Source organism: Salarias fasciatus, chromosome 15, assembly GCF_902148845.1.
Source record: "Salarias fasciatus chromosome 15, fSalaFa1.1, whole genome shotgun sequence".
In the NCBI taxonomy this organism is placed as follows: Eukaryota; Metazoa; Chordata; class Actinopteri; order Blenniiformes; family Blenniidae; genus Salarias; species Salarias fasciatus.
Genome location: NC_043759.1, coordinates 699,338 through 771,426, shown reverse-complemented (window position 1 = coordinate 771,426; position 72,089 = coordinate 699,338). Strand labels below are relative to the sequence as shown.

Below are 72,089 nucleotides of genomic sequence, written 5' to 3'. Positions count from 1 at the left end.
CTGAGCAGAAAGGCCGATCCACGCTGCGCTTTGCTCTCTTCAACACAAGGTCTCTCTCAAAGAAGACCTACATCCTAAAGGACTTCTTCAAGAGCCACAGGTTGGATTTCCTTTTGTTGACTGAAACCTGGATAAAACATGATGATAACAGTCTTTTTACGGAGCTCCTCCCACCTTGCTGCTCTTTTTTATGCACCCCGCGGGCGTCTACTGGAGGGGGCGTGGCCACGGTTTGTAGGGATAACTATGCATGCAAGTATTTACATGCATATAATTATTCCTCATTTGAAGTGCAGTTGTTTATATTGGACCTTGTTTCTCCAATCTTTTGTGCTGTTGTATATCGACCTCCGAAATACAACAGGGTTTTTATCCAGGAATTCTCTGAATTTTTAGCAGAAGTTGCACCCAAATATGAATATATCCTGATTTGTGGAGATTTTAACATACACGTCTGTTGCCCATTCAATCAGCAGGTAGATGATTTCAAAAGCCTGCTATCATCTTTTGATCTAACTCAGTCTGTGAATGGGCCCACACACAAGGGTGGGCACATGTTGGATTTGATAATTTCCCATGATTTGCCTGTGTCTATAGTGGAAATATCAGACACGCCCATCTCTGATCATTCGATTGTCATCTTTGATGTTCTCACCCCTCCACCTGTCTGTAAGGCTCCTGTCCCCGCCTCTTCCCATCGGATAATCACCTCTTCAACGGCAGGGGAATTTGCTGCTGCTTTCATAGACATGGAGCTTCCTGTTTCTGATAATATTAATCCAGATAGCCTGTTGTCTTCTTTCTACTCCACTTGCACCAGCATCTTGGATTTAATAGCTCCCTTCAAGTGTCGGTCCTCCAGACCAAGAGCTGACCCTTGGTTGAATGACTCTACACGTGCCCTGAGACAGCGCTGCCGCCAGGCCGAACGACGATGGAAAAAGGACAAACTACACGTATCACTGGAGATGCTGAGGGATAGTCTCACCCAGTACCAGAGGGCAGTGAAGGAGGCAAAGTCCCAATTCCTGTCTAATATTATTTCTGCAAGTGCTCACTGTCCTGGAGTGTTGTTCAGTACCATCAGCTCTGTGGTGAGCCCTCATATATCATCTTTAAGAGATCCCACTGTTTCTACCTGCGAGGACTTTCTGCACTTCTTCATGGACAAAGTGAAGTCTGTGAGAGCCCTGTGCAGCAGTGGCAACTGTCCAGACCAGTCTGATTTGACGAGCTCATACCCAGCAGTGTTCAATCAGTTTGAGCCTGCCTCACTTCTGTCCCTCACAGACATTGTAAACGGTATGAGGACGACCAGCTGCTCTTTAGACATCTTTCCAACCAAACTGCTGAAGGAGGTTTTTAACATTGTGGGGCCCTCCCTCTTTATCTTAATCAATACTTCTCTCAACTCTGGATGTGTCCCTGATGCTTTTAAGCACACTGTTGTCAGACCTCTGCTAAAAAAGCCTCAGCTTGATTCTAGAATCTTATCTAACTTTAGACCAGTATCTAATCTGTCTTTTATTTCAAAGGTTCTTGAGAAAGTTGTTTTTACACAGCTCCATGTGTTCCTAGATCATAACTCTATTCTCGAGAAATTTCAGTCTGGTTTTAAATAATAATATTTTTTATTAATTTTTTTCAAACATATAAATAAACAAACAACACAAACACTGAGCAGGGAAGATACACATAAGCCATCCTTAGAAGAGATAAAGGAAGAGAAAAAAAAAAAAAAAAGAAGATATATATATAATTATGTATAGGGCAGAGACTAAACAATATGGGCATCATTTAACATTCAACAAGCCCCTCTCTTAAGCAAATGTTCCTGAGCCTTTTAAGACAGTTTCTTTTACATTTCCAGGCAAGTAATCAATAAAGGGCTGCCACACGTCAGTAAACAAATCATATTTTCCAGCCAGTCTAGCACCTATTCTTTCCATTGGCATAATTTTAAAGATTTCATTATACCAATCTGTGACAGTTGGAGGTTTATCCATAATCCACTTTTTCAGAATACACTTCCTGGCCAAAGCAAGTAATTTTTTAAATAATTTAGGATGTGGATACAATTTTTTAGTGGGCAGTCCTAATAGAAACTGGCCTGGATCTAGACAAAGTCTACATCTCAGAATTGCACTCATTTCCTGAGATAAGCACACCCAAAATTTGAATATTCTAGGACATAACCAAAAGCAATGCAAATATGTAGCCGGTGACTGCTTACATTTCAAACATGAAGATGATCTAGCGGGATCTATTTTATTTAAAATATAGGGTGTTCTATGCTGTCGGTGAAAAATCTTGAATTGCATTTCTCTTAAGTTATTACTTATAAACACAGTATGAATATCACGAATAGATTTAAGCCAGTCATTTTCATTGTAGGAGACGCCAAGATCTTCCTCCCATTTTCTGAATATACCATCAACACTGTCCTTTGTATATTTTTGTAGAACACCATAACAATGTGAAATAAACCCCTTTGACAATTTGAAGGTAGTCATAAAACTCTCAATAGGGTTAAGCAAAGGCCAATTTACAGTCTGAATTCTTACATGAGAACAAATAAAATGGCGAACTTGTAGATAGGCAAAAAACGCATTGTTAGGGAGGCCATAGGCTTCCTTCAGCTGAGTAAAAGACATCAGAGTCCCCTCTTTACTAAAAATGTCTTTAACGGTACGTACCCCCAATTCATACCAGTCCCGGAAGACTGCACTCTTAACACCAGGAGAAAACTGTCGATTATTAGCCAATGGTGATAAGAATGAAAAAGAACCTTTCTGCCCAAAGTGCATAGCCATATCCCTCCAGCTCTTCATTAAATTGTAAACTATGGGATTACGGCGTAGGTCAGGTGCAATCTTTGGGGCTGTAACCTCACCTAAAAGATTATAAGGGGTGCATGACCATGATTCTGAGGGGTCATCTTCGCCATTTAAATAGGACTGAATCCATTCCCGAATAATTCGTCCATGACAGGCCCAATTATACATCCTAATGTCAGGAAAAGTCAAACCTCCTCTTTCCTTTGGCAATTTTAGTAGAGCCCTCTTCAATCTTGGTGTTTTACCTTTCCAAATGAAAGTAGAAAAAACCTTTTCAATTTCTGAAACTCTTTTCTTTGATAAGTATATCGGTAGCATTTGTAAGGGAAATAAAATTCTAGGGAAAACATTCATTTTTAACAAATTAATTCGGCCAATCCACGATATTGGTAAGTCTGTCCATCTAATAAGATCATTCTGAATTTTCTTGAAAACATCCTGAAAATTAGATTTCAAAATTGTGTCAATACATGAAGAAATACTTATTCCCAGATAGGAGAATCCCGAAATGGACCAGGAAAATGGAAAGTCAATTAAAGATGGAGGGTCCTTTCCATAACCAAGTGGGAGCGCAACTGACTTACTGAAATTGATTTTATAACCACTAAATATCGAGAAGTTTTTAATTGTTGTCATCAATTTAGGTATCGATACCTCAGGGTCAGAGACAAATAACAGAATGTCATCCGCATAAAGTGCGATCTTAAAAGTTTTATTATTCATTTTGAGTCCTTTAATACTATTGTGAGATCTGATAGCCTCAGCCAAGGGTTCTACTGCTAAGGCGAAAATTAAAGGTGAGATAGGGTCGCCCTGTCGGGTTGACCTGCCCAGAGAGAACTCAGAGGATTTAGCACCATTGACCAGTACACTGGCTTTTGGAGAATGGTATAATAATTTCACTAGCTCTACAAAATTTGTTCCCAGCCCAAATTTTGAAGAGTTAGGAACAAGTAAGGCCATTCGACACGATCGAAGGCCTTCTCAGCGTCAAGAGAGATTATTATACCTTTAAGATCGTTACATTTTGTATGCTGAATAAGATTTAGCAAAGTCCTCATATTTGTACATGGTGTGGTTTTAGGTCAAGACACAGCACAGAGTCTGCCCTGTTGAAGGTTCACAACGATATCGCCCTCGCTGTTGACGCTAAATGTCCTGTTGTTCTGGTACTACTAGATCTAACAGCAGCATTTGACACTATTGACCACAGTATTCTTTTGTCGCGCCTAGAGATGGTCGGCATTCGTGGTACTGTGTTGAAATGGTTTAAATCCTACTTATCAAACAGAAGTTTCTCTGTTAGGATCGGCAGTTTGTCCTCTTCTGTTGCCCCGTTAACATGTGGAGTGCCTCAGGGCTCTATTTTGGGTCCTATTTTGTTCTCTGTTTACATGCTGCCTTTGGGATCAATAATTGCCCATCAAAAAAATGATCATTTCACTATTATGCAGGTGACCTGCAAATCTATTTGCCTGTGTCATCACATACGAGTGATGCTGTCAAACAAGTAATGGGCTGCATATCTGACATTAAACAGTGGTTATGTCAGAATTTCCTTCATCTTAATGAAGCAAAAACAGACTGCATCTTATCTGGCGACTCCTTGCCTGGAGACTTTGGTGTGATGTCTGATCATTTTAAACCTACTGTAAGAAATCTTGGTGTTCTTCTTGACAGTGATTTTAGATTTGACAAACAGATTGACAGTGTGGTCCGAGCGAGTTTTTATCAGTTGCGCCTCCTAGCCAAGGTGAAGCCATCACTGACCTGGGCCTTTTTAAATCCAGGCTTAAAACTCATCTATTCAGGCTGGCATTTAACTCTCAGTAGCACAGTGGCACCTTGGTTTAATTGTATTTTATCTGTTTTTATTTTCATAGCTCCTTTTAATTGATCATGGACAAAATTTCAATTTGTTCCATCCGTTTTGTTGTAGTTGTTATGATTGTATTGCTTTTATCTCACTGTAAAGCACTTTGGTCACTTTTTGTGTGTAAAGGGCTATACAAATAAAATTTGATTTGATTTGATTTGATCTGTTTTTTTCAGCATTAGACTTCACTGCGTTGCAGCAGCAGCACTGATGGACTTGATGCATCTGTTTTCAACTGTGGGCTGATTTCCTGTCAGACCTGCCAACCCGCTGTGTTTGCATTTCCGCACCAGAGCAGAACTGCAAAACCACTTCCTGTTCCACTGGTGGAGAGAAGCCGCTCCTTCAATTTACAGCTTTCTTCTCTCTTTCATCGCGACTCTGACATGAAGCCGCCGTTCTGACTGCAGAGGTCAGAGTAAAACCTGGTCTGGGTCTGGGACCTCTGCTCCAGCTGACTGGTCCAGAGGACAAACAGTGAGTTTTCATGGCCTCTCTGTCTCCCTGTGTCTCGAGCTTCAGCTGCTTCTAGAGTCATTCTGAGCTGGAAACTGAACGATGGACTGATTTCATGCTTCATGCTTCACGTCTGCTGTGAATTGCTCTGCTTGGTTTTATTTCTGTGTTTTCTCGCTGAGAACTGAGACTCGCGTTGAAAGTAAAAGTAAGAAGCTGATCTGAAGGCTTCAGTTCTTTCTCTCTCTCTCTCCTCAGAATGATTTCAGTCTCTGGTTTGTTCTTTCACCTCCTCACCTCCTCAGAGCCTGAAACAGAGACCAGTCACTTTCTGATCCTCATCACTGACCGTTTAGAGTCAGGGACCAAACTTCTGTGACCTCACCCACAGCGGGGGGCGGGGCCACAGACATCATGACATCATGATGCAGCTGGAGGTCATGTGCCCGCTGGCAGCCATCTTGGCACGGTGAAGCTTGGTTCCGCAGCACAGTGAGGAATGAAATGTCTCATTAGAAATGTGATCATAAATCCATCCGTTTTCAGCTTCTATTGCAGTTTATTATAAACATCACACACACACACACACACACACACACACACACACACACACACACAGAATGAAATAAACTCATGAACTGTTCAGGCTGATTGAGATTTTTATTGAGAGAACTGATTAAAGGATTATATTGTACTTCATTGTTATTGATATTATGATTGCATCATCATTATTATATTGCATTGCTATATCTATTATTATCACAATTATAATTATTATTATATTTAAATTTATAATCACTATTATGATTGTTATTGCTATTATCTTTTAATCATCACAGTATTGCTGGGTCCATATTAATTTTTATATTTTATTTTGATTTATGATAACATGATAAATACCATAAACAGTAAAGCCTCAGATGCAACATATGTCCCATTAAAACCACCTGCATGTCTACAAACTACTGTAAACTACTGGAACTATAAAATACTGGTTTATTGATGACGGCGTCCAGCATCAGAGTCTGTCGTCAGATCCAGTCTGATCTTCCTCCGATCTCCTTCCAGCATCTTCCTCTGGTCAGGTTGAGCCTCCACTGAAGTCAGCCTCCTCTGGGGAAAATAACAGCTTCATTTTTTTCCAATTTCAACCCAACAACAAAAAAAAAAAAACCTGAAACAGAGTAAATAAAATATATTAAAGTTCAAAATGTATCAGAATGAATAATGTGATGATTTCATGTCGGCTTTTAGACTGATCGTTTTCATGGTCTGTTAGAAGACATGATCAGCAGAACTAAGTAATTTGTGTATTTAATATATTTCAGCCCAAAGAGGGTCTCAAGCTAGTTCTTTCTCCAGTAAGAAGCTGTAAGCAGCTTCTTACCTCCGTAGATGCACATGCACTGCTGCGGCTCCAGTCCACCGTGCCAAGATGGCGGCGCTTTAGGCCCGCCTCTCCACCTTCAACATGGCGTCTACTTCCAGGACGTCTGTGTCTCTGGGCCACAGCCATGAAGTCTGCAGGGGAACCACATGTTGTCACCAGGAACGTGATCAGAAACCAGCTGAGACTCCTGGAGGACAGACAGACAGAAACAGGACAGCAGCAGCTCAGGAGCTGTTCAGGCTGGTTGAGGTTGTTGTTGATGGATTGCTGTTAGGACTGTATTTCTGATTCAGGGATCAATGTGTGATTTTAATCATCGTTATATCGATGCGGTCGTATCTTTTATCACAGCCTTCATCATTAATACTGATTTTATGGTTCTAACTTATCTACATACCTTCAAACTCTGACACTGGGGTTTTTTGATTGTGTGACTGATCGGTCAGTGCAGGTCGTGTCCTGGCCGTGGAGTCCAGACTCGGTATTGATCAGGTTTTGGTGATCAGGTCTGGCTCGGGGAGCCTGCTATGTTCTCCTGGGTCTGGTCATGTCCCTCTGCCTGAGTGGGGCAGTCGACTCTGGACTCTGGGCTCTGCCCCCCTGGTGTCCGGTGCCCGGTGGGGTCGGTTCCTGCTGGTCTTGGCTCCCTGGGGCCCCGTGGCTGCCGGGATTCCTCTGCCCCCTTCTGGACCGGTGTGTGGAGTCTTCCTTGGGGGTCTGGACTCTGGGACGGCCTCCAGCTGGCTGGACCCTGTGGGCCTCTCTGTCCTGCCTCAGGTCTTGTCAGAGGTCAGAGGTCAGAGGTCATGATCAGTCCCCTTGCTGTCTTGTGGGCTGCTAGACTAATGACTCTCTGGATCAGGTCTCTCCTGATGTCCTGCTTTGTAATTTGACACCTGGATCCTCAGCTTCACCACCATCTGTGTTCTCTAACTACAGCAGGATGTTCTGTTCTCTCTGCTCAGGTTCTGGAGTGAAGGATGTGGAACCTTTGCTCTCTTCCTTCTCTACTCTCTTTGTTTGATTGATTCCTTTATTCCCCGAAGCTGCTCTTGAAGAGTCAAGGCCGGTCCTGCTTCACATGTCTGCGTGGGTGCGCGTTGCGCGTTGGTCCACGTGACGTAAAAATCGTCATGAATTCCTGTCTGCTAGGATCTGTGCGGACCGATCCGCGGACGTCCGCGCAGCAGCCAGATTTTAAGACCGCGTTGCGCGCAGGTCGCGGCGGTGTACGCCTGCGCCAGAGCGTCACAGCAAACAAAACATGACGGTAAAAGTGAAAGTAGACGGAGCTCCAGCCTGATGGCTCCACTTAAAGACACCGAAAGAGTAAAAAACTCGTGGAAAGAGAGAGCAGACTCTGTCTGGAGGGAGGAGGAGGTTCGCAGACAGAAGTGAAAGTAACTAATCGCTCCGGCGCCACCCTGCGATTCAGAAACAGAAAAAAAAGGCTAAATAAACTTTAATACTTAGTGATAATGTACTGACAGTGTATGTGCTTAATTTTCTCTAAATAATCTGTAATAAAGGAGCAGATAAACAGTCTGTAGTGCCGGAAAAGCTTCTGGAGGCTGCGTGGATCACCGCGCCTGCATGAGACGCGCACAGCTGAGCTCAAAATGTAGCATGGGAGAAAGCGCGTCCGCATCGGTGGTGCGCGGACCTTCCAAGGCGGACATGGAAACGCGTACATGTGAAGCATGGACCAGCCTTCAGTCTGGAAGCTTCCAGCAGCCAGAGCCTCCGTTCTGCTGCCCCCTGCTGGACAGAACATGTTGGAAAAGGAGAGAGAGAAAAAAAGACATGTGGAATAATGATCCATTACATTCTGGACAGAACTGAGGACGTCCTGATGCCACTTTTATGCTGACCCAGAACGAGTTCTGATATTTGAGAGCTTGCCGATACCGAGTACCGATAGGAGTAATCAATAACCCCATAACAACGAATGGAATTTTTTCCAGCATGTTCCCTGAACAGACATGACCCCACTGCCACAGATCTGACTGAACATCTCAGCTTCAGCCTGGGCGATCTACAGCTGGACTGCTGATATCAAACCAATAAAACATTTTCACAACACAGCATCACCACTGAAATCAGGCCCTGGTGTTCTGTTGAAGAGAAAAACCACAACCACTGAAATACCAGCTGATACTGCCAGCCAGGATCCTCACCAAACCCCTCATGCAAGAAGAAGAACCGAGATAAAAGCCAACAGGAACTTCAGCCGCTGGAACTAAATGCTCTTTAACACTGATCAGGAGTGACAGCCTATTGATCACATTGACACATGCTTGATGACCTCTGACCTTCACCTGTCAGCTGCTCTGACTTCAGACTGGGCTCCACCTCTGAAGCTCCGCCCTGCTGATACCTCCACCTTCAACAGGAAACAGAAATAGATTTTAATGTTGATTCTGCAGCGTTTACAAGTGATGTTCATGGAAGAAACAATAGATTACTCCTCAACCAAACACACACACACACACACACACACACACATGCACACACACAGGAGCATGTTTTATCAATCTGTGGAACAGAAAACAGACAAACAGCAGGTGGAAGGATTTTCCTCTGGAACACTGGAGCAGCAGAATTTAGTCTTTATGATCACTAGAGCTGCTGCACTTACTGGATTTGAACTGAAGATTCATCATTGATTATAATTTTGGTGTGTGTGTGTGTGTGTGTGTGTGTGTGTGTGTGTGTGTGTGTGTGTGTGTGTGTGTGTGTCTCTCTCAGGGACTGAGGATGTCTGGTGTGGATGAAGAGGAGGACAGATCAAGTGTGGACAGGTCAGAGCCGTCAGCTGTCCTCCTCAGTGTCTCTCAGTGTGTCTTCCTGCCACACAGGAAATGGACTCTTCTGATGTTGCTGTCGTGTGTGTGTGTGTGTGTGTGTGTGTGTGTGTGTGTGTGTGTGTGTGTGTGTGTGTGTGTGTGTGTGTGTGTGTGTCAGCAGTTGATGCTAATAGAATCCCAGTTGGTGTAGAGCTGAGCTTTAGGCCACGCCCCCTGTGTGTGAGGCCTCAGGTGTGTGTGTGTGTGTCCCTGCCTGAAGGCAGCAGGTGGAGACAGCAGGTGGCTGGTTCTGCTGGTTCTGCTGGTTCTGCTGGTTCTGCTGGTTCTGCTGGTTCTGCTGGTTCAGGGAGGTGGAGGCTCTCAGCTCAGAGGGCTGTGAGGGAGTTTTGTGTTCCTGCTGCTGGAGAAACTAAAGCTGCTTCCTGACGAGGGAGAGGAGCCGCTGAGCTTCACTCTCTGCTGTCTGCAGCTTTCCTGCTGCTTGAGGGCAAATAGGTGAAAAACCTTAAAACACAAAAATATAGTGTTCAGGAAAAAGTAAATCAAGAAGCAATAATCAATATAATCCAAAAGTAGTTTTAAAACTTTTTGAAAATGAGGATGAAACACCAGAAGATGGCGATATTCTAATGAACTGTTCAATCAGGATTTTACTTTGACAGACTTGATCAGCTTTTAGTCAAAGTGAACTCACAAAACTCAGAAACTACTTTCAGCTTTAAACTTTCCTGAAATGCTCCACATTCTGATCTGTCCATGTCCCACACTGTAAAGCCTGCAGGACGTCTCTTCACAGAACCAGTCCTCAGTTCACAATGACTTCAAAATAAAAGAAGGAAGAAGACTCATTAGAGTGGAGTCCAGGCAGAATCTTCCAGAGCAAGCGGCCCTTTTCAGGTGGGGGAGCCGCAGCTTGAGCCTCACAGTGAGGAGAACTTGACAGTCAGTGATATAAAGTTAGACGTATTAAAATCTCCTCTAAAACCCCAGCAGCTGATATTTCTGGTGGTCCCTGTGTGGAAGTGCTCTGATATGATTGGTGGTTTGTCTTGAACTCGGAGCTGCAGGTGTCACCAGGTAAAGTGTCCTGCAGGGCTGCAGGGACAGTGTTGAAGGTTCCTCCCAGAACCACAGCCTGCTGCATGGGGGGAGGGTTATCCTGAGGAGACCACGGCCTCCATTATGAGTTGGAGACTCTCTCATTTTATTATCCTGCTGCAGCCCAGTGGGAAATATTAATACCTAAATATGTAAATAAACAGGTTAAAACAGATTAAAACAGTGATTTGAAGATGTATTTTCAGTTTCTTACAATGTGTTTGAATGGTTAAAATGTTTCAATGTGTTTCATTGACTGTGTTAAAGGAATGTTGTTTCTGAGTGGTTTTCCTGCAGAGGTGTGTGAGGTGTGTGTGCAGCTCCAGCTGCCTGGTGTGTGTGAAAGGGGAGAGACACAGAGGACAGAGGAGGACAGAGCAGGGTGGAGACGGTTGTCCCAGCAGTCTGAAGCAGTGGACAGGAAGCAGTGATGGACCTGGTGTCTGCAGACTGTGGGACAGACAGTGGGGACGCAGACACAGTTTCTGGACTCTGACAAAGAACGGAGACATTTAAATTCTACACTCTAATTGTTGCTGACTGAGTGTAAAGGCTGAAACCATGATGTGAAGGAGACGGTTTTCTGTTCTGTTCATTTATTTTATTTTCATTCAAGCAGGAAATTCATTGTTCACTTGAGTCCAGCTTCTGTCTTTGTGTTTCGCAGTGCTGCTCAGTGTGTTTCCTACATCAGAGATCTTTAAATATAGACCCTGTTTTTGTGATATATGGTGATACCTATAGTAAAAAAGGTATTAGTCAAAATCCCTTTTATGTGAGGACAAGCTCTGAGGACGCTGTAAATAAATTTAAAACTGACCTTCTGGAATACAACTGCAATTGTGTGTTTATGGAGGGCAATGTGGACAAAGCCTATCAGTTTTTTTCTAGAAAGGTTTTGCTCACTATATGACAGACATTGTCCATTGCAACTGGTCTACGAAAGGAAAAAAGTCTCCAAATGTCCGTGGTTAACTAAAGGCTTGGTGAATGCATGTAAAAAGAAAAATTATTTGTACAAAAAAAATTTAAAACTACAAACAAAAGAAGCTGAAAAGTGCTACAAACTGTACAAGAACAAACTAACAAACATTATGAGAATAAAAAAGAAACAATACTACTCAGATAAATTGCATGAAAATAAAAACAGTATGAAAGGGATTTGGGGCGTTCTAAACGGGTTACTGAAAGCTGATCAAAGAAGAAAATCATATCCAGAATGCTTTGTTATTAATAATGAAGAAAATTATAACATGCAAGTTATTGTCAATAATTTCAATGTTTTTTTTGTGAATATTGGACCAGAATTGGCAGAAAAAATACCAAAACCTAGTAATGCACAAGAAGAGTCACTTACAGACAGGAATTCTAAGACGATGTTTCTGTCGAGTGTGGATGAGTTGGAGATTCTTAATATTGTTAATAAATGTAAAAATAACTCCTCTATTGATTGTCACGGTATCGATATGATCATAGTAAAAAAAGTAATCACCTCTATTGTAAAACCCTTAACTTATATATGAAACCTGTCGCTTCAGACTGGAAAGCTCCCAAGTGAAATGAAAATTGCCAAAGTAATTCCTTTATATAAAGATGGATCAAAAAACATTTTCACAAACTATCGACCTGTCTCTCTTCTCCTCAATTCTCAAAAATTCTAGAGAAAATCGTCAGTAAAAGGTTGGATCATTTTATAGATACATGTGGAATATTGAAAGACAGTCAATATGGCTTCAGGGAAAAGAGATCTACTACAATGGCAATTTTGGAAGCTGTGGGAAGAAATAACAACAAATCTTGATAAGAAGAAATTAGCAATTGGTATTTTTATTGATTTAAAGAAGGCTTTTGATACAATCAATCATTCAATTTTACTTACAAAACTGGAAAAATATGGTATAAGAGGAATGGCGTGGGACTGGATGCAGAGCTACTTAACTGAAAGACAACAGTTTGTCAAAATGGGGGGATGGGAGTCAGAATATCGAGGTATAGTCTGTGGTGTTCCTCAAGGATCTATATTGGGTCCTAAATTATTCAATCTCTATATAAATGATTTATTTAATGTGTCGACAGTGTTAAGAATGATACTATTTGCTGATGATACAAATATCTTTTATGCAAATGATAAATACAATGATCTTGTTAATATAGCAAATCAGGAATTGGCCACAATCAAGTCATGGATGGATATTAATAAGCTTTCGATTAACCTAAATAAAACTAAAGTAATGATGTTTGGCAATTTTAGCTGTCGAGAGTGTTCAATCAAGATAAACGGTATTGAATTAGAAATGGTGTCGGAAAACAAATTCTTGGGGATAATTATTGATGACAAACTGAACTGGAAACCGCATATTAGGCATATTCAAACTGAAATCGCCAAAAATATTGCAGTGATAAATCAAACCAAGTATGTGCTGGATAACAAAGCTCTTCGTCTGTTGTACTGTTGTTTGGTCATGTCATACCTGACATACAAATAGACAGCAATATGTTCAAATGGGTGAATATAAGTCATCGTTAAAGTGTATCTCCTGCGGTGTCCCCCAGGGGTCAGTATTAGGACCATTGTTATTTTTGCTGTACATAAATGATCTGTGCAATGTCTCAGGGAAAGCTAAGTTAGTGCTTTTTGCTGATGACACTACCATCCTCTTTAAAGCTCGGGTTGGCGATCTGAATGAGATACATTTTTTTAAATACTGGTTAAAATGATCTTTATGACCCAATGGGAAGCCATTCATGGCGTGTTTTTAAAGTAGAGCGGAAAATATCCGCTATCTACAGCAGGAGTAAAACGGGACAAACCGCAACCAATCGTCTTGACGGGACACCTTTTTTTAAACCAATCAAATCCCTTCGCCGTTCGACCTGCCCCCTGCGCGTACATGTACCCGTGCACTGACCCTGATTCAGTGCACGTAGAAGGACGGAGCGTCGTTGCAGAACAGTGGAGAAGAATGTTTGGGGCTTCACTCACTGTTCATGCGCCATACCTTGGCGTTGTGCAAATAAAGAAAAACGAAGAAACGAAGCGCTGAGGACAGGTTACGCCAGGAACGCACTGGACGCGGAAGTGCCACGCGCACCGCACGCGCCACGAACGTCTCCGCGTCTCCGCTCCCAACGGGAGCTCCTCCAATGGGGTGGGAGCTGGGCGGAGCTAGCTAGGCGGAGCCTTGGGGAGATGCTACATGCTAACGCTAGTTTTCCAAGATCGCCACCCTAGCTTTAAGGGTAAAGACCTCTCACAGATACTGCTTGAGGCCACTTTTGAAGTAGATAAAATGAAAAATTGGTTTAATGAAAATAAACTCTCACTTAACCTTAACAAAACAAAAATGACGATATTTTCTAATACAAAGGTCAATGTTGATGTGATAATGAAAATAAATGATGTACCTATAGAAATGGTTAATACGCATACCTTTTTAGGTGTTGTGCTTGACCATAAGCTGTCGTGGAAATCCCACATCGCTCACATTAATTCCAAGATTGCAAAGTGTATTTCCATCTTGGGCAGATCTAGGTATTTTCTGGATTACAAATCACGTTACACCATCTACTGCGCTCTGGTACTGCCGTATATTACCTACTGCCTTGAAGTCTGGGGAAATACATACAGAACAAATCTGCACTCTCTCACTATGCAACAGAAAAGAGCAATGCGTATTGTCCATAATGTCGGTTACAGAGATAGTACAAACTCGCTGTTCCTGGAATCAAGAGCCCTGAAACTCAATGACCTGATTAAACTAAAATCTCTTTTAATAATGTTCAAAACGAGACACGGTATGTTACCTAACAAAATCCAACTAATGTTTAGTCATAAAGATACTGCGTACAATCTCAGAGGTAAAACTAATTTCCAAAAGCACTGTTCTCGAACTAAAATGAAACAAATGTTCATTACAAGAAGTGGGGTTGATCTGTGGAACAATCTAGAAATTGAACTTAAAAACTGTACCTCTCTTCAACAATTCAAACGGCAGTATAAGAAGATCAAACTGAATCAATATGCACTAAGTGGGACGTAAGCTATATGTTTCTGTATGCGTGCGCGTGTATGGGTGCATGTGTGTATGTATGTATGTATGTGTTTGCACATGTGTATATATGTATGTATGTATATGTATATATGTATGTATGTGTGCATGTATATGTGTATATATATGTTTATGAGTACTAATACTCACAAGGTATCTTCTGAACGTAACTGGATGCAAGTAGCAGCTCCAGGGCGTTTATAAGCTTTGTGCTTCAGCCTGCTCCTTTTGAGCAAATGTGATGTATCTATAACTAATGTCCTTTTGAAATTTGCTGTAAATTGCTCAAACGAATAAAGAAAGAAAGAAATACGGGATTGAAATCTGGGGTAACAATTACAAAACTTCCTTACATTTTTTGTTTAAGCTCCAAAAGCGAAAAGTTAGAGTAATCAACAAGGCTGGATATTACGAACACACGAATAACTTATTTTTGCAATCAAATCTATTAAAACTTTCTGATTTAGTTGATTTGTATTCAGTACAACTATTATACAAAGCGAGTCGATCATTGTTACCAGCTAAATTACAAAAACTATTTACATTAAGGGAAACAGCGTATAATCTGCGAGGACATCTCGAATGTAAAGTTCCGTTGGTGTATTCAGCTAGAAAATGTATGTGTGTGTCGGTGAAAGGGGTCCGGCTCTGGAATGGGTTGGAGAAAGATTATAAGCAATGCCCTACTCTGTACAGTTTTAAAAAAAAGTATAAAGTAAGAATATTACTGCAATATAGTGTTGAGGAGGGGCTTTAAATGTTGTTTAGTTATATATTAACAGATCTGGTTGTTGCCAATTGTCACTCTTGTCATTGTTAATCTACTTATTAACGGCTTTGTGTTGCACTGGATGCAAGGGACCAGCTGGGTGGGGGCCTGGTGACTGGGGGCGAGTACCTCTCTCAGCAGACCGCTCACCCAGGCTTTTTAATTCACTGCACTAAATAAAGGGAAGCACCTAAATTACTCACTCATGTATACTTAAATTATTTAGATAAATAAATACATGCTGGTTAGGGCAGCCAGGCTGAGGTTTGCTGAGTGGGGGGAGCACCTCACGCAACTGGCCTCCTGTTACCTGACCTTTAATGCACCGCATCAAGACAGGAATACACCTATAATATCTAACAACAGTCAAGTAAGAGAAACAAACATACTGTAATTATCATGCATGAGACTAATTAATTATATTGTAATGAGGTTAGTGAAGCGGCTGGATCACCGGGGGCTGAACTGCATGACGGAGGGACTGCTGCCCTGCAGGGTGGAGCGGCATCGCTGATCATCTGCTTGTAACACAATTCAGAAACTGGACAAATCCTTATGATGGGCTGTTCTGTGTGTGTGATGTGTGATCAAATGTTTAGTGTGTGACGTTATGACCAAAAGATAGACCACAGACAGGTGTGTGTCTGTCTGTGGAATGTGACCATTCGAAGCTCACGTGTTAAAGGAAAAGGAAGAAATAAAAAAAAGAGAGAGACTCTGGACCTTGTTTGTTTTTGTTTTTGTTTTTTTCTGTTTTTGTTTTTCATGTATGATTGCACTTTATAAAGCACCCCACACTGTATAGAGGGAAAAGGAGGATGAAGGTATGTATATTGCACTGATACTGTTTGATGCTTTCAACTCTGGACTTCCTTGTTATTTTTTTTATTTTTTATTTTTTTTTTCTCTCAAACACAGACTGCAGTGGGAGGTGCTGGGGGCACCGGTTGGTTGTATGGGGGGTAGGCATAAATAAGCTTTAGCTTCAGCCTACTCCTTTTTTTGAGCCAACATGTATTTTTTTGTTGTAAATCTTGAAAGTGACCGATGTAAACTGCTCAAAAAATGAAATAAATTAAACTAAACTAAAACCCAGAACTGAGAGAATGTTCAGTAAATCTGAGTGACCTTAGTAACTTTAAAGGACTCGGGGCTTTTTCTGCATGGTAGACGGGTTATCTTAGCCAAACTAAGAACCTGAACACACATGGACAACAAGAAAGCAATATCAGTAGAGTTGACTCTGCATCTGAATTCTACGGAGGCCCTGAGGGGACGTCGAGGTAAAAAAAAAAAAAACTGCAGAAGAAAAAATAAATACTATTGTGAGATCTGGCAGAGCTCCAGGTGAACTGCTGGTCCGTTTGCCTGTTATGAGAACATCCACGTGTTTTAGAGCTTTTTTCATTCAACCTAATTGGAGACTGAGATTCAAACCACAGCGGATGATGGAGGGGCGGCTGAGGAGGAGGATCTGGAGACGTTTCTGCGGTCCAGAGACGTCCCTCAGGAGGACATACTGCTCATGAAAGGCAGAACATTCAGGAGGAACTCGTTGGCAAAGCCCAGTTAAAGTGCCTTTAATTCTCTGCTAATGTCTTAAAAGTCTAAACAAGAACTAAAAATAGTTCGTTCCAACACAGTTTTATTGAATTCAGTGGAACTGAGCTTCGACTTCAGCAGTTGAGACTCAGGTCTAAGCTGTTAGATCTCTGACAGAGTTTTATCTCTGGCTGCAGCATCAGCAACACCACAGTGCAGCTGAATCTGCTCCTTTATGAATGATGAACCAAACAGCAGCCGGCTCTTCACAACCACTGAGTTTTCACCTTCAACCTCCAGAGAAGGATGAAGGCTCCAGCTGCAGCTCAGAAAGCGTCTTGATACGAGCTGCTGAGAGGCTCCGTCTTTGTTCTGGGGCTGATCTGGAGGCTCTGTCTGATGTCCAGCTGATAAATGAGTTGTTAAAGAAGAAAGAGCAACTAAAATGGGAAAACAAGAAATAAAAACACTGTAAAACAAAAAAAAAAAAAATCTAATTAGTTTAAAACAATCATAAAACAACCAGAATTTAAAAACAAACTAGTTTGAAAATTGAAAAAAAAAAACAAAAACCTTTGTAGCTCAGACATGAGCTAAAAAGGTTTTAACAGGTAAAATATTGAAAATCTCTCTAAACTGCTGAAAAAGGATGAAACCATTAACATCAGGTTGAAAAGCAGTTGGCAGTGAAATGTTTCCCGTCCTGAATTCTGACTGAAACGTGACGAAAGCAGCATCAGCTTCAGGTTCTGTGTGTGAATCATGACCAGACATGAAACCTGATCAGCTGCGTTTTAAAGCTTCAACATGTTTTGTGGCTAAAAGTCAGTTTGATTTGGTGGAAAGTCAGAAAAAAGTCTCTTGGTGGTCCTGAAGGTTCCAGACCTCTGTCTCAGGATCAGGGGGTTGGGGGGCCGTGGGGGCCTCAGTCCTCGCCCCCCATGCAGCAGGCTGTGGTTCTGGGAGGAACCTTCAACACTGTCCCTGCAGCCCTGCAGGACACTTTACCTGGTGACACCTGCAGCTCCGCCTCCTCCCCTCTGACTCACTCAGAGGAGGAAACATGATGGAGGGCAGCGGCCTCCTCACTCCTCAGCTGCTGTTGTTTAGCAGGAAGAGGAGGAGCCAGAAACATTTCAGTGGAGGAGCAGGAAGAAACCTGTCCTTCTCTGGAGGCTCTGAAGTCCCTCTGGGCTCCAGAGCCGCAGGTTGAACACCGCTGTGATCAGAGAAAACCTCTGACACCAAATAAATGTTCAGACTTGATGTTAAAACTCCAGCTTGACTTTCTGGCTGAGACTCAGGTCCTGAAACAGGCTGTAAACAGACTCTGTCAGTGATTGGCTGCTCTGGGTGAGTCAGAGCAGAGACGAGGACTTTGTCCTCATCAGAGGTGAGAGACGGACTGAGAGGGACACCGAGCAGCTTCTCCTGTCCTCCAGCTTCCTCACATGGAGAAGAGTGTGAAGAAGAAGTGGAGAGAGTTGAGGCGAGAATCTGTCAGCTCTCTAGAAGCTTCCACAGCGGAGCAGAGACTTCTTCACTTCTCTTCTTCTCTTTCATTCACTCCATCACAAACCTGACAGCTGTTGTCTCCTCCTCCACCTGCTGGACAAACATTTAACATCAGGTAAATAGTGGCCTCTTCACTTTCTGCTGTGGCTGCAAAAAACAAACAAAAAAAAAAAAAAATTAAGAATGGATACTTTAGTTTCTGCAGGGGGCGGGGCTTCAGCCCTCCTACACCCTGATTGGCTCATGCTGGCGTCAGTCTTCAGCTCACAGTGTGATCAGGTGACCCTCCTCTCTGTGCTGAGACCTTTGAACACACACCTGGTGTAGAAATGACTGGATGGTGACTTCCTGCTGGAATCAGGAGCTGGAGGCTTGAGGACGTTCAGAGTTTGTGTTGGAGGGAAGTTTGACATCAGAACCAGAATTCACTGATTGTCTCTGTGGACAAAGCTCCATGGACTCTGAGACAGAAGCAGCTCTTGGAAACAGAGCAACATAAAAACTAGAGGAAACAGTGAAGACATGAAGATTCAGAGATTGTACGAGGGCCAGTGGAGAATTGGGAGAAAGGGTTCGGTTTATTTACAAGGTCAATATAGAAACAACATGAAAAATGCAAAAAATGTTGCCTTTAATGATTATATAATGTTGCACTTGGGTTGTTGAACTTTGTGTTTTGGCAGAGTTGCTACAAAGTGAGGAGTGAGGATGGTCAGCTGTTTGGTTTGGTTTGGTCCGCAGCATTCAGGGCAGCAACAGCTCCAGAGTGAAAACTGTTTCTAGTCTGTTTTTTCTCCTTTAAGGCCCTGAAAGACCTCCCTGAGGGTCAGAGGTCAAACAGCTGGTTCCCGGGTTGTGAGGAGTCCCTGACGATGCTGCAGGTTCTGGATTCTTCTTCTGAGAGTCCTCAGGAAGTGAAGTCTCTGCTGGGCCTTCTTCAGGATCAGGGTGGAGCTGGCAGTCCAGGTCAGGTCTTTACTGATGGAGGAGACCAGGAAGCTGAAGTCTGGCTCCACCTCCACCCTGTCTCCATTCATTGTTCTGAGCTGGAGGTCCGGTCTGCTCCTCCTGAAGGCGAGGATCAGTTCCTTCAGCTTGGAGACGTTCAGGATGAGGCTGTTGATGGAGCACCAGACCGACAGTCGCTCCTCCTCCACCCTAGAAGCAGAGGTGTGATGGAGCTGCTTGGGTGGGGGGGGTGCAGTCGTGGGTGTAGAGGAGGGGGCTCAGCACACAGTCCTGTGGACAACCAGTGGTCCTCCATGCTGAGGACAGCTGGGGTCCTACTCTCACCCTCTGGGAGTGGCCGGTTCAAAACCCTGAATCCAATTCCAGATGTGAGAGAGACCAGGTCCCTCTGATCCATTTCCAGATGTGAAAGAGACCAGGTCCCTCTGATCCAGTTCCAGATGTGAAAGAGACCAGGTCCCTCTGATCCAGTTCCAGATGTGAGAGAGACCAGGTCCCTCTGATCCAGTTCCAGATGTGAGAGAGACCAGGTCCCTCTGATGCTCAGTCCTCTCACAGTGATGGAGGACGGTAGGATGTGTTTCAAAGAGTTAGGACTCTTTCTTTAGGGGACAGAAATCAGGTCTCCTTCACCAACATTCAAAGGTAGTTTGAAGATCAGACAGGTCATAGGTCAAAATGGTCATATTTAACTGTGTGTGCATGCATGTGTGTGTAGGTGTGTGTTCTGCCATGGATCAGTGTGAGGACAGAGAGGAGGGAGTCCGTCCCTCTGAAAGGACTCTGTGTGGAGAACATGAGAACCAGACCACAGCTCAGAGGTGAGACTGTGTGTGTGTGTGTGTGTGTGTGTGTGTGTGTGTGTGTGTGTGTGTGTGTGTGTGTGTGTGTGTGTGTGTGTGTGTCAGGAAGTTGAACCCAGCTGTGTTTCCCTGAAGAGTGACTTTTCAAAGGACTTACCGATAGTCTGAAGAACACAGTGAGTTTTATCCGGTTTCCGTCCCCGCCACAGCACTATTAAAGATCACAGATAGCCTTCTCACAGCAGCTGACCCCGGTTTGATCTCCATCCTCATCCTTCTCCATCTCAGTGTGGCCTTTGACGTCGTTTCTCAGCCCATCTTGCTCAATAGACTCTCCTCCATTGGCATCACACACACCCCCCTCCACTGGTTTCACTCCTCCCTCACTGGCCGCACTCAGTTCATCCAGCTCAAGTCTTTCACCTCTCAGCCCTCCCCTCTCACTTCTGGTGTGCCCCAGGGCTCCGTCCTGGGGCCCCTCCTCTTCATCATATACCTCCTTCCCCTCTGCAGTATTTTTCGTAAACATGGTATTAACTTTCACTGCTACGCGGACGACACCCAGCTCTCTCTCTCTCCAGTAAAGCAAACTCCACTCTCCCACCCTTCTTCCATCACCCTCTGCATCTCTGAAATCAAATCCTAGTTCACCTCAAATTTTCTGAAATTGAACAGTGATAAAACAGAACTTCTACTTGTTGGCACCAACTCCTCACTGTCCAAATCTAACAGGTTTTCCCTCACCATCGACAGCTCCTTGGTGTCCCCCTCCCCTCAGGTTAAGAGTCTGGGTGTCGTCCTCGACAGCACACTTTCTTTTCACTCCCACATCAATAACATCACTCGGTCTTCATACTTCCACCTACGTAACATAAACCGCCTCCATCCCTCTCTCACCCCTCACACTGGTCCACAGCCTCGTCACCTCCCGCCTCGACTACTGCAACTCACTCCTCTTTGGTGTCCCCCACAAATCCCTCCATCAGCTCCAACTGGTCCAAAACTCAGCAGCTCGCATTGTCACCAAAACCCCTTCCTTCACCACATCACCCCCGTCCTCCAGGAGCTCCACTGGCTCCCTGCTAAATTCCGGATCATTTTCAAAATACTTCTGTTTGCTTTTAAAGCCATCCACAATATTGCCCCCCCACCCCCCATCTGTCTGATGTCCTTCTCGTTGCCACTCCCTCACGCTCCCTCAGGTCTTCCTCCTCTCTCCACCTCTCTGTGGCCCGCCTCAGCACCATGTGGAGCAGAGCTTTCAGCCGCTCTGCTCCCCGACTCTGGAACTCTCTCCCATCAGACATCCGCAACTCTGACTCTCTTCCTCAATTCAAATCCAAACTCAAAACCCACCTGTTTCAATCTGCTTATCACCCGTGATCTCTCTTTTTGCTGTGCTACGCTGTCTTTTTCAGTTCAGTTCAGTTCAGAAAACTTTATTGATCCCATAGGGCAGTTCATCTGCAGCACATCTCAAGCAGTTTCACACATATATACAGCATGAGACAGTCCAGTTCAGCTACAAGTGGAACTCAGGTTGAACAATAATAAAACAAGCAATACAATAAACAATTTAAGAAAGGAGTTTGAAAAACGATTAGTCTTCTGAGCTGGAGCATAATACCGGCGTCCAGAAGGCATCAAGATAAACTCTGGAGTCAGAGGATGAAGAGGCTGAGCCAAGATACTCTGCTTTACTCAGCAGCTGCTGCTCCCACAGAAAACGCAAGTCCCTCAGTTTAACACCTGTGATTTTAGAGCAGGTCTTGACAATGTTCTGCAGTTTGTTTTTGTCCCTCACAGACAAGGATTGAAACCAACAGATAAAAGAAAATGTGAGTAAACTCTCAATAAACGAGCAGTAAAAATAATTTAAAAGAGTTTTGTTCACATTAAAAGAGTTCAACCTTCTCAACAAGTCGGTACGCTGCTGCCCACGTCTGACAATGTGCTCAGTGTTCATGTCAAATCTTAACTTGTCATCCATCACCGTGCCCAGATATTCATAACTATTGACAATGACCACGTTTTCTCCATGGATGACACTGACACTGTGGGAGGAAGTTCATCTAAAATCAATGACCATGTCCTTAGTTTTTAAAACATTTAAATCAAGGTAATTTTCCTCGCACCGCTTAACAAAATGGCCTGAAGCAGGACCATGATTTCCCTCCTGTCGTGACAGTAGAGAAACCAGAACTGTGTCACCTGAAAATTTCATCTCATCTTGTTTTATTTATTTGTAATGTGATTTTAATCTTGTGCAAAGTGTCCTTGAGTGTTGTGAAAGGCACTATGAAATAAAATGTTTTATTATTATTATTATTATTTCCTGTTGTCTTCTGCATTTCATGTCTTCAGTCAGAAAATGATTCAGTCTTCATGTCACTGAAGCTAAAATCCTGCTGAAGTTTCTAACTGTTCAACCAGGACCGGCGATTAGGCTGGGCATCCGGGGCACTTGCCCAGGGCGCCGGGCCATAGGGGGCGCCTGACGCCGTGAGGGGCGCCGGCCAGGGTGCGACGTTGTGACGACCCGTTTGAGCAGCGCACTGCTTACCCCCCCCCCCCACCCCCTGCCATCCCCCCCCCCCCCCCCCACACACACACACTCGCGGTGGGACCCTCGTGTCGCCTTGCCCGGGGCGTCTGAGAAGCCGGTGCCGGCCCTGTGTTCCATAGTTCTCAGTCAGAGAATCATCAGAGTCTGAAACTCTCAGTTCTTCCTTCTCCTCCAGTCTTCCTCCATCTCTCCACTCAGTCTGTTCCTGATGTTTGTTTTCAGCTCTGACTCTGAGTTTCCGTCCAGCTGTGAGTCCCTGAAGAGTGACTGGTCTATGAAGGAACCCCTTCACTTTAAATCAGGACCAGGACCTGCTGATGAGGGGTGAGGATCAGTGTTGGTGTCAGGATTCATCCTCAGAGCAGCAGCTTGAACAAGGTCAACATGTTTCTGCAGCGTCAGCCAGCAGAGCTCCCAGGTTCTCCGTGGAGGCTCCGCCCCTCAGCATCCAGCACATCTGGACTCCATCTTTATGGTGAGAACCAGTCTCCATTCAACACTTTACTGTCTCATCAGGGAGACAGGAGACGTTGTTGTGACTTCCAGCTGAAACATGAAGCAGACTCTCAGCTTCTTAAGCCCCGGTCACACCGCCCGAACTTTGCTGGAGCGTCCCTGGAGCGGTGAAAAAAATCCATCACCGCTTGTAACCGTTCCACCACCGTTCACCACCGTTTAACAGAAGCTGGCCTCCGTTCAAGCAACGCCGTAAACGCTCGGAGGCCACCGCTGATGTTACACCCCCTCCAATGGCTGCAACGATCAGCCAGACCATCATACATTTTTTTTGTGTTTTTGCGCAGGAGCACAGCAGCAGGTTGTTTTTCTGTAATCTAATGTATTAGAAATTAACATAAATAAACAAAATATTAAGTCAAGAGGATCAGCAAACCTTTTAATGCCTCATGTCTGCTTTATTAATGCCTCAGATCAGGTTTTAAAATTTATTTGACTTTTTACAGCGCATTTGCGCATCGTCACCTCTCACACTCCGCACACTTGTTTCCTTGATAAACACGCACACACACACCAACACACACAAAACAGTTGTGTTATTAACCGTCAATAATAATCAAGAACATATTAAAATTAGTAAAAAAAGTCTCCCCGGCTGCGCCCCAGGACGGACACCCCCCACACGGTCCGTCCTCACCCTGTTCATTCGATTCTGGGACTGCAGGCTCCACAGGACAAAGGGATTTATTAGGGACCGAGCCCGGAGGGCATGGTGGCCGCAGGCCACCATGCCCGGAGGGCAAGGTCTCTATTGTTCTTCGTTCGTTTGTCGTTCTCCTCCTCCTCCTCGTTCTCTATTATTATACTAACGCCCAAATAAACGCGAATTTGACCCCCTAAACATGCACAAAAACTCACCAAATTTGGCACGCAAATCATGACCGGCGAAAAATTTTATAAAATGGAAAAATTGGCCCCATCTGCTCTCTAGCGCCACCTAGATCCCAAAAAACGTCTAAAACAGTCGCTACGGCCCGCAGGAATGTCGGAGAGAGATCAAACCAACACTCACGCGTTCGTCTCATCGAGATCTACATTTCACGCGCTGACACCCCTGACTTAAATCCAACAGGAAGTCCGCTTTTTCCCTTTCAAAGTAAAATTTTGATCAAAATCACTCCTCACGAAAAAATTATCTCCTCCGAGACCGTTTGTCGCACACACATAAGAGTCACACGACGTGAAAGAGGACAAATTTCTCTACAAAAGTTGTGAACAACTTTGTCAAAAGTCTAACGGTGTGGATTTTATTAGCGTACAAAGTTGGAAGTCTGAAATCCTGCCTTGCTCCGGCCCTCATCCGTTATAATGGGGAAAAAAGGAAAAAAGTCGCCTTTTTTCAGCACCTCGAACAAGTGGCGACTGCGGCTAAACCGTGACTCCTATCAACAAACCGAGCACACGGAAAGTTGCAGCAGGTTCTCCCGAACAAGATGATGTAACATAAGTGGGGAAAATATCATGTTATATGTATCTTTTCACAGGTAAGAAAAGGTGTGCGCTCAGCATTTTTTTTGCTCTCAGTTATAATGGAGCCGGATGGGGAAAAATCTCGTGCTTCTCACAAACTGAGGCCTCTGGGGTCCAAACTAAACGTCTGACTTCTCTGAAAGCCTCACCAACTGAAAGCCAACAAATTTTCCTATCAAACGTGATATTTTTTGTTCAGTTTTGCCAAACAGCAAAGGAACAAGGACCAGTTGTTTCCCCAAAAAAACACTTTTATTTTCTCCTCTCTCCACTCTAACTGAAATGACCATATATGGGCATGCATTGCAGTTACACAGCTGACAGCAGCTGTCAATCAAACTCTGCCACTGATTGCCTTCATTCAGTGACTGTCAAAAGCAGATGGCAAAAGCTAACTACTCCTTGTTAGTGGATGGGACATGCTAACTACTCCATGTTAGTGGATGGGAGATGCTAACTACTCCATGTTAGTGGATGGGAGATGCTAACAGCTCCATGTTAGTGGATGGGAGATGCTAACTACTCCATGTTAGTGGATGGGAGATGCTAACAACTCCATGTAAGTGGATGGGACATGCTAACTACTCAATGTTAGTGGATGAGAGATGCTAACTACTCAATGTTAGTGGATGGGAGATCCTAACTACTCCATGGTAGTGGATGAGAGATGCTTACAGCTACATGTTAGTGGATAGGAGATGCTAACTACTCCATGTTAGTGGATGGGAGATGCTAACTACTCCATGTTAGTGGATGGGAGATGTTAACTATTCCATGTTAGTAGATGTGAGACGCTAACTACTCCATGTTAGTGGATGGGAGATGCTAACTACTCCATGTTAGTGGATGGGAGATGCTAACTACTCCATGTTAATGGATGGGGGATGCTAACTACTCCATGTTAGTGGATGGGGGATGCTAACTACTCCATGTTAGTGGATGGGGGATGCTAACTACTCCATGTTAGTGGATGGGAGATGCTAACTACTCCATGTAAGTGGATGGGAGATGCTAACTACTCCATGTTAGTGGATGCAAGATGCTAACTACTCCATGTTAATTGATGGGAGATGCTAACAGCTTGATGTTAGTGGATGGGAGATGCAAACAACTCCATGTTAGTGGATGGGAGATGCTAACTACTCAATGTTAGTGGATGGGAGATGCTAACTACTCCATGTTAGCGGATGGAAGATGCTAACAACTCAATGTTAGTGGATGGGAGATGCTAACAGCTCCGTGTTAGTGGGTGGTAGATGCTAACAGCTACATGTTAGTGGATGGGACATGCTAACTACTCCATGTTAGTGGATGGGAGATGCTAACACCTACATGTTAGTGGATGGGAGATGCTCACTACTCCATGTTAGTGGATGGAAGATGCTAACTACTCCATGTTAGTGGAAGACAGATGCTAAGAGCTACATGTTAGTGGATGGGAGACGCTAACAACTCCATGTTAATGGATGGCAGACTCTAACTACTCAATGTTAGTGGATGGGAGATGCTAACTACTCCATGTTAGTGGTTGACAGATGCCAACAACTCCCATGTCAGTGGGTGGACGTCTCAGTCGTGGGCGGGTAAGGAGGCTCGGTCCCGACCAATGCCGCTTGCGGCTTTAATTCAGAAAATATGTTCGTTCTCAAATTAATTTGTGGAAACGAAAAACACTTGGTTTGCTGTACTTTGATGGAGGATATAATATTTTACCTGAATCTGGAGATTCCTCTGGACAGGAGGACACTCCTGTCGGTCCTGCCCGTGGACTGGCTTCGGTTCTACTGCTGGGATCCGTGCTTCTTGTGCTGGACCGTCCAACGGACTGTCCTCAACATTGTCCTCGGCTTTACTTCTTATTGTCTCATGCTAGCTGTTGCCAAAGCTGTCCGTCCCTGGGAGAGGGATCCCTCCATACTGTGGTTCTCCCCAAGATTTCTTCTTCTCCCACTGGGTTTCTGGAGTTTGTTCTTGCCGGATGTGAGGGTCGAAGGCGGTGGTTGCTTCGTTCTGTCTCGTTACTGTAAATATTGACATATTACCATTATGCTTATTCACTGTTTTACTTTTACCGACCAATGTAACATCTTGAAGCCCTCTGAGGCAGCTGTTGTTGTGATACTGGGCTATACAAAAATAAATTGATTGATTGATTGATTGATCTGTAACTGGCACATCTGGAGACGCTGCAGTGCTCCAACTACCGTGTTCACTGTTGTGTAGAGATTTGTTACATTATTTTTTTTTTTCACACCATTTTATGTTATTATTATCTAGTTGTGAACTGACAGCAGCCTACAGTAATTCTCTATACCTGGAGGTGACGCGTGAGCGCTTCATGCGCCACTGCAGGTTCTGCTGGACAGTCCGACACGTCTCCGCCATCCGACTCCCCCTCACTGACCTCCTGTATCATTGCTGAAGCTTCTGTTATGCCTCTTTTTTTATTGTCTTTTTTTTTGGGGGGTGGGGGGGGGGGGATTTGGTTGATATTTTTGGCCGATTGTCTGCTGTCAGAGCTCGCTCCCTGTTCAGATGCGGCACATGAACCACAACAAATCAATCGCAGAAAAAAAGCAACGCGAAGTGCGTCTTCTTTATTTTTTATGTGTGTCATTGTTAGGACCTTATTTGCTTCAGAAACCTTATTTGCTTCAGAAAAACATACAAGACACATATTTAGGAAAAGTCAAAGAATTGGAGGACAGGGGAATTATTTTAACAGATTTATTTGAATTATAAAAACCCAAACAGTCTGTCAGAACGCCTTGGCTGTTCTGGTGTTAACAACTGTGAAAAAAATACTGTTATATATATATTACTTCAACCTTTTTCATTTATTATTCCATTCCACTATTCCACCAACCCTGTGTCCGCTCGTAGAACGCTTCCCACCGCTCCACCGACGTTTGTGCAACGTTTAATCGCCGCCCGGGCAGCGCAGCCAAGCAGCGGTGGTCCAGCGCCCTAGATTGCGTTGGCCTGGCGGACCCGAGCGTCCACGAACTTGCGTCTAGCGGTGCCAAACTTGGACTGGGCGTTGGTGGAGCGGGGGTGAACGTTGCCGGGGCGGAAAATTTAACGCTTCTCACCGCTCGGAATATTTTGTGCAGCTCAAAACTTTCGGAGCGGTGGGAGGGCCCCTCCGCTAACACCAGCGGTGGCCGAGCGTTTACGGCGTAGCTTTAACGGAGGCCAACTTCTGTTAAACGGTGGTGAACGGTGGTGAACAGTGGTGAACGGTTACGAGCGGTGATGGATTTTTTTCACCGCTCCAGGGACGCTCCAGCAAAGTTCGGGCGGTGTGACCGGGCCCTTAGATCCATTCAGGTCCAGAGTGAAACAGTCCAGCCTTCCTCCAGCTTCCAGCCTTCACTGATGCTGAAGCTGGTTCTGCTGGAGATCCACATGAAGTCTGACTCTGCTTCACATGTTGTCATCCTGGATTTACCTCACATCTCCAGGTGTTTCTCTGTTCCAGCTGCTGGAGGACAACATGGTGGCTTTCATGAAGGAGGAGCTGAAGAAGATAAAGAAGCTCCTGAGTCCAGATTACCCAGCATGCTCGGAGAGTGAGAGAGAGGATGAGGAGGAAGAGCAGAGGAGCAGCAGAGAGTCATTAGTGAGGATGACTCTGGACTTCCTGAGGAGGATGAAGCAGGAGGAGCTGGCTGAGCGTCTGAGGAGCAGTAAGAAGATTTGATCTCATTTCACAGGATGGAGATGAAACAGAGAAATGTTTTCAGGTAGAAGAGAGACTGGAGAGCAGAGAGCAGGACAGAGTCTGAACCAGAGGTCAGAGGTCGTTTCCAGGTCAGAGACAGAAACTTAAACAGACAGAAGCAGCTAGAAAGTCCAAAACCAGAGATGGAAACCGGTGGGAGTCAGAACACAGAGAGAAATCCACACTGAGAACTGAGGAGCTCCACTGAAAGCAGCTGATACCAACCAGAACAGAGAGACCAGGAACCAGGAAGGGAGCAGCTCCCACAAGTCCACATTCCCAAACATCAAACATAGAGACAACAATGGTCTCATGTCCCCTCCTTAACTCTGCTGTTCATATCATGCGAACATGTCCATCAGATCAGAGGCTGTTTGGTCTCTACTGAAGATCTGGATGATCTGATGGAGGAGAAACATCAACAACACACTTTCATCTTCACTTTCAGTGTCTAATACACTCAACCCTTTTATTTATTTTATTTCCAGGAACTTCTGCTCTAATCTCTCAAAAGAAGCTGAAATGTGGCCTGAAGAAGAGGGTCCAGTGTGTGTTTGAAGGAGTCTCTAAAGCAGGAGAGTCCCCCCTCCTGAACCAGATCTACACAGAGCTCCACATCACAGAGGGAGGGGCTGCAGAGGTCAACCAGGAACATGAGGTCAGACAGATTGAAGCAGCTTCCAGGACAGCAGACAGAGCAGAGACAAGCATCAGACCAGGAGACATCTTTAAAGCCTCACCTGGAAGATCTCAACCAATCAGAGCAGTGCTGACAAAGGGAGTGGCTGGCATTGGGAAAACAGTCCTGACTCAGAAGTTCACTCTGGACTGGGCTGAAGACAAAGACAACCAGGACATCCACTTCACATTTCCATTCTCCTTCAGAGAGCTGAATGTGCTGAAGGAGAAGAAGTTCAGCTTGCTGGGACTTGTTCATCACTTCTTCACTGAAACCAAAGAAGCAGGACTTTGCAGCTTTGAAGACTTCCAGGTGGTCTTCATCTTGGACGGTCTGGATGAGTGTCGACTCCCTCTGGACTTCCAGCACACTGAGTTCCTGACTGAAGTTACAGAGTGCAGCTCAGTGGATGTTCTGCTGACAAGCCTCATCAGGGGGAAACTGCTTCCCTCTGCTCGCCTCTGGATCACCACACGACCTGCAGCAGCCAATCAGATCCCTGCTGACTGTGTGGACAGGGTGACAGAGGTCCGAGGGTTCACCGACCCCCAGAAGGAGGAGTACTTCAGGAGGAGGTTCAGAAAGGAGGAGCAGGCCAGCAGGATCATCTCCCACATCCAGACCTCCAGGAGCCTCTACATCATGTGCCACATCCCGGTCTTCTGCTGGATCACTGCTACAGTTCTGGAGAAGGTGTTGAAGAGCAGAGAGGGAGGAGAGCTGCCCAAGACCCTGACCCAGATGTACATCCACCACCTGGTGGTCCAGGCCAAACTCAAGAAGGTCAAGTATGATGGAGGAGCTGCCACAGATCCACCCTGGAGTCCAGAGAGCAGGGAGATGATGGCGTCTCTGGGAAAACTGGCTTTTGAGGAGCTGCAGAAAGGAAACCTGATCTTCTATGAACCCGACCTGACAGAGTGTGGCATCGATCTCACAGCAGCCTCACAGTACTCAGGAATGTTGACCCAGATCTTTATAGAGGAGAGCGGCCTGTACCAGGACAAGGTGTTCTGCTTCATCCATCTGAGCCTTCAGGAGTTTCTGGCTGCTCTTCATGTCCATCAGACCTTCATCACATCTGGAATCAACCTGCTGGAAGAACAACAGCAAATCTTCTGTTGGTCAAAAGGGTTGAAGAAGAAAGCTAATCTCCACCATCTCCATCAGAGAGCAGTGGACGAGGCCTTGAAGAGTCCAAATGGACACCTGGACTTGTTCCTCCGCTTCCTCCTGGGTCTTTCACTGCCAACCAATCAGAGTCTCCTTCAAGGTCTGCTAACACAGACAGGAAGTAGCTCACAGACCAATAAGAAAACAGTCCAGTACATCAAGGAGAAGCTGAGTGGGGGTCTGTCTGCAGAGAGAAGCATCAATCTGTTCCACTGTCTGAATGAACTGAATGATGGTTCTCTGGTGGAGCAGATCCAACAGTCCCTGAGATCAGGATGTCTCTCCACAGATAGACTGTCTCCTGCTCAGTGGTCAGCTCTGGTCTTCATCTTACTGTCATCAGAAAAAGATCTGAAGGAGTTTGACCTGAAGAAATACTCCGCTTCAGAGGAAGCTCTTCTGAAGCTACTGCCAGTGGTCAAAGCCTCCAACAAAGCTCTGTACGTGGTTTTAGAACAAATCTGTAGAACTGAGTCCAGGAGAAACATCGATCTGGTTTTCATTGTTGGTTCTTCTCCAGGCTGAGCGGCTGTGGTCTGTCAGAGAGAAGCTGTGGAGCTCTGTCCTCAGTCCTCAGCTCTCAGTCCTCCAGTCTGACACATCTGGACCTGAGTCACAACGAGCTGCAGGACTCAGGAGTGAAGCTACTGTCTTCTGGACTGGAGAGTCCTCACTGTCAACTGGAAGTTCTCAGGTCAGGATCCAGCTGCTGCTTGATCATGTGGAGGATCTTCCTTCTTCCTGCTTGACTTGATGCAGCCATGTTTGTGCCTCCAGTCTGTCAGGGTGTCTGGTCTCAGAGGAAGGCTGTGCTTCTCTGGTCTCAGCTGTGAGCTCCAAGTCCTCCCATCTGAGAGAGCTGGACCTGAGCTACAACCATCCAGGAGCCTCAGGAGTGGAAAAGCTGTTTGCTGCAGTGGAGGATCCACAGTGCAGTCTGGACACTCTCAGGTATGGACACACAGCAGGAGCTCCTCATGGACACTGAGACCGTCCACAGCAGTGGTCCTCAACAGGTGGCCTGTGGTCCAGGTCTGGACCCAGACGCCGTCCCATACAGTCCCACAGTGGTGGACAAAGTCCTCAGCTCCATGACTGGAGGGAAAGTTCTGATCCTCCTGGTCAAATATTACTGCAGTACCAGAGAAAGCTGTGAGGTCAGATTGTTTCAGTCAAAGTACTGGAGTACCTGCTTTTGAAAAAAACTTAAGTAATGAAGTAAATTTCATTTGAATGTCAAACATTCTTGCTTTGTTCCCACAATGAATGAACACAACCAAACCACTGGAACATCTCCTGAATGGACTGAGCTGCTGGTTGAAGCTGTGGAATAAAAACTGGTAGAATCTGCTGCCGGTCCTGAGAGATTCCTGCTGAAACACACCTGAACTGACAGGAGGACAGTTACTCTGCTCTGTTTACTCTGTTTTCTGTTGATTCACAGCCAAACATAGAATTCAGATCCTGAAGATGAACTCCCATCAACTCCAGCAGGAAGTCAGATGAGTCCCATCGTCAGGCTTTACAGCGGATTAGACAGTGGGAGAAATGCTGAGTTAAAAAGAGTAAAGAAATTAAAGCCGCAAGCGGCATTGGTCGGGACCGAGCCTCCCCGCCAGCCCATGACTGAGACGTCCATCCACTAACATGGGAGTTGTTAGCATCTGTCATCCACTAACATGGAGTTGTTAGCATGCCCAGTCCACTAACATGGAGCTGTTAGCATCTGTCATCCACTAACATGGAGGTTTTAGCATGTCCCATTCACTAACATGTAGCTGTTAGCATCTGTCATCCACTAACATGGAGGTGTTAGCATGTCCCGTCCACTAACATGTAGCTGTTAGCATCTCCCATCCACTAACATGGAATTGTTAGCATCTTCCATCCACTAACATGGAGAAGTTAGCATCTCCCATCCACTAACATAGAATTGTTAGCATCTCCCATCCACTAACATGGAGTAGTTAGCGTCTCCCATCCACTAACATGGAATTGTTAGCATCTCCCATCCACTAACATGGAGTTGTTAGCATCTCCCATCCACTAACATAGAGTTGTTAGCATCTCCCATCCACTAACATGGAATTGTTTGCACCTCCCATCCACTAACATGGAGTAGTTAGCGTCTCCCATTCACTAACATGGAGTTGTTAGCATCTCCCATCCACTAACATTGAGTAGTTAGCATCTCACATCCATTAACATGGATAGCATCTCCTATCCACTAACATGGAGTAGTTAGCATCTCCCATCTGCTTTTGAGAGCCACTGAATGAAGGCACTGAGTGTCACAGTTTGATTGACAGCTGCTGTCAGCTGTGTAACTGCACTGGACGCCATATATGGTCGTGTCAGTTAGAGTGGGAGAGAGGAGAAAATTAACGTTTCTGTTTGGGAGGGCTTGTCTTCTGGTCGGCCGTGCTCAGGTCAGTGACAGGTTAGCCGGTTCCTGACAGGTTAGCCGGTTCCTGAGAGGTTAGCAGGTTACTTACAGGTTAACAGGTTACTGACAGGTTAGCAGGTTACTGACAGGTTAGCCTCCCTCTAGAACTGCCACCTTAATGTGTTGGGGGAGTTTGAGAGCCCGCATGATCCCAGGAGCTATGTTGCCGGGGGGTCTTTATGCCCCCTAGTAGGGTCTCCCATGGCCAACAGGTCCTGGGTGATGGGCCAGACTGAGAGCAGTTCAATAGCCCCTATGAGTCGAAAAGGAACAAAGGTCGTTACGTCGCCCGGTATGGCGCAGCCGGGGCCCCGCCCTTGAGCCAGGTCTGGGGTTGGGGTTTGTAAGCGAGCACCTGGTGGCCAGGCCTTTGCCCACGGGGCCCGGCCGTGCTCAGCCCGAAGGGGTGAAGTTGGCCTGACCTCCGGTGGGCTCACCACCCACCGAGGGAACCGTAGGGGTCGGCTGCAATGTGGATTGGGTGGCAGCCGACGGAAGGGTGCCCGGCGACCCGATCCCCGGACACAGAGACTAGCTCTAGGGACATGGAATGTCACCTCGTTGGGGGGGAAGGAGCCCGAGCTTGTGAGGGAGGTTGAGAGATATAGTCGGCCTCACTTCCACACACAGCCAGGGCTCTGGAACCCAACCTCTTGAGAAGGGCTGGACTCTCCACTTCTCTGGCGTTGCCCACGGTGAGAGACGGCGGGCTGGTGTGGGTTTGCTTATAGCCCTGCAGCTCAGCCGCCACGTGTTGGAGTTCACCCCAGTGAACAAGAGGGTGGCATCCCTGCGCCTTCAGGTCGGGGATAGGTGCCTCACTGTTGTTTCGGCCTACGGGTCGAACAGCAGTGCAGAGTTCCCGACCTTCTTGTAGTCCCTGGGAGGGGTGCTGGACAGTGCTCCGACTGGGGACTCCATTGTTCTACTGGGGGACTTCAACGCTCATGTGGGCAGCAACAGTGAGACCTGGAAGGGGGGTGATTGGATCGCACGGCCTCCCTGATCTGAACCCGAGTGGTGTTTCGTTATTGGACTTCTGTGCTAGTCACAGTTTGTCCATAACAAACACCATGTTCGAGCACAGGGGTGTCCGTAAGTGCACTTGACACCAGGACACTCTAGGTCGGAGGTCGATGATTGACTTTGTTGTTGTGTCATCTGATCTCCGGCCGCATGTCTTGGATACTCGGGTGAAGAGAGGGGCAGAGCTGTTGACCGATCACCATCTGGTGGTGAGTTGGATTCGCTGGTGGAGGAGGAAACCGGACATACTTGGCAGACCCAAGCGTGTTGTGAGGGTCTGCTGGGAACATCTGGTGGAACCCTCTGTCAGTGTGGTTTTCAACTCCCACCTCCGGGAGAGCTTCGCTCATGTCCCGAGGGAGGCTGGGGACATTGAGTCCGAGTGGACCATGTTCTCCACCTCCATTGTCGACGCAGCTGCCTGGAGCTGTGGTCATAAGGTCTCCGGTGCCTGTCGTGTCGGCAACCCTCGAACCCGGTGGTGGACACCAGAAGTAAGGGCTGCCGTCAAGCTGAAGACTGAGTCCTACCAAGTCATGTTGGCTCATGGGACTCCAGAAGCAGCTGACAGGTACCGGCAGGGCAAGCGAACTCCAGCCCGAGTGGTTGTGGAGGCAAAAACTCGGGTCTGGGAGGAGTTCGGGGAGGCCATGGAGGAGGACTATCGGTCGACCTCAAAGAAATTCTGGCAAACCGTCCGGCGCCTCAGGAGGGGAAAGCAGGTCTCCGCCAACACTGTTTACAGTGGAGCTGGGGAGCTACTGACCTCAACTGGGGATATTTTTGGACGGTGGAAGGAATACTTCGAGGACCTCCTCAATCCCGTCGCCATGTCTTCCGTAGAGGAAGCAGAGGCTGAGGTCCCAGAGGTGGACTGAGGTCTCAGAGGTGGACTCGTCCATCACCCAAGCTGAAGTCACTGAGGTGATTGGTAAGCTCCTCGGTGGCAAGGCACCGGGGGTGGACGAGATTCGCCCTGAGTACCTTCAGTCTCTGGATGTGCAGGGGCTGTCTTGGTTGACACGTCTCTGCAACATCGCGTGGCAGTCGGGGATGGTGCCTCTGGATGGGCAGACCGGGGTGGTGGTCCCTGTTTAAAAAGGGGGACCGGAGGGTGTGCTCCAACTATAGGGGGATCACACTCCTCAGCCTCCCCGGGAAAGTCTATTCCAGGGTACTGGAGAGGAGGATCCGACCGATAGTCGAACCTCGGATTCAGGAGGAACAATGCGGTTTTCGTCCTGGTCGTGGAACAGTGGACCAGCTCTATACCCTCCATAGGATGCTCGAGGGCTCATGGGAGTTTGCCCAACCAGTCCACAAGTGTTTTGCGGACTTGGAGAAGGCGTTCGTCCGCGTCCCTCGTGGTGTCTTGTGGGGGGTGCTCCGGGAATACGGAGTCCGGGGACCCTTGTTAAGGGCCGTCCGGTCTCTGTATGACCGGAGTAGGAGTCTGGTCCGCATTGCCGGCAGTCAGTCAGACCTGTTCCCGGTGCATGTTGGACTCCTGCAGGGCTGCCCTGTGTCATCGGTTCTGTTCATAATCTTTATGGACAGAATTTCTTGGTGCAGCCAGGGGCCGGAGGGGGTCCGGTTCGGGAACCACAGGATTTCATCTCTGATTTTTGGAGATGATGTTGTCCTGTTGGCTTCATCGAACCCGGACCAACAGCATGCACTGGGGCGGTTCGCAGCCGAGTGTGAAGGGATGAGGATCAGCATCTCCAAATCTGGGGCCATGGTCCTTGACCGGAGGAAGGTGGCTTGCCCCCTCCAGGTCGGTGGAGAGTCTCCGGTTCAAGTGGAGGAGTTTAAGTGTCTTGGGGTCTTGTTCACGAGTGGGGGACGGATGGAGCATGAGATTGACAGGCGGATCGGTGCAGCGGCTGCAGTGGTGCAGTCGTATCGGTCCGTTGTAGTGAAGACGGAGCCAAAAGGCGAAGCTCTCGATTTACCGGTCAATCTATGTTCCCACCCTCATCTATGGTCATGAGCTTTGGGTCATGACCGAAAGCACAAGATCCCGGATACAAGCGGCCGAAATGAGTTTGAGGGTGGCTCTGCGCTCCCTTAGAGATAGGGTGAAGAATTCAGTCGCCAGGGAGGAGCTCGGAGTAGAGCCACTACTCCTCCACATCGAGAGGGGCCAGCTGAGGTGGCTCGGACATCTGTTCAGGATGCCTCCTGGACGCCTCCCTGGGGAGGTGCTCCGGGCATGCCCCACTGGGAGGAGACAACGGGGAAGGCCCAGGACACGCTGGAGAGACTATGTCTCGCGGCTGGCCTGGGAACGCCTTGGGATCCTCCCAGAGGAGCTGGAGGAAGTGTCTGTGGACAGGGAAGTCTGGGCATTCCTGCTGAGACTGCTGCCCCCACGACCTGACCCCGGATAAGCGGTGGAAAATGGATGGATGACAGGTTAGCCGGTTCCTGACAGGTTTTCATTTTCATTTTATTTATTTCAACAGGAAAAGATTAAAACAAAATCTGGCCTGACTCAGCAAATGCTGGTTTTCAGCACATTCCTGCTCAGCAGCAACACAAAAAACATACAGACAGACACACAACAGAAGGCACAGCAAACAATCAGACATACAAATGGGGGAGGTAACACTGGAGTGGGCCTGTGGCCCCCGTCACAAGTGGTCACAGCGATGACTGTCTGCCAAGTGCTTTATTAGAGTTTTTTTAAATAGTCCAGGTGTTTGAATGGTTGTTATATTCAGCGGAATCCCATTCCAGGCCCCGGTGAGCTCAGAAAAAAAGGATCTTTGCCCATAATTATTCCTGCAGTATGGTATAGGCAGGAGGTTGTTCGCAGCAGATCTCGTCGAACGCCCGGATCCTGAGCTAAGTCTTGGATCCAGAGCAGACAATGAGACCGATGGGCAACTGTTCATTTGGTGGAACTCAATCTTGATGCCATGGCTCAGGATGTAGTCCTGAAAGGTCAGTGCGCCAGACAGTGATAGAGCCGTGCAGTGGTGGGTCCAGCCAGGAAGCCTATGATGGACTTTAAAAGCTCGGTTGTACAACCTCGCCACCGGCTCAAGTGTCTCCTTGGTTGTGGTGTCCAAACGGGGAGACAGTATGACAAGGTGGATAGAATTATAACATGTAAATATGTTTTTGAAACACAGAGTCAAATATGGTCGGATTTTGTTGAAAACACACAATTTCTGAGTTAGTTTCTTTACTAAATTTTGTACGTGATCATTGTACGTGAGGTGTGAATTTAAAGCTCGTGTCCGGAGTTTCCGTTCATTTCCAACGCATGTATCATTTTTCAACGGAGCTTATATGTGTCAGTCTGGTTCGATACTACAATATAATATTAGCATAAAGCAATATAAAAATGTATTTATGAGCCCCGCCTTCGTCTCATAGACCCCCATGTTATCCGAAAAAGCGCCGGTCAGCGTCAGCCAATAGACTTCGAGCTTCCGCATTCTCGTGCTGTCAGTCAACATGTGCGCGCAGCCAGAGAGCACGGCCGCTCGCCCAGGCAGAGGTGAGTTCGCAACACAGCAGCCGGCCCGCTTACCTCGGATATATCCACTGTCTGCTGAACATCCACCGTAAACAGCTAAACATGTAGGATGCTGTAGGACTCGGAGGCTCTCATTTTCACCCGACAGATAATTCGCGTGCACTATTAAAGGGGCGTGGCTTGGTCGCTCATGAAAGCAGTGGGAGGGCGGAAAAAAACCTCTCTCTTTCAAAACTCCGGACACGAGCTTTAAGGTGACCCCCAGATATTTGTAGGGTGGTACAACTGAAAGTGTTTGGTTTGCAATGACAACAGGATTGGAAATGAGCAGGGGTCTCCGAGGTGAATGGAAATACATGCATTCCGTTTTCTTTGTATTTATGGTTAAATGGTTGTCCAACAGCCACCCATGTAAGGACTGTAGATCTACATTAAGTTTTTGATTGATGACATCTGTATTTGGGCCAGATACAAAGATCACTGTATCATCCACATAAAGCAGTGTTTGAGAGTGTTGGATTGAGCGTGGTTGATCATTTATGTAGACAAGAAACAGTAAAGGGCCCAAAATACTACCCCGTGGGACACCTATTGAACAGCTCAATGGTTTAGGTTCGCAGGTTACTGACAGGTTAACAGATAACTGACAGGTTGGCCAGTTACTGTCAGGTTAGCAGGTTACCGTCAGATTCGCCGGTTCCTGACAGGTTAGTCGGTTCCTGGCCGATTAGCAGGTTACTGACAGGTTAGCAAGTTAACAACACTCTAGCTTCACTGTGAGTTCAGGTGTGTTTCATAGCTGTACATGTTTCTTCAGGTTTGAAGACAGCTGAGACAGAGAAAGTGAGAGAATAAGACAGGTGAGAAGGAGAAAGAGAGAAAAAGATGGATGAGAGAGAAAGAGAAAGTTCATTGTTAGTATAATAGTATAAAGTTGAGCCAAATGTCACTCTCCAAAAGAATCCCAGTGGACAGTGAAAACAGAGCATTGAATCCAGAATGAAGAGTTTGTTCTTCCTCCTTCCCTCTGGACCATGTTTGGCTCCACACACAGTTGAGAGGCAGCTTTCTCCAGCAGGAAACTAATTTCCACCTGGTTCCAGGCTCACCAATGAGCAGCTCCACCTGAGTCTGAGAAAGACTCGGACTCACTGAAGTCCAGCTGGAACATCTTGGCAGGTCAAGTAAGAGCTCCGATCTCTCCCTGAGGAGGAAAAAACCTTTCCTCAACAAGTGAACCTCTCTTTACATTGATTATCTGTCACATCTGTTTCATTGTTCTGAAGTCCAGCACTGCTGCTGAACATTTGATTCACTTTGTCTTATTTTGAAAATGAGCCTGACTTTTATTTAGTAAATGACAGAACTATATAAGAATTATATTGAAAGTCAAACATTTATTTCCAGCTCTATGTTTCATGACAATAAATCTGATCAGAAAGTTTGAGTTTCACTGAATTAATTAGATTTGACACTCATGGGTTGATTAGATGCAGATGTTGGCAGAACTTTAAAGGTGCATTAGGGAGTTTGCACGTTTTATGCGAAACAGCGCCCCCTGCAGGCCTTGGACGTAATGCAGCTTAGTGAAAAACTCGTCCCTGTGGCTCCTGTGCACGGAAGAGGGGAACTCCTTCTTCGCTCGTTTAGTCGCGCTCAAGTAAAATTTAAGTTTCTTCTACCTGGTGGAGTCTGTGTGGAGCTGTGGCAGTGCTAGAAGCCAGTCTGTTCTGACTTTCTGGAAGCTCCTGCTCAGTTGTTGCTCACTAAGCATCTGGCGGAGTAATGGCGGACAAAGTGAAACCTAACCAGCCGGAGCGCGCATTACGTCATTCCTTTCAAATTCTCCCCAAAAAAATTCTGGTGCCGGACCGGCACTGCAACTTTCAAGTGACAATTTAGCGCTGTAATACCCCTTTCCCACTGGCCAAAAAACCCGTTTAAACCCGCTAAGTCATGGCAGTGGGAAAAGCTTTGACCTGGGATTTCAACCCGGGTCGTTCAACCTGCAATCGACCCGGTAAATTCCCGGGTCGGCTTTCTACCGGCTTTTAGTGGGAGGGACTTACATGATGACGTCGACGCAGCGCGGCTAAGTTAGCGCGCTAGTTGTTGTTTCTGGACACAGCGTGAGGTTTCCTTCATCAACATGACCCAGCAATGGCAAGATAGCGAGACCAGAGAGCTTCCCCTGATCCGTGGGGAAGAGAAGATTCGTCTACAGGTAACAGGGACTGTGTTCCGCTGCATTGTTTACTTTAGTTTTGCTCCGTCGCGCTGATGATGTCATCAACGTGGGACACCCATCAGAGCGGGAAAACGCAGCGACGCGGCTCGCCAGCAGGAGGTGAGACGCAGGTCTGCAGGCGGTGGGAAAGGAGTCTGAAAAGGCGATAGTTAGCGGGTCGCAGACACGGGACGACCCGCTCGTTGCAGTGGGAAAGGGGTATGTCAGGGCACATTGCACACATCATTAAAAATGTGTAACATATTTATGGTGGAAAATAAATATTTTGAAGGTTGTAAAACTCCTTAATGCACCTTTAAATATATATATCACACTAAATAGTTCCACATTCTGATCTTCTGGACCGTTACTTCAAGAAATAGAGTCAAACTGAGCCTCTGAACACTGGAGTTAAAGAGCCCTGCTCTACAAAACGTCTCCACTGACTGTAAACAGTGATTTTTATGACACAAGGACCAAGAACAGCTGAACCCTGATGATAGAAATGAGACTCTGAAGCCTCTGTGATGTGGTTCAGACATCTAGACCTGCGTTGAATCATAGGATCAAACGGCTGCTTTTCTCTTCACTCTTCAAGTCCTGATGAGAATTCCTCCACTTTCCATTCCAACATGATCTTCAGGGTTTTCTGTGTGTTTTGGCTGAATGGAGACTTTTCTCCATGTGTGTGTTGGAGCTGGTTGATGAAGAGAAACACAACTTCTCTTCTTCTCTGTCAGACGGAATCTTTCAGTGAAAACTCCAGAAGTGTGAAGGATCCTTTGAAAGCTCCTTTTCCAGCTGTTAGGAGGAGAGGAGCAGAAACATGCCGACAGGTTTCATCTTCATCTCACTGATCCAAAGCAGCAGAAACACTTTCAGCCTCCAGACGTCTCCACAGAGACTTTGAGCCAAGTCTGAAGCTTTGAAATGAGTCAGTGTGAGCTGAAACACCAGAGGAGGCTTCATTCATCACTTCATCTTCTTCATCCATCCATCCAGAGCTGACTGCTGTCCTGAGTGAAGCAGTCCCAGAGTGTGGACTCAGAGCTCCTTCAGCCTGATTCTGAGGAGCTCTGCTTCATGTTGAGCAGCAGTTAGGACTCCTGTTGGAGAGAAAACCTTCTGACTGTCTTTCTTCCTGCAGGGTGGACCATGGTGGAGAGCAGAGGTTAAAACCTGGTCCCAGGAAGTGTAAGTTGGACTGATGAGGACCAAACAGTGTCTGTCTTTAAATCAAAAGTTTTGATTCATTCCAACATGACTGACAAGAGAAGTCTGACAGAAAGTTTCCTCATGAAACTTTCGTTTCGTTTTGTTTATTGAGAGCCCCATTAGCTCCTGACCTAGCTCAGAATAAAGCTATAAATAAAGCGTTGTCCTGGTTTAGGTACCTTTGTTTTCCTTAAAACTGCAACTGAATTATAATCACTACAACCTACAGGAATAGAAACTGCCTTAGAGCATAGCTCCTTTACATTCGTAAAAATTAAATCAATAAGAGTTGCAGAGTATGTGCCATCAGATTTCAAATTTACTCTTGTAAATTCACTAATGAGTTGTGACAAATTACAAATACTAGCGAATGACATTAACTTATTTCTTAATGCACAACTGTTGTTTTTCCAATCTATATTAAAATCCCCTAAAAAATAAAGCTCAATTCCAATGTCACATACTCTCTCAAGCATTTCACAAATTAGGTCAAGGTACATTATAGCCGTATTCGGTGGTCTATAACAACATCCCACAACAACAGGCCTCAAATGAGGCAGCTGCAGCTCTAACCAGAGAGCTTCAACCCCTGTGATGTTCAAATCTGGTCTCACCTTAACTGGGATATTGTTTTGAACATAACAAGCAACACCTCCACCATGTAGATTTCTATCCAATCTATAGATATGATAACAATCTATCCTTAATACAGAATTATTTATTGTTGGATCTAAGTGTGTTTCTGATATTGCGAATACCTGTAAATTATAACCTTGTAAAATGTCTTGATTATCATTTACTTTATTTCTTAGACTGCACACATTCAAATGGGCTATTTTAGAACTCCCCTTTTGGAGTAAAATGTTTTCCTTACCCATCAGATATTTGCTCTATATGTAAATCTTTACACTGAGTTTCCATAAGTAACACATACAACTGACAAACTACATTCACACCTACATTCACACGCAAAATCTTAAACATTGTAATGAATGAAATGAAAATATGAGCTTCGCCAGCTCATGACAAATTCATCCTCTATAACAAAGTATGTGGGCTTATTCCATGTAAACAATAAGCTGACCATCGAAGTTAAATTATTTTCTTATGTTTAACAAAAACCTCACACTTTCCTAGAGTAGAAAAAAAAGGAAAGAGGAAGAAAGGAAAAAAATGCTATTTTACCATTGAATCACTTCTGTTCCTTCATCGTCCACCCAGCCTTCCTCGTCATCAATTATAGACGCTGTTCTTAAGCGCAGGCTTAATCACAGTTTTGTAATATGTCTCAGCCTCACCACGCTCAGTGAACGTTTTAGTCTCGCTTTTAAAAGTCAGAATAAGCGTGGCTGGATGAATGAACAACATGTCAGGAAGTCCAGAGAGAAGAAATCCATCACATGTGTCAGAGGATGACTTTTCTCTCTTTCTCTCCATCAGATTTCTCTCAGCTTGAACTGGACACAAACTCAATGAGCAGAAAACTCAAACTGTCCAACAACAACAGGAAGGTGACGCATGTGAAGAAAGAGCAGCCGTATCCTTATCGTCCAGACAGATTTGAAGGTTTCTGGCCTCCTCAGCTGCTGTGTAGAAATGATCTGAGTGGTCGATCTTACTGGGAGGTCGAGTGGAGCGGATATGTTTATATATCAGTGAGTTACAGAGGAATCATAAAGAGAGGAAGCAGAAATGCGTGTGTGTTTGGATGGAATGATCAGTCCTGGAGTCTGAACTGCTCTGATGAAGGTTACTCTGTCTGGCACAATAACATAAAAACATCCATCTCCTCCTCCTCCTCCTCCTCCTCCTCCTCCTCCTCCTCCTCCTCCTCCTCCTCCTCTGGTAGAGTAGCAGTGTATGTGGACTGTCCTGCTGGCTCTCTGTCCTTCTTCAGAGTCTCCTCTGACTCTCTGATCCTCCTCTACACCTTCAACACCACATTCTCTCAGCCTCTGTCTGCTGGATTTACATTCTGGTCCTCTGGTTCTTCAGTGAGTCTGTGTCCTCTGTAGGAAGGACGGTCTCTGTCTCTGACAGCAGTCCTGTCAGCACCAATCAGAGATCAGAGAACATCAGTGGAGTTCAGCAGGGCTCACAGACGGAGCCTCCAACACTTTGTAAATATGTGGTCACTTTAAGTTTCAGGACGTTTTCTGACCTCCTCAAGTCTTTGTCAGCAGCGATGGAGACCATGAGGACAGGACTCTTCTGATCACTGTTGGACGTTTGTCTTCTGGTCCAGCCCAGCCGGTCCTGACTGGACCAGTCTGGTCTCAGCTGGACTGATTGAAGGAGAGTCTGACTGAGAGTCTGAGTCTGTCAGTCTGCTGCCAGGCTGGAAGTGAAGCTCTTTTTAATCCTGATGGACAAATGAAGCTTTCTGAAGCTCTGAAGCCTGGATGGAAGCGTCTCTACACCGTCCTCTGTGGCGCCACCTGGTGGCCAAAAGTCTGCAGAGCAGCTTGAATGAAGAGCTCCATGATGGTTCAGAGTTCAGTTCACTGCTTCTCTCTCTGATCACGTGACCGTTCTGTTTGATGTCAGGATGGTTGTGGTGAAGATAATGATGCGCTGGCGTGGGTGTGTGTGTTGTGGGTGAAGAGAGAGTCTCTCCTAGTGGACCATGACTACCTTCATCCTGTCCTGCTCATTTAGATCCCTGCTGGAGTCACGACAAACACCACATTCGCTCTCTCGCTCTCTCTGTTTATGAACATGTGTATTTTTTAGTGTGTTTATGTGAAACTGTGTGTGTGTGTGTGTGTGTGTGTGTGAGGAAGGGAAGAAATGTAGCAAGTCAGAAGAGTCAGACTCGGGTCCTGGAGGTTCTCAGCGTCTCCCTGCTTCCACACAGCTGAGTCTCATGAAGGCTGATCAGGAGTCCAGCAGACCTGGAGGAGCAGGACACTCTGGAGAACAGGCAGCGCTACAAACCTCCAGGATCTGAGTCTGACTCCTCTGGATGAAGGTAATGTTTGTTGATGTTGTTTCCGCACCACGGACAGTAACACACACACACACTCTTTCTCTCTCTTCTTATGAACATGTGTGTGTGTGGAATAGTTAAAGGTTGTATAGAGGATTTTCCATGGAGAGAGAAATCCAGTGACAGCTAAGGCTGGTCCATGCTTCACATGTCCGCGTTTCCGCGTCCGCCTTGGAAGGTCCGCGCACCACCGATGCGGACGCGCTTTCTCCCATGCTACATTTTGAGCTCAGCTGTGCGCGTCTCATGCAGGTGATCCACGCAGCCTCGAGAAGCTTTTCCGGCTCTACAGACTGTTTATCTGCTCCTTTATTACAGATTATTCAGAGAAAATTAAGCACATACATTGTCAGTACATTATCTTTAAGTATTAAAGTTTATTTAGCCTTTTTTTTCCTGTTTCTGAATCGCGTGGGCGGCGCGGGAGCGATCACTTCTGTCTGCAGACCTTCTCCTCCCTCCAGACAGTCTCTCTCTCTTTCCACGAGTTTTTCACTCTTTCGGTGTCTTTAAGTGGAGCCATCAGGCTGGAGCTCCGTCTACTTTCACTTTTACCGTCATGTTTTGTTTGCTATGGCGCTCTGGCGCAGGCGCACACTTCCGCGACCTGCGCGCAATGCGCAACGCGGTCTCAAATTCTGGCTGCTGCGCGGACGTCCGCGGATCGGTCCGCGCGGACCCTAGCGGACAGGAATTCATGACGATTTTTACGTCACACGGACCAACGCGCAACGCGCACCCACGCGGACATGTGAAGCAGGACCGGCCTTTAGTCCTTTTTGAAATGCTGCCATACGTGACCCACACCTCCTCCCTACGCAGAATGTGTGGCATGCCAGGACATGAATCTTGTACCACATAACACACACACATTCATAGGCAGGCACATGCACATGCTACTGTGTAATGGCCTGGGTATGGATGATAAAATGATGTATAAATACAACAACATTGCCATGTGACCCTCAGTGATATAATTACGAGATATGGGAAGGGGTAGGCACTGATAAGCTTCTGCTTCAGCCTACTCCTTTTGGGCTTTCATTGAATGGTTTTGTATATTTTGTTGACATGTTTATGTTATGTGATATGCCTAAATAAACGGAACGAAACGAAATGTAGCTTTTCGCAACTTAGCATCATAGCGCTAACACATAGCTACCAACGTGTCCTTCTGAACAACACAAACACAGCAAATATGAGTAAAACCCTGTCCCTGAGCCGTCCCTGGTCTCGGTGGATCAGAGGAGGACGGGGAGGTTTGTGTGGAGCTGCAGGACTGGAGCAGACTCGGAGCTCACAGCTGATCTGTGTGGCTGCAGCCTGCAGGCTAAACAACCCCCCCCCCCCCCCCCCCCCTCCTCTCACTCTCCGGACTGTTTCATACAAGTCTTGTTTTAAGATTAAAACATACATTGTTTGTGGCAACTGTCTCAGGTCTACAGGTGTTAAGGTGTTGATAGCGGCAGCAGAGCCGAGCATGGTGGAGCGGAGGTGCAGCGCATGGGGGGGGGGGGGGGGGGGACGAAAAGGGCGTAGGGGCATGACAGTTTAGAGAGGTTGATTGACACGTTAGAAAACCAACAGATAACGAGGCTACCTCGGTATTGATTGGCTAAAGTAATGTTGGTTTTACAACCTCCAGAGTTGATCAATGTTTATTTTCTGTTTTTTGATCAGGATAAAAACAAGGCTGCTACAGCTTAATAACGCCATTTTTTAGCTTTAATTCATTTTTGTTAGTAATAAAGATCTTCTCTACAACCTTTAACTCTCACTCTGTGCTCTGTGAATTTCTGTAGTTCAATCTCAAGGTGGGCAGGTAAATTACATATCAAGTTACTCAGAGGGCTTTGAATTTAATTAATGCTACTTTTGTGTCAAAGATACTAAAGACGTTGAAGAATGACAGTAACGCATTATAAAGTAAAAATATACAAAACATCATGAAACATGTAATGATTCACTTTTTTATGATATTAGTAGTCATGTATTTTGAATACATATACAGATAAAGTTTTGAACGTTCTCATTCTGTGCCTGAGGTTTTGGAGCCGAAATCTTGATTTAACATAAATACCTTCTGCATTCATTAGTATGCAGTGTCAGAACTACATCTTTAGAGTTTATAACAAACCATTTGAAACTCGGGAGAAAACTGATCAAGGTACAGCTGTGAAAGAGTCTGAACACACATGTGGTGATGATGTCTCTGCAGACGGATCTTTGTCCTGCTGGAGCCCAGTGGAAATATGAATAAGTCTCTAAATGAGACTCTAAAAGAGATTAAAACACTGATTTGAAGATGTATTCTCAGTTTCTTACAATGTGTTTGAATGGTTAAAATGTTTCTGTGTATTTATTGATTTTGTAAAAGGATTATTTCTGAGTGATTTGATTGAGCTTGACTTGATTTTTGACTGAGAGACACAGAGGACAGAGGAGGACAGCAGGTTGGAGACGCTCGTCCCAGCAGTCTGAAGCAGTGATGGACTTGGTGTCTGCAGGTTGTGGGACAGACAGTGGGGACGCAGACGGTTTCTGGACTCTGCCAGAGAGTTGAGGACTGCTGGACGACAGCAGCTGCTCTGGATCGGAGCGGTGACTGAACAGAGACGGATCCCTGCAGCCGTCCGGCTCAGCTGGACCTGCTGCTGGACCTGCTGCTGGACCTGCTGCTGGAGTCCACCTGGGACTCCATGGAGCGGTCCATGGGACGGAGTCCATCAGGACAGACTCTGCTCCAGATGGAGCTCTGAGCCCCCAGTATGGAATACATTTCCTTTCATAATTCAAGAGCATTCTAGATTAATTTTATTAGTTTTTCATTATTAAAGGATATGTTAAATTGATCTGAGGGCAGCGTTTATTGATTTCATTCTCAGATTTCGGGATCCTGTCTCTCAGAGCTCAGACTGTGTCCTCGCGCTCGCTTACGATGCTGCTCGTTCAGATTTCCTGCGCTCAAACTCAAACCCTTCCTCTTGTTCTCTCGGAACTTTGCGCTCACGGATCTCTGCTCTGCTCTGATTTTTGGTGTATCACGCGTCAGCCAATAGAAGGCCGGCTGGCTTTGACCAATCAGATTGTCCCTGTTTGTATTCGGGTGCGTTGGCTGTTTTTCCGGGGAGCGTCGCATTCGGGCGGGACTCTTTCAGCAGGTTGTATCCACTCCCTCCTCCGGGGCTGGAATAAAGGTGATTTCTCTTATTTTTTTGACCACTGTTGAAATAACGGTGGATGTACTGAAAGATATTTTATCTGAGGCGGTTCCATCAACTAAAACCTGGGTTGAGAAAAGTGAAGATTTCAGACCAAATGAAAGGTTTAAATCTAAAAATGGATTGAGAAACCAAATCACTGGAAAAGAAAGAAAGAACCTTTCTTTTATTTCAAAGTGAGACTGAAACATCCGTCAACTGTTTGTTGTTCTCTCTGTTTTCTAGTCGCTATTTTAAACTTATTTTGTGATCAGTGGTCATTAACTGACTGACATTCATTCCTGTAGTCGAACCTCACACTGTGCCGATGACACTGGGAACGACACTGTAACTCCTCCGGAGGTGTTATATATGTTGTACCACTGAACAACATGCCGGCCAGCTGGACCACAGAGCAGCCATCTGAGCTTCATTCACACCTGAACCAGATCGACCTGGACGTGAACACAGCACCTCAAACACCTCTGCAGAAAGAACCAGTCTAACGTAACACTCCACTGGCAAAATAAATGAAATGAAATACATTTAAGCCTTTAACCGTTCTCATGTTCTTTTATTGTAAATAAACTGAAAATACATATTTAAATCATTGTTTTGAGTCCATGTTTAAGCTTCTATTTATTTACATACTTAAATTTTCATGAATGTTTCCCACTGGGCCACATCAGTATCATCAGAGGACGACAGTTTGGTCAAATCTGGATTTAATTTGAGGTGGGATTATTACCTGATTACAGACATGGTGCATTCAGACGGGACTAAAAACACAGATGAGATTATTATAAACCACCAGAGGTCCTGAGGTCATCCTGATCCAGTGTGAACTGGGCTTCAGACCAGATTTCAGACCCAGACATGAACGTCAGCCTCAGCTCCATCACTCAGTCCCTCCAGCAGCTCCACCCTTCAGGTTGAAGAGGATTCCACATTCACTTCATCCCTTCACATCCACATGATCCACATGTTGGGATTCTTCCAGCTTTGGTCTCTCAGGACGATCATCTGTGTTCAGAGCCGGCCTGTAGCATGGGCAGGCAAATGCTCAGGAGCATCCATCAGGGGGCGCCGCTGCACCAGCAGCACCAATGGTAAATCAAAAACAAGGTGTAACTTTCACTATTTTACAAGTGTTGTACTACATAAGCAAAGACTATTAAATAATCACAGTAGTCTACAATATTATTCACTGAGTTGTCCACGCCCCCGCTGCCCCCCTCCCCTAAAGTTCCCCTCCCTGATTCGCCACATGATCGTTTCTGGACGTCCCCCATCAAAATATCAAGATATGATGACAAATTGACCAGAACTGTCTGGTGTCCAGGGAAGAAAAAACAAGAAAAGGAGGAGAACAGAAAGAAAGACTGAGGTAATGTTACATGTAATGGTTTCTCTGCTGCAGAACGCGACGGTAACCTGGATTAAGCTACATGGCTGCTAATCACTAATCAGTAAATACCATGCTAGCTAACTGTTTTAATGCCAGTCAGTCTTGTCGAGGGGCCTGTTGTTATGGAACATAATTTAGACCATGTAGAAAACTACTGGTTCTCCTGCCTTACAGTCCTCAAGAGATTTAGATGAGATCGTTTCAGAAGGTGTTGTGTTATTATTATTTATTTTGGGGTTTTTTTGATTGCCGTCTGGTTAGCTAACCTGCTGGTAATAGTCACTTTTCCACCCATATCTGATAGTTGTGAGCCGAGTTGTTGAGGCTCATCGTTAATGTTGAATCAGTACCACATGAGAGGGAACGCTGCTGTGAACATCAGCTCTGCTGTCATTCAGTCAGATCAGTATTATAACCTGAATACTGCAGTTTACTGCTGCTTTACATTGTGCTGCTCAGCATTTCACTGTAATGACAATAAACTGGACATCGAATCTGCAAATCAGAAACAAATGTAATGTATGCTATACATGCTTTCTATAGTGAGCATCATACGTGTATCTCTGTTTGGTGTTTTTATTTTTTTATATTATTTCATTTTATTCTTGGAATCTTATGTTTTTATTCTTAGATACTCAGTGGAGTCACAAACTCTTTTAAGACGCCCTGCTGAAGTTTCTAAATCCTCTGCTGGATCATCTGCTGCTTCACTCCACAATGTGGGCTGCACTCTCCTCCACACTTCCTGTTCCAGTGGCTGCTGCTGAAAGAAGCTTCATGTTTGATTGTTTTTAATTTATACTTCATGTTAGCTATAGGGGAGAGCGGGGTAATTTGTGCCAAGGGGCAAGTAGTGCCACCCCTATTATTTAGAAAAACATAGCAGTTGTTGGTCATGTGACCACATATTTTTGAAGAGGCGTCCATTCCGCTCATCTTGCAAAGAATGGAGACACATGGCTGGAGAGGTGAGCACATTTAAGTTCAAAAAATATTTTTTTGCCCTCCAAAGTAAAATTTCCATGGTTAAGGTTTTTTGATTGCTGTGTTTGAACAATTATAGAAAACTTTGAAAACATTTCACACATGTTTTATTGCTTTAGTAAGCTACATCATGAGTCTGTACCGTTAACATGAGGCTCGCTCAGAACAGCTGGGGGAGGCATTTTTTTCAAAATGGTGGGCCTGGGGCAATTTGTGCCAAAGGACCGGGGTTAAGTTGTGCCAACTTCCCCCAACTTATGATTATTTACTATATATTACTTTATTGTATTTCATTGTTATTGTACATCTTATTCTTCCATTTGATCACTAAAACTATGAGTCATTCTTAATTTCAGATCAAAATCCATCATGTCGCAGATACAAAAGGAAAACAGACAGGGCTCCAGTTGGAAAGAGCAGTGAAAGAGATGCAACAGGGGAAGACCACACATCAGGTTGGAAAGGAGATGAAGATCTGCAGGATGACCATAAGAAGATAAATGGATAAAAAAAAAAAATAGGAGAAGTAACAGAGCCAGGCTATGAGAGAACAGCAGCTGCCAAACGAGTCTTCGGCAGTCCATCGATTTATCGATGACGACAAGCTCTGTCGATCTGGAGAGAGATCATGGACAAGCCGGGGTAAAGTTTATGGCGGAGTCGACAGATCCCCTTCTCAGCCTCGCTGGCAGGATCCAGCAGAAGGGACAGGCTCCTTGGTACCAGCTTGGCCAAAGGAGTTGCCGGAGGGTGCCGCAACACGGGGCTCCACTCTGGATTTTACTATCGGGGGGTCTACCTCAGCCTTTGTCACTCCCGTGATGACCAAAAGGCAGTGGTGCTCTTTTACTCATAGCTGGGAGTTGCGACATGAGGGAGACAGGAGTCGAATTAACAACTTCCCAATTGTAAGACCACTGCTCTCCCCACGAAACCACCGCCGATGATGTCCATAGTGACAATGATGATAATGATGATGGTGACAAGGATCTGTCTGCTGGTGACTTTATTGTGAAGCTTGCAGGTAAAAAAAATCCAATTCCTATAACTATGTTGGTTTGGTGGAGAATGTTGAAGGTGACAAGATCAGTGCATAGTTTCTAAAGCAAAGTTATGAGGCCTGTTGATGGAAAGTCCATCTTCACATTTAGAGAGAATGATGAAGGAGTCATCCCTCGAGGTGATGTGCTTAAAAAATTTCCCACACCATAAAAGCGTGTTGATAGAGCCAGAAGGGAGCGCAGGTTCATATTCCACTGCAGCAGTGACCAGTGGAACGTCTAGTACAGGGGTGGGGAACCCTGGTCCTGGAGGGCCGCAGCCCTGCATGTTTTCCATGTCTCCCTGCTTCAACACAGCTGATTGCAATGAGGCTCGTTATCTGGCTTTCTGCTGGACTTGGCCATGAATCATCATGAGATTCAGGTGTGTTGAAGCAGGGAGACATGGAAAACATGCAGGTTTGCCGCCCTCCAGGACCAGGGTTCCCCACCCCTGGTCTAGTAGGTCGAATCTGTGAAGATATTCAGATGCAGTCAGGTGCTCATTTTGGATTCTTGATTTTGTTCTTAGCGTGGGTTCATGTGGCACTGGGCCTTGTTGAAGCAAACTGGCCTTTGATGATGTTAAAACTTTAAATTAACATTAAACAAGTACTTTTGCATTGAATTTGTCTTATCTAGCATTATCATTTTTGATATTAAAATGATCTTTTTTACTTCAGTTATCAGTGGCACAATTTACCCCAGTGTATTCTGACTAATGGCACAAGTTACCCCGCACTTGGGGTAAGTTGTGCCACAAAACCACTTTTTTTCCCAAAGCTATATTTCTCACAGTTTATTTAAAGCTCGTGTCCGGAGTTTTGAAAGAGAGAGTTTTTTTTTTTTTAATCCAACGTCTCAGGTTCCCCCTCCCTCTGCTTTCATGAGCGACCAAGCCACGCCCCTTTAATTGTGCACGCTATTATCCGTCGGGTGAAAATGAGAGCCTCTGAGTCCTGCAGCATCCTCCATGTTGAGCTGTTTACGGTGGATGTTCAGCAGACAGTGGATATATCTGCTGCAGAGCTAACTCTCCTCTGCTGGGCGAGCGGCCGTGCTCTCTGGCTGCTGCACAAGTTCGGAAGCTTGAAATCTATTGGCTGACGCTGACCGGCGCTTTTTCAGATAACATGGGGGTCGATGAGACGAAGGCGGGGCTCATAAATACATTTTATATTGCTTTATGCTAATGTTATATTATAGTGTCGAACCTGGGAGGAGACCCCGGGGAAGACCCAGGACACGCTGGAGAGACCATGTCTCTCGGCTGGCCTGGGAACGCCTTGGGATCCTCCCAGAGGAGCTGGAGGAAGTGTCTGGGGACGGGGAAGTCTGGGCATCCCTGCTGAGACTGCTGCCCCCGCGACCCGGCCCCGGATAAGCGGTAGAAAAATGGATGGATGGATGGATATTGGCCTGTATGACACCAGCTTTAATATCCACAGTGACTGCTCCCAGGATGCACAACATCCTAAACTATATGAACATATTTTAGTTGCGGAAATTCCTGTAATCCCCTTGTGTAAAAGGCACTTTAAGTAAAAACGGACACTACTTACCCCACTCTCCCGTTCCTATTTCATTTTTTTTTTTTTTTTTTTTAATTTATTGATCTAAAACTTATGATCTTGTTGACTAAGCTGATTGGGAATTTGCTTTCTTTAAATAAAAAAAGGTCAAAGACAAAGCTATCAAGTTTCTTGTGAGTATACTGGATCCGCTGGGGAAGCAAAGGGGGCGCCACCTAAAACCTCGCTGAGGTCTCTGGACTGGTCGAGGCCTTGTCGGCCTCTGTTTAGATGAATGTCTTGTTTTCTTCACCGCCTTCGGGATGTTGACTTTCACTGGACTGGGATTGAACAGGAGTGTCAGACCGCTTCTTCTGCTCTGCCGGTTTGCTCTGTTTGTTTCCTTCTTTCTTGTTCTGTGGCTTCTCTTCATCTTTCCTGGAGGCGGGGCTCTTTGGACCAGGCTGTTGAGATTGGATTGGAATCATAAAAAGAAAAAAAAAATCTGTGAAAAACAAAGTAAACCACTCATTTCATCATTTGAACAAAACTGTGAAAAACTGAACCGTTAAAACTGTCGGTATCACTGAGACTGACAAGCAGGAAGTGGGCGTGGCTTAATGGAACCAACAGAGTGATGAATCTTAATGAATCAAAAAGAATAAAAGTAGTTGGAGTTCTAGGAGATCTAGAAGACGTCTTGGTGTCATTCTCCCATGTTTTTCTTCTACTAGAACTTCCTCATCACCCCGTTGCTTTTTCACATTTCAGGTTCAGAGACATGATGCATGGAAATGAAAAACTGTCTGTCCTGAACCTGAGAAGTGTCATTTAGCCTCCTAAAGCAGAGCGCCTGCATTTTTATGTCATTTACTTTGCTGCTTATCTGCTGTTTTATTACAGATTATTGACAGAAAAAGAAGCATGTACATGATGATTATTATCATTTAGTCTTATTTTTTCCCTGTTTCTGAGTGTGTGTGTGTGTGTGTGTAAGGGGGGCCACATCATATTTAATCAATAAGTAATCCATCCATACACACACATACTTGATCTCTAATCCAGTCCCCAGTGAGAGGTCTTCCACAGTACAGGACAGTCTTTCATTGATGAGCATCAGAACTCTGAACCACAACTGTGCAACAACACAAAGAAATAGAAATAACCTTCCTCTCCTCTGTCTGTGGGCCGTGGCAGCAAAACACGGCAACGCAGAGAAAAAAGTATTTAGTCATGTCTATAGAATAAAAATTGCAACACAACAGTGTTTTGACCAGAATTTGTCCTGAAATGCATCTTTTAGAAATGGATCCATCTGAGATGGACACACAAGTCACTGGTGATCACGACAAAACGGAGGAACAATAAAAAGTAGTTTTAGGGCTTCCAGGTAATGGTATTAAAGATCTAACATTTGTGCATAATAAAAACAGAATGAAGCAATGTTGTGACCAGAATGGACGCATTCGTCCGGGTTCATATCTGGCTGTGATGTCTGTAAATTCCAGTAAAACTCAGAGTTCTCCTGTCCTGTGTGAATGCAATGAAAGAAACACAGACGTCAGGGGGAATTGACAAATGACCAGAGGTCACAGGTCATTCTCGTCAGCGCTAAATGAACATTGGTGTGTCGATCAGGTAAGAATGGATGTCCGGCCTCTGAAGTGTGGAAACTTCTTCTCCTCCTTCTACTCAGCTGCATCTAATGCCTGTCTGGCTTATTAAGACATTTCAGATTCACCAATGCTAACTCAGCAGCAGAACTGATTTTATCACTGGCTGTTAAACTGTTCTAGAACATGGATAAACTCAACAACTGCTCAGTGGGGCGGCTCTTTCTGCAGTCAGGTTGTGTCGTGTTGGTAAACCAGTAATCCCTCAATAGACCCTGATGCCTGGAACCTGTCCTACTATCTGATCAAGACTCCCACAAGCCTGTGTCTGAGTCCAGAACATGTTTCTGTCAGACTAATAACAAAGACTAATAACAAAATGTGAAAGAACGCTGGAACCCTGAAGTTCCTCCTGGACAGAAGGTTCCTTACCTCCATGGTGGAAGCAGCTCTCTGGTCACCATATTCCCATCTCCTGTTATTCCCTAATTTCTTCAGCCTCTTTAGTTTCTTCCAGTTTAGGATGGCAAGTTCACCGCTCTTCTCCTTTGGACCAGCCTGTTGAGATGTGTTTGGAATCATGGAAAGAATAAAAACAATGTCAATGAATCCCAAAGTGAACCATTCATCATGTGTAATGTTGTGAAAAATGGACTCCGCCCCTTTAAGAGACTGAAGTCTCCGTCTGTTGTCCCGGTGTTGTTAGTCCTCCAGACCAGCAGGGGTCAGAGTGGACAGCAGAGAGGGTAACAGAGTGTAATCATGTGTCTCAGTGTTCAGATGAAAATCCAGAGCTGTCAGGACGTCACGTTTCTACAATATGAACAAAACTTCCAGCAGATCAGCTGGGACTGATAACCAGGAAGTGGGCGTGGCTTCATGGAAACAACAGAGTAAAGACTTTAAATTAACCTAAATAACTGAAACAAAAAAACCCAAGAGAGTAAAAATGTGTCAGAGTGGTAGAAATGGCGATGATGGGGTAGTTGGATGAGTGTAACTCCCTGAAACAACCTGGAGAGTTTTACGTTCTGCCATGTCTGGAGCTGTGTTGTTCCTCCTGGACAGACCTTTTCTTACCTTCTTCTCAGTGTCGCGTCCAGACGGTAAGGAAGTGTCACTCCGCTGGTCCACGGGACCATTTTCCCCTTCACTGACCGGAGGATTGACCCAGGAGTTGATCAGAACTTGCTGCTTCAGCGTTGCCACTTCGTTCTTGAGTTCCTTGATTCTCTTGTCTTGCGCAGCATTTTCTTCCAGTAGAGTTTCCACTTGTTTCTCCAAGTACTTCATGGAAACAGTAGAGTGAAGAATTTAGAAGAATCAAAAATAATCAAAAAGTGAAAAGAATAACAAAGAAAAGCATCAAATGAGAATAAGTGAAGTGAAGTATTGGTGTTATTAAACACCTCAGTGTGGAGGAACACTGGAACGCCGTGGTTCCTCCCAGACAGAAGCGTTACACTCTCACTACTTCCTGGTTCCAGAGTCAGATCAGATGTGAGTTCCTGAAGTTGTCAAACAAGCAGCGCAGCAATCCGTATTTTGGGATGTAATATTACTTATTGCACCTTTAACAGTTGTTGATGTCGGTGTCTGATATGATCGTCTCTACAAGCAGGAAGTGAAAAATCCCATCTGATCATTTTCCTCAGCGGTTCCCAACAGAAACAGTAATGATGTCTGCAAACTGTTGTCTGTTGAGAACAGACTGATGAAGCCCACAACCTCCTGCTTTGTCTCTGCTATGATGAGAACAACACCAACAGTGTGGCGGTGGCGCTGTGTGCCGTCTTCCTGTCCCGTCATTTTAACTTTCAGGGTTGGGGAGTAACGGATTACATGTAACGAGGTTATGTAATCTCATTCCAGGTACATCTGATAAAAACACGGATTACTGAGCAGGATTACTTTTGAAAATCAGACGGAATATAACAGAATTACAACAGACATCGGCGCCGTATACAGACATTGTGACACTTTACAGCACTTTACAGCACTTTACGGCACAAACCGCCACACCATAGATCTATAAACAGTAGACACCGTAGATATATAAATGACAGACGCCGCATCGACCGCTGTCTTGGAGCAGCCTCCCGCTCTGCTGACATGTTTAAAGGTACAGTGGACGATGTTCTTAGCCTATGAATTCCGGGATGCGAATCTCAACTATTGGTCCTCCAACATGTCAGCCACGCTGGAGAAATGCTTGCGTAACGCCGTCAAGCGCGCTCGTTCCCGTGATCTGCGCATGTGCATTCAGAGTGTTTATGTCGCCGTGAGCTTCGGTTTCAGCCAGTAGTTACCGATGGCGAGTCTGACATCATGAAACTGTAACTGTTTCGGAAAATCAGCTTTCTGAGCGAGGCCGATCGCACAAACTGTAAACAGAGCCGTGCACGCCCGGAGAAGATGAGCTCGCGCTCGCACGCTTCCGACATTAATAGGCGTTTCCTCGGGAGGAGCAGCAGAGCAGGAAGGACGGTCTGGAGCATGCACGTTTTTCAAAAAGCCAGTAACAGACGTTTGGCTTCGACTTTTGAGAAAATCGTTCCTTTATACCTTTAACCGTGAATGAAACAACCAGCAATGTCATGTATTTTACCCCCTGCTGCTGGAGTCATGGCTGCTCCAGGGAGAGAAACTCATTCTCTGACTGGAAACGTCGACATTTAGTATTTCAGTCAGAAGAGGCCAGAACTTCTCTGTACTGTAAACTCTGCCTCCAGCTGTGAAAACGCTCTCAACATCCAGGAACTCATCAAACCTGAAGACACATCTACAGGTATGAAACACACCTGAACTCAGTGTGAAGCTAAAGTGTTATAATGCTACGTTCACACCGGACGCGTTGCAGGCGTCACGGGCGTCACTGACGCCTCAAAGCTGAAGCGAGTAAAGTGTGGAATTCGACGCATGTTCAAAAACACACGAAGCTTGCAACGCTCGCGACGCGCGGCAGCTCAGTGGCATGAGTGGGAGGAGCTTGTGTCCTGTCTTCATGTTGACAATGGCGGGATCGGTGCATAAATCACTTTAGCTCTAAACTCTTCAAATGTATAACTTTGTCGGTTTTTTTTTTTAAATTAGCCGACAAAGTGGTCGTTTAGAGCCCGATTGTGTCGTTTGTTTTTCCGAATGCCAACTGTTTATGATTTTGTTCGGATGAAATGTGAGCCAGCCGCAGTGAGCGGCTCCAGCAGGAGGAGTCAGAGCAGGAGAGAAGCAGAGCACACAGGAACCCTGGACCCGCCACGGGGCCCCCCGCCCGGCACGGCGCGCAGCGCTGTTCCCCCGACCCAGCAGCCCAGCCTCCAGGCCCGGTCGGGCTTTGGCGGCGGGCGACGCGCATCACACCTTCGGCCGCCCCCGCCTCTCCGACCGGCTTCCCGGCGACCCGCAGCAGGACCGAGACGCGCGGTCTCACCCAGCGGTCCTACGGAGCGAGCCCGCCAGCGAGCCTCCGCCTCGGAGCGGGCCCGCTCCGGGCGTCGCACCGAGGCGGCCCCCCGGTGCGGCGCGTCACCCCAGCGGCGGGCCCGCCGGCGAGCCTCCGCCTCTCCCGGGCCCAGTTTGACGAGCTTCTGGCCCGCGTCAGCGCTCAGAGTGCTCGTCTGTGATTGGATGACGCTCGGCGTTGACGCTTCCAAAGTTCAATTTTCCCAACTTCAGGCGTTGACGCCTTCAACGCGTGACGCGCATGGCGCGCGTCGGCAACGCTCGAAAAGCTCAGAAAGCGACGCTCGAAAAGCGCCTGATGCGCGTTGGGTGCGTTGAAGCTCGTCCACCATAGACTTTGAATGTAAAAGCGACGCCCGTGACGCCTGCAACGCGTCCGGTGTGAACGTACCTTTAGCCTGCTAACCTGTCAGTAACCTGTTAACCTGTCACTAACCTGCTAACCTGTCAGTAACCTGTTAACCTGTCACTATCCTGCTAACCTGTCAGTAACCTGTTAACCTGTCAGTAACCTGCTAACCTGTCACTAACCTGCTAACCTGTCAGTAACCTGCTAACCTGTCAGTAACCTGTTAACCTTCCAGTAACCTGCTAACCTGTCACTAACCTGCTAACCTGTCAGTAACCTGCTAACCTGTCAGTAAACTGCTAACCTGTCAGTAACCTGTCAGTAACCTGCTAACCTGTCAGTAACCTGCTAACCTGCCAGTAACCTGCTAACCTGTCAGTAACCTGTTAACCTGTCAGTAACCTGTTAACCTTCCAGTAACCTGTTAACCTGCCAGTAACCTGCTAACCTGTCACTAACCTGCTAACCTGTCAGTAACCTGCTAACCTGTCACTAACCTGCTAACCTGTCAGTAACCTGCTAACCTGTCACTAACCTGCTAACCTGTCAGTAACCTGCTAACCTGTCAGTAACCTGTTAACCTGTCAGTAACCTGTTAACCTGCCAGTAACCTGCTAACCTGTCACTAACCTGCTAACCTGTCAGTAACCTGCTAACCTGTCAGTAACCTGTTAACCTTCCAGTAACCTGCTAACCTGTCAGTAAACTGCTAACCTGTCAGTAACCTCTCAGTAACCTGCTAACCTGTCAGTAACCTGCTAACCTGCCAGTAACCTGCTAACCTGTCAGTAACCTGCTAACCTGTCAGTAAACTGCTAACCTGTCAGTAACCTGCTAACCTGTCAGTAAACTGCTAACCTGTCAGTAACCTGTCAGTAACCTGCTAACCTGTCAGTAACCTGCTAACCTGCCAGTAACCTGCTAACCTGTCAGTAACCTGTTAACCTGTCAGTAACCTGCTAACCTGTCAGTAACCTGTCAGTAACCTGCTAACCTGTCAGTAACCTGCTAACCTGTCAGTAACCTGCTAACCAGCCTCACCAGGCTGAACTCAGAAGAATCTGATGGAGGTAATAATCTCTTCAGCCTGGATGGAGGATTTACTGGAGACTGCATGTTTCCTTCTGTCACTGAGGAATGAATCAACTCTGAACTCTTGAAAAAACACTGTTCATGTTCGACCTGAAGACAAACCTGCTCCTCCTGCAGCAGTACAGCAGCAGACTGAGGATACAGTAGAAATGTGTGTTAACACTGTCAGTACGACTCCTGCTGCTGCTGGACTGTAGAGCTACTGGAGGAACACAGTCTGGACTGATGGAGCTGATCCTGAGTCAGAAAGACAGAAAGTCAGATTCTCAGCAGGTTAGAGGTCAAAGGTCATGTTGTTGGTATTAATTGGGGCTGAACAGAGTTCAGACACTCAGAGGTTTAGTGTTCACTGTGTAGAGTTGTTGTCAACACACTGTGAGGACGACACATTGTGTTTGTCTTTATTTTTTATGTTTGCTGGTGAAGTAATCTAAAAGTAACTAAAAGTAACCTGGTACGTTACTTTTTAATTGAAGTAATTAAAGTTACTGATTACATTTTTTGACAAGTAACTTGTAACTGTACCGGATTACAATTTTAAAGTAACCCTCCGAACCCTGATAACTTTCTGGATGTCACAAACTGGCTGACAGTCAACATCCGCTTCCTGCTGCGTTGATTCTCTCCATGTCACTGAAAGCTTCGACTCAGTCCGACGTCTGGGTATAAATACTGAATTTTAAGTCGTGTTCTGACCGACACTCCAGGACGGCCACAGCTGGAGCTCCGTCCCAGTCCGTACAGTCCATACAGTTAGAGCCTTCTCACCAACAAGCCTCCTCACGTTTTGTTTAATCTCTATGAGTTTAATTTCATTTGATGTGTTTCTTTGCATTTGAGTTGCCTCGTGTCTGACAGGCAAAAGTTAAAAGTTGAATCAATCATCAAACATCTTGTTTGGCAACAGTCTTCAGTCACTGTCAAAGAAAAATGTTCCTGAAGCTGAAATAATCCAGGATGAAAGAGGAAATGAATCTGTTACCTTTGAGGTTTTGAAGAACGTCTTGATGTCAGCCTTCATGCTCCTGTTGAGTTCACAGCTGAGCAGATTGTTCTGGTGGAACAGACAGTCCACAGTCAGTCGGACTCTCCGGTCTGTCACCAGTCTGCGGCTCGGAGGAATCACTTGTTCAGGATTGAAGGTGTGATGCATCACCACCAGAACGGCTGCTTTACCAGCTGGAAACACAATGACTAGCATTAGCATGATTCAATAGACGTTAGCTTAGCTTATTCTTGTGATTTATGTTTCTTCAGGAAGAATCAGCATCCAGATTATAGAGCATCTTCCTCCTCTAACATCAGATTATAGAGCATCTTCCTCGTCTAACTGCAGTAGCTTCATCTGAATCAGTCATTAGACTGATCCACGCAGTGCTAACTGCTCAGGTAACAGTACTGTGGAACATTCCTTGAACCGACTCTTGATCAAACTCTATTGATCTAATTCCATCGGTTTGAAATGTCGACAGTCTGGGATGATGCAAAAGCAAGAGGAGACAAAAAAAAAACAAAATGTCTCAGGAAGTAACACATCAGGACATTAGTGAAGACATGTCTCACCAGGAAGATGCTCCATGGCCTCACTGACGGCTGATCGAACTTGATAAGAGACGGGACAGAAAACCAGACAGTAGTCAGCGTTTTCAGGAGACCTCGCCTCAGTCTGACCCAAAGATTTAAAGTTTTTAACAACAGATTGATGAGCTCCGTTTGTTCTTCCTGTCAGGATGACGAAGAACTTCCTCCAAGAAGCTGGAAATGAAGAAAACAAAACATTTCAGGACTAATTTACATGGAAACATTTTGAAAGTGACGTCTGTTTATATGGACATGACAGAAACACTGAAAACAATGTAGTTCTCATGTTGTTCCACTAGTTGGTGCTGTTTGTTTTTCTCATGACACCATCGACAACAATACAAGTAACAATGGGAACACGGAGAACAATACACTCTGAACATTAACGATGGAGAGCAGGGCCTTCAGTTTGGACAGAACATCATTTATGACTGTGACCTTCAACTCTAAAACTACGAAGTTCAGGAGAATCTACTTGGACCAGGACCAGGAGAAACTGGACTGGGACCAGGACCAGAGGAACCCGGAGTGGGACCAGGACCAGGAGATCCTACTTGGACCAGGTCCAGGTCCAGTTGCAGCATTTCCAGGATCAACAAAGACACGAGGGTTTGAGAAAGTTCTGTTTTCACCTGTTTAGAATCTGAGTGGTTTTGAAAAGTTTCACTTTGGGAGCCAGTTTTTAAAAGTTCTCTGTTGTGGCTGTGAGCAGCGTTGTCGTGGAAACAGACACTGAAAACACTGTCAAGGGTTTCAGTTTCCACCAGACATCGTTGCCATTCAGCCACGTCTCAGCCAATGAGATCAGTTTGTTTCTGCAAAAACCTAAAGGGGTCGATTTGATTTAATGGTTTAAAGTTTTGCAAAAAAAAAATAAAAATCTTTCAATAGATTTTTTGACATTTTAACACCAACCTATCATGTAACACACACACACACACACACACACACACACACACACACACACACACACACACTGATTCAACTTTATACATAAAGAACTTTATGAACAGAGTTATGAACAATCAACCGACTGCACATAAATCAACATAAAAATCAGATGTGAGCAATAAAACCGTAAAAATACAATAAAACAATAAATATTCACACAGTAAAGTGATGACAATAAAAGCAGGTCCAGAGTCTCAAACTGTGGTCACAGCTAACAGGCATAAATGGGTTTTCCCATTAGTTTTAAATACTGAGCCCGGAAGGCGGGGGGGGGGGGGGGCTAAATGTGTCTGTCACTCACCCACACCTCCTTTCCCACACACACACACACACACACACACACACACACACACACACACACCCTGTTATAAACAGAGTTAGTGATTTCTCACCTGGATCTCTGGCCTCAGACTCGCCTCTGAAAACACACAGAGGAAGTTGAAGTGAACTCAGTTCAACACGGCGACAGGAGATGAACCAGGACAGAGATCACTGAACGCTGCTTCATTCAGGTTATTCCAGATTATTAATCCAGCTGTCACTCACCCTGGAGCTCGCCATCTGCCTGCCATGTTCAGCGTTCCTCTGTTCTCACTGACATACTTTCACTTTGAAGACTGACGTGTGAAGAAGGAGCAGCCAGTCATTAACTCTGACAGCTGGTCTTCCTTCCTGTTGCATCCTGCACGTCTGCGTCCTGTTAGGGGCGCTATTCTCTCTTCTTGTTGTGTTCTCAGGTGGGCGGTGCCGGGCAGGGCTGGTTCCTGCAGTGTGGGTCAAGTCATCCCTGAATGAGATTCAGCCGTCTCTGCTGAGGTCCAGGCTTCAGTCGGCGCTGGATCGTAACACACCCACAGTCAGTGTTGGAGGTTTGTGATTGTCGGCAGCCGTCGGCGCCTCGTTAACCGAGTTTCTGGTTCTCGTCTTCAGGCCCAGTCAGCCTGCTGTTCCGACCTGCCTTCCCAGCCGCCCGCCTGCTCTGCTCTGACTCTGGACGGCTTCCCGACTTCAGAGGGAGGATTCCTGCACACACTTCTCTGGAGTTCTCCACCACCAGTCAGGACTCGGCTTCTGGGCTCGATCTCCGTCCTAAAAGCTCGGGAGAGAATAAACCTGTTTCATCACTTCCCCCCGTCTCTGCCTGCTGCTGTCAGCTCCTCAGCCTTTGAACTGCACCAGAACACGTTGATTCATTCCTTCAAATCCACATGATCCACATGCTGGGAGTCTTCAGCTTTTCTCTCAGATGATAACCCGTCTCACTCCAGACTGTCACAGCTGCGTTGGTCCTCAGTCATACTGCAGTCATGTCAGGAAAAACTCCCAGAGAGAGTCCAGCGCTCCGTCTGGTCCTCCCAGTCGTCCTCTGGACATGTCTTCAGGTCAGACTGCGTCTCTCTGCTGCTCCAGTGGAAAACATGGTGACATCTCTTCTGTTCTGGGTGGAAAATGCTGTTTTTCAAGATAGTTTGAAAGATAGTTTGAGTTTGTGGAGTCACAATGGGAAAGAGCAGGACTCTGTGTGATCTGAGCTCGACACAGTTCTGACCTGATGAGAATCTCTCAGAGTTGGTTGCTTCGTTAATCCACCGGGTGCTGAGCTGGGGGGTTCTGCACAAAACCAGGATCAGGGATTAAGCCGGCAAACTGTTGTGATCCTGTGGTGATCCTGTGGTGATCCTGTGGTGATCCTGTGGTGATCCTGTGGTGATCCTGTGGTGATCCTGGACGAAGTTAGCCTCAAGTCTGTTGCACAAAAGCTGCCAAATTTATCCCGGATCAGTCACCATGGTGATTTATTCTCTGCAGCTCGCTGCTCCACAGCAGGATAACTACCAGGATCAGATTAAACTGCTGTCAACGATGTGAGAAGTGGGCGTGGCTTACAGCATTTCCTGGATTTTTCTACACATTACATCATTTAATGATCCTGCAGTCAAATCTTACTACTGTAGTCGCTGCATCTGCAGGGTCTGGTTGACTTTAGGATTATTTTGTTGCTCAGATTATAAGAAGACCAACATAACTTTCAACACAGACGTTTCAGAATCCTTTCTTTATTAATACAAGTCCTACAATAAAAGGTTCACAATTATTGTAAAGACAATGGAAAAAAAAACCTTAATGAAACTGGTACTAAACCACACTGATGTAAAAAATAAAGAATAAGAAATAAAATAAAACAACCCTGAAGCAGCACAATGAGTAAAATGAGAAACAAAGGAAAAATAAATGTCTCACACCACTGAAATGGACACAGTATAACAGACAGCATCGTTTTGTCTGAACTGTCTCCTGAAAATAGGAAAATCCTCCTATTTCAGGACTCCAGCTTTAGGAGTGAACGGTCCCACATCATTCTGACTCCACTTTTTTAACGGCTAAAATCAGACAGAAATTCTTTCTCAGAAGAAACAGATTCATCACTTCATGTGATAACTGCTCTTTGGGTTACACTAAAGTAACTTACCAGACTGCAGAATATATTCATGTCTGGTTTTCACCTGCTGCAGGTTCTTTTCTGGCCGACAGGTTTGTTCTTCATGACAGATGAGGATGAAACAGAACACAGCAGGAGAACAGCTGATTCAATAGAGAACACGGACACAGAGTTGAAATATTCTTAAATATCCTAAATATTGGCAAAATGCTGTTTCCCCCGTGTATTTCCTGTATTTTATAATTATCATTTTTGTATGATCATAATCATGGATCATGTGCAGAATTAGGTCATTTCTAGTGGATGATCTGAGTGTCACTGTTTCACTGTAATAAAGCTGCGGCCTGCGTGCAGTACCTGTCCTCACCATTGAAGCGTGGGGGCGCTGTGCCTTAAACGTCACTTCAAGCAGACGTACAGGCTGGAATATATGGAGTGAAATTAATGGACGTGTTTTGTGTAAAGTCCTCGCTCTGGGGCACCCCCCCCCCACCCTACAGCCGCGGTACAGTCCACACTGCTGCTCGTCCCTGTGAAGTAAGACGCTCGTCCTTGTTCCATTTTCAATCTGTGATTCTGTGATCGATGTCGTGGTCTTCTGAAGAACGCCGTGACGCCACTGATCCTGATGCTCCTCACCGGGCTGGAGGAAGCCGCGTCTTTTCATCCTGGCTCTGCAAACGTGCAACCGATTAATCCGACACTAAGGAACTTTTCAACCTTAATAAAACATTTTAATATCTTTTGTGATGATTCATTGACTTACAACTAGTTGAATGACCCCTCTGTTACGGCCCCAGGGCGTCAGTATTGCTTTCACTTGGACTAAGCAGCTGTGAGGAGGGTGGTAGGAACCCTGCACACTAAAAAACTCCAAATGTGCGGACTGCTTTACGGCATGCATCACATCATGATATAACATTGTTTAGCCATCATTAGATTCATGACCTCATCACTATCGGTCCTTCACACAGCCACTGGAAACAAATGAAAACGAGTTCAGTCCGACAGCATGCCACCGGGAGCAGCATTTTACAACCTCATTTTACAGCTAGTCCTCATGGGAACTGTAGTATTCCTTCAGGCAAAACACTACCGCTTTTGTCCACTGGTGCCGCCAAAATCAACGAAAACTGAAAGTTCCTTAATGTTGCTTTAATCCGAGAAAACACCGACTAGGCTGAAGCCGTGCATTTTCATTTATCCTGCATGTATTTATCCTACTTTTGTGCAATACCCCCCTGGTGACCACTCAGTCCCACACACACACACACACACACACACACACACACACACACACACACACACACTAAAACGGGAAAACAAATAAAAACATGTAAAACAAAAAAAAAATTCAAATTAGTTTAAAACAATCATAGAATGAATTAAAAACAGAAGTTTGAAATTGAAAAAGAAAACAAGCAATGCTGCTCAGAAATGAGCTAAAAAGGTTTTAACAGGTAAAATGTTGAAAATCTCTCTAAACTGCTGGAAAAGGATGAAACCATTAAAATCAGGTTGAAAAGCAGTTGGCAGTGAAATGTTTCCCGTCCTGAATTCTGACTGAAACGTGACGAAAGCAGCATCAGCTTCAGGTTCTGTGTGTGAATCATGACCAGACATGAAACCTGATCAGCTGCGTTTTAAAGCTTCAACATGTTTTGTGGCTAAAAGTCCGTTTGATTTGGTGGAAAGTCAGAAAAAAGTCTCTTGGTGGTCCTGAAGGTTCCAGACCTCTGTCTCAGGATCAGGGGGTTGGGGGGCCGTGGGCGCCTCAGTCCTCGCCCCCCATGCAGCAGGCTGTGGTTCTGGGAGGAACCTTCAACACTGTCCCTGCAGCCCTGCAGGACACTTTACCTGGTGACACCTGCAGCTCCGCCTCCTCCCCTCTGACTCACTCAGAGGAGGAAACATGATGGAGGGCAGCGGCCTCCTCACTCCTCAGCTGCTGTTGTTTAGCAGGAAGAGGAGGAGCCAGAAACATTTCAGTGGAGGAGCAGGAAGAAACCTGTCCTTCTCTGGAGGCTCTGAAGTCCCTCTGGGCTCCAGAGCCGCAGGTTGAACACCGCCGTGATCAGAGAAAACCTCTGACACCAAATAAATGTTCAGACTTGATGTTAAAACTCCAGCTTGACTTTCTGGCTGAGACTCAGGTCCTGAAACAGGCTGTAAACAGACTCTGTCAGTGATTGGCTGCTCTGGGTGAGTCAGAGCAGAGACGAGGACTTTGTCCTCATCAGAGGTGAGAGACGGACTGAGAGGGACACCGAGCAGCTTCTCCTGTCCTCCAGCTTCCTCACATGGAGAAGAGTGTGAAGAAGAAGTGAAGAGAGTTGAGGTGAGAATCTGTCAGCTCTCTAGAAGCTTCCACAGCGGAGCAGAGACTTCTTCACTTCTCTTCTTCTCTTTCATTCACTCCATCACAAACCTGACAGCTGCTGTCTCCTCCTCCACCTGCTGAACAAACATTTAAACCAATATTTAACAACAGCTCAACGCTGCTTTCTTCACTTCTTGCTGTTCAGGCTTTAGTTTCTGCAGGGGGCGGGGCTTCAGCCCTCCTACACCCTGATTGGCTCATGCTGGCGTCAGTCTTCAGCTCACAGTGTGATCAGGTGACCCTCCTCTCTGTGCTGAGACCTTTGAACACACACCTGGTGTAGAAATGACTGGATGGTGACTTCCTGCTGGAATCAGGAGTTGGAGGCTTGAGGACGTTCAGAGTTTGTGTTGGAGGGAAGTTTGACATCAGAACCAGAATTCACTGATTGTCTCTGTGGACAAAGCTCCATGGACTCTGAGACAGAAGCAGCTCTTGGAAACAGAGCAACATAAAAACTAGAGGAAACAGTGAAGACATGAAGATTCAGAGATTGTACGAGGGCCAGTGGAGAATTGGGAGAAAGGGTTCGGTTTATTTACAAGGTCAATATAGAAACAACATGAAAAATGCAAAAAATGTTGCCTTTAATGATTATATAATGTTGCACTTGGGTTGTTGAACTTTGTGTTTTGACAGAGTTGCTACAAAGTGAGGAGTGAGGATGGTCAGCTGTTTGGTTTGGTTTGGTCCGCAGCATTCAGGGCAGCAACAGCTCCAGAGTAAAAACTGTTTCTAGTCTGTTTTTTCTCCTTTAAGGCCCTGAAAGACCTCCCTGAGGGTCAGAGGTCAAACAGCTGGTTCCCGGGTTGTGAGGAGTCCCTGACGATGCTGCAGGTTCTGGATTCTTCTTCTGAGAGTCCTCAGGAAGTGAAGTCTCTGCTGGGCCTTCTTCAGGATCAGGGTGGAGCCGGCAGTCCAGGTCAGGTCTTTACTGATGGAGGAGACCAGGAAGCTGCAGTCTGGCTCCATCTCCACCCTGTCCCCGTTCATTGTTCTGAGCTGGAGGTCCGGTCTGCTCCTCCTGAAGGCGAGGATCAGTTCCTTCAGCTTGGAGACGTTCAGGATGAGGCTGTTGATGGAGCACCAGACCGACAGTCGCTCCTCCTCCACCCTAGAAGCAGAGGTGTGATGGAGCTGCTTGGGTGGGGGGGGGGTGCAGTCGTGGGTGTAGAGGAGGGGGCTCAGCACACAGTCCTGTGGAGTGCCTGTGGTCCTCCATGCTGAGGACAGCTGGGGTCCTACTCTCACCCTCTGGGAGTGGCCGGTTCAAAACCCTGAATCCAATTCCAGATGTGAGAGAGACCAGGTCCCTCTGATCCATTTCCAGATGTGAGAGAGACCAGGTCCCTCTGATCCAGTTCCAGATGTGAGAGAGACCAGGTCCCTCTGATCCAGTTCCAGATGTGAGAGAGACCAGGTCCCTCTGATCCAGTTCCAGATGTGAGAGAGACCAGGTCCCTCTGATGCTCAGTCCTCTCACAGTGATGGAGGACGGTAGGATGTGTTTCAAAGAGTTGGGACTCTTTCTTTAGGGGACAGAAATCAGGTCTCCTTCACCAACATTCAAAGGTAGTTTGAAGATCAGACAGGTCATAGGTCAAAATGGTCATATTTAACTGTGTGTGCATGCATGTGTGTGTAGGTGTGTGTTCTGCCATGGATCAGTGTGAGGACAGAGAGGAGGGAGTCCGTCCCTCTGAAAGGACTCTGTGTGGAGAACATGAGAACCAGACCACAGCTCAGAGGTGAGACTGTGTGTGTGTGTGTGTGTGTGTGTGTGTGTGTGTGTGTGTGTGTGTGTGTGTGTGTGTGTGTGTGTGTGTGTGTGTCAGGAAGTTGAACCCAACTTTTCAAAGGATTTACCGATAGTCTGAAGAACACAGTGAGTTTTATCCGGTTTCCGTCCCCGCCACAGCACTATTAAAGATCACAGACAGCCTTCTCACAGCAGCTGACCCCGGTTTGATCTCCATCCTCATCCTTCTCCATCTCAGTGCGGCCTTTGACATCGTTTCTCAGCCCATCTTGCTCAATAGACTCTCCTCCATTGGCATCACACACACCCCCCTCCACTGGTTTCACTCCTCCCTCACTGGCCGCACTCAGTTCATCCAGCTCAAGTCTTTCACCTCTCAGCCCTCCCCTCTCACTTCTGGTGTGCCCCAGGGCTCCGTCCTGGGGCCCCTCCTCTTCATCATATACCTCCTTCCCCTCTGCAGTATTTTTCGTAAACATGGTATTAACTTTCACTGCTACGCGGACGACACCCAGCTCTCTCTCTCTCCAGTAAAGAAAACTCCACTCTCCCACCCTCTTCCATCACCCTCTGCATCTCTGAAATCAAATCCTAGTTCACCTCAAATTTTCTGAAATTGAACAGTGATAAAACAGAACTTCTACTTGTTGGCACCAACTCCTCACTGTCCAAATCTAACAGGTTTTCCCTCACCATCGACAGCTCCTTGGTGTCCCCCTCCCCTCAGGTTAAGAGTCTGGGTGTCGTCCTCGACAGCACACTTTCTTTTCACTCCCACATCAATAACATCACTCGGTCTTCATACTTCCACCTACGTAACATAAACCGCCTCCATCCCTCTCTCACCCCTCACACCACTACCATCCTGGTACACAGCCTCGTCACCTCCCGCCTCGACTACTGCAACTCACTCCTCTTTGGTGTCCCCCACAAATCCCTCCATCAGCTCCAACTGGTCCAAAACTCAGCAGCTCGCATTGTCACCAAAACCCCTTCCTTCACCACATCACCCCCGTCCTCCAGGAGCTCCACTGGCTCCCTGCTAAATTCCGGATCATTTTCAAAATACTTCTGTTTGCTTTTAAAGCCATCCACAATATTGCCCCCCCACCCCCCATCTGTCTGATCTCCTTCTCGTTGCCACTCCCTCACGCTCCCTCAGGTCTTCCTCCTCTCTCCACCTCTCTGTGGCCCGCCTCAGCACCATGTGGAGCAGAGCTTTCAGCCGCTCTGCTCCCCGACTCTGGAACTCTCTCCCATCAGACATCCGCAACTCTGACTCTCTTCCTCAATTCAAATCCAAACTCAAAACCCACCTGTTTCAATCTGCTTATCACCCGTGATCTCTCTTTTGCTGTGCTACGCTGTCTTTTTCAGTTCAGTTCAGTTCAGAAAACTTTATTGATCCCATAGGGCAGTTCATCTGCAGCACATCTCAAGCAGTTTCACACATATATACAGCATGAGACAGTCCAGTTCAGCTACAAGTGGAACTCAGGTTGAACAATAATAAAACAAGCAATACAATAAACAATTTAAGAAAGGAGTTTGAAAAACGATTAGTCTTCTGAGCTGGAGCATAATACCGGCGTCCAGAAGGCATCAAGATAAACTCTGGAGTCAGAGGATGAAGAGGCTGAGCCAAGATACTCCGTGCTTTACTCAGCAGCTGCTGCTCCCACAGAAAACGCAAGTCCCTCAGTTTAACACCTGTGATTTTAGAGCAGGTCTTGACAATGTTCAGCAGTTTGTTTTTGTCCCTCACAGACAAGGATTGAAACCAACAGATAAAAGAAAATGTGAGTAAACTCTCAATAAACGAGCAGTAAAAATAATTTAAAAGAGTTTTGTTCACATTAAAAGAGTTCAACCTTCTCAACAAGTCGGTCCGCTGCTGCCCACGTTTGACAATGTTCTCAGTGTTCATGTCAAATCTTAACTTGTCATCCATCACCGTGCCCAGATATTCATAACTATTGACAATGACCACGTTTTCTCCATGGATGACACTGACACTGTGGGAGGAAGTTCATCTAAAATCAATGACCATGTCCTTAGTTTTTAAAACATTTAAATCAAGGTAATTTTCCTCGCACCGCTTAACAAAATGGCCTAAAGCAGGGCCATGATTTCCCTCCTGTCGTGACAGTAGAGAAACCAGAACTGTGTCGTCTGAAAATTTCATCTCATCTTGTTTTATTTATTTGTAATGTGATTTTAATCTTGTGCAAAGTGTCCTTGAGTGTTGTGAAAGGCACTATGAAGTAAAATGTTTTATTATTATTATTATTATTATTTCCTGTTGTCTTCTGCATTTCATGTCTTCAGTCAGAAAATGATTCAGTCTCATGTCACTGAAGCTAAAATCCTGCTGAAGTTTCAAACTGTTCAACCAGGACCGGCGATTAGGCTGGGCATCCGGGGCACTTGCCCAGGGCGCCGGTCCATAGGGGGCGCCTGACGCCGTGAGGGGCGCCGGCCAGGGTGCGACGTTGTGACGACCCGTTTGAGCAGCGCACTGCTTACCCCCCCCCCCCCCCCCCCCCCCCACCCCCCCCCCCCCCCCCCCCCCCCCCCCCCCCCCCCCCCCCCCCCCCCCCCCCCCCCCCGCTCGACAACTGTCGGTGACACTCAGCCATTCCCCCCCCCCCCCCCCCCCTCGCGGTGGGACCCTCCGCGACACTACCACGGGCGCTCGTGTCGCCTTGCCCGGGGCGTCTGAGAAGCCGGTGCCGGCCCTGTGTTCCATAGTTCTCAGTCAGAGAATCATCAGAGTCTGAAACTCTCAGTTCTTCCTTCTCCTCCAGTCTTCCTCCATCTCTCCACTCAGTCTGTTCCTGATGTTTGTTTTCAGCTCTGACTCTGAGTTTCCGTCCAGCTGTGAGTCCCTGAAGAGTGACGGGTCTATGAAGGAACCCCTTCACTTTAAATCAGGACCAGGACCTGCTGATGAGGGGTGAGGATCAGTGTTGGTGTCAGGATTCATCCTCAGAGCAGCAGCTTGAACAAAGTCAACATGTTTCTGCAGCGTCAGCCAGCAGAGCTCCCAGGTTCTCCGTGGAGGCTCCGCCCCTCAGCATCCAGCACATCTGGACTCCATCTTTGTGGTGAGAACCAGTCTCCATTCAGCACTTTACTGTCTCATCAGGGAGACAGGAGACGTTGTGGAGACTTCCAGCTGAAACATGAAGCAGACTCTCAGCTTCTTAAGCCCCGGTCACACCGCCCGAACTTTGCCGGAGCGTCCCTGGAGCGGTGAAAAAAATCCATCACCGCTTGTAACCGTTCACCACCGTTCACCACCGTTTAACAGAAGCTGGCCTCCGTTCAAGCAACGCCGTAAACGCTCGGAGGCCACCGCTGATGTTACACCCCCTCCAATGGCTGCAACGATCAGCCAGACCATCATACATTTTTTTTGTGTTTTTGCGCAGGAGCACAGCAGCAGGTTGTTTTTCTGTAATCTAATGTATTAGAAATTAACATAAATAAACAAAATATTAAGTCAAGAGGATCAGCAAACCTTTTAATGCCTCATGTCTGCTGTATTAATGCCTCAGATCAGGTTTTAAAATTTATTTGACTTTTTACAGCGCATTTGCGCATCGTCACCTCTCACACTCCGCACACTTGTTTCCTTGATAAACACGCACACACACACCAACACACACAAAACAGTTGTGTTATTAACCGTCAATAATAATCAAGAACATATTAAAATTAGTAAAAAAAGTCTCCCCGGCTGCGCCCCAGGACGGACACCCCCCACACGGTCCGTCCTCACCCTGTTCATTCGATTCTGGGACTGCAGGCTCCACAGGACAAAGGGATTTATTCAGAAAATATGTTCGTTCTCAAATTAATTTGTGGAAACGAAAAACACTTGGTTTGCTGTACTTTGATGGAGGATATAATATTTTACCTGAATCTGGAGATTCCTCTGGACAGGAGGACACTCCTGTCGGTCCTGCCCGTGGACTGGCTTCGGTTCTACTGCTGGGATCCGTGGTTCTTGTGCTGGACCGTCCAACGGACTGTCCTCAACATTGTCCTCGGCTTTACTTCTTATTGTCTCATGCTAGCTGTTGCCAAAGCTGTCCGTCCCTGGGAGAGGGATCCCTCCATACTGTGGTTCTCCCCAAGATTTCTTCTTCTCCCACTGGGTTTCTGGAGTTTGTTCTTGCCGGATGTGAGGGTCGAAGGCGGTGGTTGCTTCGTTCTGTCTCGTTACTGTAAATATTGACATATTACCATTATGCTTATTCACTGTTTTACTTTTACCGACCAATGTAACATCTTGAAGCCCTCTGAGGCAGCTGTTGTTGTGATATTGGGCTATACAAAAATAAATTGATTGATTGATTGATTGATCTGTAACTGGCACATCTGGAGACGCTGCAGTGCTCCAACTACCGTGTTCACTGTTGTGTAGAGATTTGTTACATTATTTTTTTTTTTCACACCATTTTATGTTATTATTATCTAGTTGTGAACTGACAGCAGCCTACAGTAAGTCTCTATACCTGGAGGTGACGCGTGAGCGCTTCATGCGCCACTGCAGGTTCTGCTGGACAGTCCGACACGTCTCCGCCATCCGACTCCCCCTCACTGACCTCCTGTATCATTGCTGAAGCTTCTGTTATGCCTCTTTTTTTATTGTCTTTTTTTTTGGGGGGGTGGGGGGGAT

At 46.0% G+C, this 72,089-nt stretch overlaps 4 long non-coding RNA genes across 4 annotated transcripts; 2 read left to right on the top strand and 2 right to left on the bottom strand.

Moving 5' to 3' along the window:
- Positions 1-5,055: 5,055 nt before the first annotated feature.
- On the top strand, positions 5,056-23,240 carry LOC115402469 (uncharacterized). The gene is made up of 4 exons (XR_003933118.1): positions 5,056-5,190; positions 20,027-20,129; positions 22,900-23,001; positions 23,074-23,240. It is a non-coding gene; the product is annotated as an uncharacterized LOC115402469 (long non-coding RNA).
- A 19,300-nt stretch (positions 23,241-42,540) lies between these two features.
- On the bottom strand, positions 42,541-59,907 carry LOC115402463 (uncharacterized). Its single transcript, XR_003933111.1, has 4 exons — positions 59,855-59,907; positions 59,293-59,470; positions 58,241-58,260; positions 42,541-42,552 (listed from the first exon to the last, which is right to left on the bottom strand). It is a non-coding gene; the product is annotated as an uncharacterized LOC115402463 (long non-coding RNA).
- Positions 59,908-59,942: 35 nt separating this feature from the next.
- Positions 59,943-64,902, bottom strand: LOC115402481 (uncharacterized). Its single transcript, XR_003933130.1, has 3 exons — positions 64,892-64,902; positions 61,216-61,241; positions 59,943-60,046 (listed from the first exon to the last, which is right to left on the bottom strand). It is a non-coding gene; the product is annotated as an uncharacterized LOC115402481 (long non-coding RNA).
- A 2,318-nt stretch (positions 64,903-67,220) lies between these two features.
- On the top strand, positions 67,221-70,496 carry LOC115402479 (uncharacterized). Its single transcript, XR_003933128.1, has 3 exons — positions 67,221-67,391; positions 70,257-70,358; positions 70,431-70,496. It is a non-coding gene; the product is annotated as an uncharacterized LOC115402479 (long non-coding RNA).
- The last annotated feature ends 1,593 nt before the right edge of the window (positions 70,497-72,089 follow it).